The following is a 60,806-nucleotide window of genomic DNA, read 5'->3' as shown; positions in this document are numbered from 1 at the left end:
AGACCACTGCAATAAAGTGAACATCACAATAAAGTAAGTCACACAAATTTATTTGTTTTGCTGTGCATATAAAAATCATGTTTACACTATATTGCAGTAGACTAGGTATGCAATAGTATTATCTAAAATAACAATGTACATGCCTTAGTTAAAAAATACTTTATTGCTATAAATCACTAATGATCACCTCTTTCATTGAGTTGTAATCTTTTTGCTGGTGGAGGGTATTGTCTTGATGTTGATGGTTGCTGACTGGTCAGGGTGGTGATTGCTGAAGGTTGGGGTAGCTTTGGTAATTTCTTAAGACAACAATGAAGTTTTTTGCATCAGTTGATTTTTTTCTTTCACAAAAGATTTCTCTGTAGCAATGTGATACTGTTTGATGGCTTTTTACCCACAGTAGATCTTCTTCCAAAATTCGAGTCAGTCTTCTCAAACCTGCTGCTGCTTTATCAACTAAGTTTATGGAATATTCTAAACCCTTTGTGGTCATTTCAACAATGTTCACAACATCTTCACCAGAACCAGATTCCACCTCAAGGAACCACTTTCTTTGTTTATCTATAAGAAGCAACTCCTCATATGTGTAAGTTTTATAATGAGATTGCAGCAATACAGTGACATCTTCAGGCTCCACTTATAATTCTATTTCTCTTATTATTTCCACCACACTTGCAGTTCCTTCCTCCACTGAAGTCTTGAACCTCTCAAAGTCATCCATGAGGGTTAGAATCAACTTCTTCTAAACCCTTGTTAATGTTGACATTTTAACCATCTCCTACAAATCATGAATGTTGCTCATGGCATCTAGAATGGTGACTCCTTTCCAGAAGATTTTCCCTTCTATAATTAAAAAATACCTTATTGCTATAAATCACTAATGATCATCTCAGCTTTTGTTGAGTTATAATCTTTTGGCTCTTTGTCCAGATCTGCCAGAGATCACTATCTATGGCAGGTGTAGTCTTACTACTAAATGTATTTCTTAAATATTAAGACTTGAAAGTCAAAATTACTTCTCAATCTATAGACTGCAGCATGGATGTTGTGTTAGCAGTCATGAAAACAACATGAATCTCCTTGTACATCTCCATCAGAGTTCTTGGATGCCCAGGTGCATTGTGAATAAGTAGTAGTAGTTTGAAAGGAATCTTTTCTCTTAGCAGTAGGTCTCAACTGTGGGCTTAAAATATTCAATAAACCATGACTAAAAACATATGTGCTGTCATTCAGGCTTTGTTGTTACATTCGTAGAGCACAGAGTAGAGTAGACACATCATAGTTCTTAAGTGCTCTGGGATTCTTGGAATAGTAAATGAACATTGACTTCAATTTAAAGTTACCAGGTGCATTAGCCCCTAACAAGAGAGTCAGCCTGTTCTGTGAAGCTTTGAAGCCAGGCATTGACCTTTCTGTAGTTATGAAAGTCCTAAACAGCATCTTCTTCCAATGGAAGGCTGTTTTGTCAACATTGTGAATTGTTGTTTTTTGTAGTTACCTTCATCCATTATTTTATCTAGATCTTCTGGATAACTTGCCGCAGCAAGTTAGTACCTGCTGCTTTACATTGCATTTTTATGTTATGGAGATGGCTTCTTCCCTTAATCCCCATGAGCCAATCTCTGCTAGCTTCAAACTTTTCTTCTGCAGCTTCCTCATCTCTCTCAGCCTTCACAGAATTGAAAAGAGTTAGGGCCTTGCTCTGGATTAAGCTTTGGCTTAAGGGAATGTTGTGGCTGGTTTGATCTTTGATCCAGACTTTCTCCATAGCAACAATAAGCCTGTTTCACTTTCTTATCCTTCATGTGTTCACTAGAGTAACACTTTTCCTTCAAGAACTTTTCCTTTGCATTCACAACTTGGCTAATTGGCATAAAAGGCCTAGCTTTCAGCCTATCTTGGTTTTTGACATTCCTTCCTCACTGAGCTTAACCATTTCTAGCTTTTGATTTAAAGTGAGAGACTCTTCTTTTCACTTGAACACTTAGAGGCCATTATAGGGTGATTAGTTGGCCTAATTTTGATATTGCGTGTCTCAGGGAATAGGGAAGCCTGAGGAGAGGGAAAGATATAGGGGAATGGCCAGTCAGTGAAGCAGTCTGAACACACACAACATTTATTAAGTTCTCCATCTTATATGGGTGGGATTCCTGGTACCCCAAAACAATTACAATAGTAACATCAAAGATCTCCAATCACAGATCATCATAATAGTTATAATAATAATGTTTGAAATATTGTGAAATAATAAAATGTTTGAAATATTGTGAAAATTACCTAAATGTGACACAGAGACTTGAAGTGAGCACATATTGTTGAAAAAATGCCACTGATAGACTTCCTTGACACAGAGTTGCCACAATACTTCAATTTATAAAAAATGCAACATCTGGCTGAGCATAGTGGCTCATGCCTGTAATATCAGCACTTTGAAAGGCTGAGGTGGACAGGTTGCTTGAGCCCACTTTGGAAGATTGTTTGGCAAAAATCTGCTATACACATACCCTATCACCCGGAAATTCTACCCTGAGGTATATACCCAACAGAAGTGCATCGAAAGACATGTACAAGAAGAATATTCACTGTAGTGCTATTCATAATAGCCCCAAACTGAAAATAACCAAACATTCATCAATAGTAGAATACATCAATAAATTGTGTAAAAGTTATGCAACGGACTTTTACTATTAATGTATAGCAATAAAAATGAACAAACTATTGGTAGTTATACAACATGGATGAATCTCACAAATCCTGTGTTGAGTAAGAAAACCAGACACACACACACATGCACACACACACACACACACACACACACAACCAAAACAGACACAGACACAAAAATAACAACTACTGCAATATTTCTTTTATATAAAGTTTAAAAACAAGGAAAAATCTACAGTGACAGCACTGAGAATTCTGGTTACCTTTGGAAGGGTTTGGACTGGGAAGAAGGCATGAGGGAGAACTCTGGGTGCTGTAGGTTTCCATAGCTTGATCTAGATGGGAGTGACAATTGTTTTTACTCTGTAAAGATTCACCGAACTAAGGATCTAAGATGTGTGCTTTTTTTTTAAGTTGGAGTTTCCCTCTTGTTGCCCAGGCTGGAGTGCAATGGTGCAATCTTGGCTTGCTGCAACCTCTGTCTCCTGGGTTCAAGCGATTCTCCTGCCTCAGCCTCCCAAGTACCTGGGATTACAGGAGTGTGCCACCACACCCAGCTAATTTTGTATTTTTAGTAGAGATGGGGTTTCACCATGTTGGTCAGGCTGGTCTCAAACTCCTGACCTCAAGTGATCCACCTGCCTTGGCTTCCCAAAGTGCTAGGATTATAGGTGTGAGCCACCATGCCATATATCTTTCTTGTATATATGTTACATTTTCATTTTAAGAGCATAAAATAAGAAATGATTCCCAGTTTGAGTCTCTGCAAGCTCTTCTTCAAGGAGCTTGTCTCTACATATACACTTTTATTACTAGGTGTATGCTGATGGCTCTTAAATCTCTCCCCCAACCCCTATCACTCTCGGTCTTTCCACCGACATCTGTACTTGCATGACCTATCAACATGGTGAAGGCGGAGTCTAAGACAGACACGCGTGAGTTAGGGGAGCCTCTCATTTCCTAGTAACTTCTCTGGCACCTCTCATTGCCTTATGTTCTCTACATTGTACTATCAAGTCCCGCAAGCCTTCCTTTCAAGCAGGTTCCTTTCTCCTTTCCATTACATCAGACAAGGTTCAGAGGCAGCAGACAGTAGCCATTCCAATGATCTGAAGCACAGAGAGAAGTATATAGATAATTCAGGGCTTACAAAATCACTGGGAGGCTGGAGGATCTTTGCCTGGCTGACTGCCAGGAATGACCCCCATGCAAGACCACCAAAATGGATATCCAGGGGAATTCTCCAATCAGGCAGGTGGGGTTCCAGAGGCTTCCACTGGAAGTGTTAAAACATATCCACCCCAGGCTGGGCATGGCGGCTCACGCCTGTAATCCTAACACTTTGGGAGGCTGAGGTGGGCGGATCACTTGAGGCCAGGAGTTCCAGACCAGCCTGGCCAACATGGAAAAACCCCGTCTCTACTAAAAATACAAAACAATTAGCTAGATATGGTGTAATCTCAGCTACTCAGGAGGCTGAGGCATGAGAATCACTTGGGCCTGGGAGGCAGAGGTTGCAGTGAGCTGAGATCGCACCACTGCACTCCAGCCTGGGTGACATAGGGAAACTCTGTCTCAACAACAACAAAAAACAAACCCCATCCTTGCTGCAATCCAGATATCAGGGAGCCACCCATACACCCATGAAGGCCCCCAAAATGCACACCACTAGTGACTGGACACTTGGGAATAAACCCAGTCTCTCTACCACCTGTCTGGCCAGCAGCAACAATCAAGGTGGAGAAGGGTGACCTGCCCCTGCCGCATGTCGCTTTCCACATCCAAATCTCAGGAAAGCACATCTAATTGATAGAACTGAATTCACACACAGAACACTGGCTGCACAGGATTCCAGAGAAGTAGCCTTTAGTTTTCCGCCTCTGCAGGAGAGAAAGGCCTCTAGAAAGAGAGTGGAATAGTGGCTGAGGGTCAGTTCACCATATCCATGCATGCTCTTTTCATCTACAACAAGCCAATCTCTCACACCTGCAGTGGCAACTGAGTCATCCAGTGATAAGTAGGAAATATCTACTCAGTCTCTGCTGGGTACCTGGGATTGGGTTAGGTGCTGGGACCACAGAGAAAGACAGAGTTCCTGCCCTCAAGAAACTCTTGGTCTAGAAAGAGAGAGAAACCAAATAACCAGTGATCACAAGATGCCTTAGGGGAAGGACTGTGATAGAGATGTGTACTTTGAGAGTAAGGAGAGGCAGTCTTGTCTTAACCTGGGGGAATAAGGAGGCTTTACCAGAAGAGACCCAAACATATTTTGAAGGCTTTAATAATATCATTTCCTTTGTCTCAAATATCTCCCCATTCTACCTTTTACAAACTCTGTGAAAGAACTCACTTGTGAATCTTAGTCAATAAAGGTCAATTTAAGTTAGAGAAAATGGTCTAACAGATTTTTTTTACTCTCAATTGCATTTTAAACAAATTAAGCTAACAATTGGAAATCCTTAGATTGCCTTTGAAAACTAATAGGGATGTGTGTGTGTGTGTGTGTGTGTGTGTGTGTGTGTGTGTGTTTGTGTGTTCCATATCAGTTACCATAAGGTGGTGATTCTAAAGGACATGAGTGTTTGGAATGTCTGTTCATATGCCTATTAATTATTTCACTCCTATTTTGTTTACACAATTGGTCTAGAATAAATTATACTATCCATTGAGGAAAGCATATTTTATGCTGCTCCTGTCCCATTTAATTGGAATCCACATAATTTAGGTTTTACCTTTGCTAAATGTAACTAGAATCACGGTATAGGGAACGTTAAAGAGTTGGGTATCTGGGATCCTTGTCCTTGCCTCACCATCATCTAGCTCTGAGACAGCAGATATATCCCTGATATACCTGTGCTGTTCTCATGATAGTGCATGAATCTCTCTAGATCTGATGGTTTTAAAAGCGGGAGTTTCCCTGCATAAACTCTCTCTCTTTGTCTGATGCCATCCGTGTAAGATGTGACTTGCTCCTCCTTGCCTTCCGCCATGATTGTGAGGCCTTCTCAGCCATGTGGAACTATAAGTCCATTAAACCCCTTTTTTCTTCCCAGTCTTAGGTATGTCTTTATCAGCAGCATGAAAATGGACTAAGACAATCCCCTACCTGTCTAGGCAAGTCAACAGATTCTTACTGGGTGTCCATCTCATCAATGTGATTTCTTGTCTTCTGTCTTGTGATGGGTCTTTATTTGGACATGCCATTTGCAGTTTATGTATCCCGTGTGCATGGGCTGAAGACTCCAGTGAATGGCTGAGACATAGCCAGGGGCCTGAGATATGGCCGGTGTATCATTCTTATGGTACTGACTCTTCCCTTAGGGGGCTGTGTAATTCCTTGGCTCAAAATGTGCCATTCCATTACTAATTGCTGCCAGCTGGATAAATGCTCCTTCTCTTATGTCTTATCAGGCTCCAGATCTATGCATTATTGAAAACCAAGTAATGCTCCTTGTCTTTAAAATAAGGCTTACAGTGCCTTGAGACCAGCTTTCCTATAAAATTGATGCAGAGGTAACTGGCAATGGTGTCATCTGTACAGCATTGGACAAAGGGTAATAGCTAATATGACTCCAGGACCTAGTTCTGAGTAGGCAAAAGTGCAAAGCAGGCACGTCTTGGAGAGGGGTGCAGTGTGGCACCTCAGGCTCTGGCAGATGCAGTGTGGTTCCATTTGTTGCTGATCCCTGTTGCTGAAGACATCTCTTTTTAGGAAATGCGTGTGGCTTTTTCACAAGGCACCTGTCCCAAGAGGTAAAGCCAGATCTCCTTTTGACCCTGTAAGCAGTCTCAGTCCCTGACCCTCCTAGAGAGGCAGCAGCACACCTCACCACTTGTCCTGAAGCCTTCATGGGCAGCCCTCCCGCCCCCCAATCTCATAAAGCACAGGGAGCCCTGAGCCTCTTGGGGAAAGGCCGAAGGAAACTGGAAAGGAGGAGGGTATGCCACATTTTAAAACCTAAGTTTTCCTTGAGCCACTAAGGCCAAATGACAACTCTTAGTCTACTTATACATCTAGCAAAACAAGAATAGTTAATTTCATTTTCTTTTATCAATGACTGATCACATCAAGTTGAACAGACTAAACTTCCTTAATAATTCCCATTTACTTGTGGTTAATTAAATTCCCTCAAATATGTGAAACTGCAGTGATAAATGTAATATATTCCATTTTCCTTTGGACTGCTTCAAATGCCTATTCTAAAGAGCAAAGCCATTCCAAATCCTTAATAATGGTAATAAATCTGATACATTAAGCCTATAAATATAGTGACTCTTAAGCTCACTTAAACATTCTTTTATAAAATTAATTTTAAAAGATTTTTTTTTTTTGAGATGGAGTCTCACTCTGTGGCCCAGGCTGAAGTGCAGTGGTGCGATCTCAGCTCACTGCAATCTCTGCCTCCTGGGTTCAAGTGATTCTCCTGCCTCAGCCTCTTGAGTAGCTGGGATTGATTACAGGTGCGCACCACCACGCCCAGCTAATTTTTGTATTTTTAGTAGAGAAGAGGTCTCACCATGTTGGCCAAGCTGGTCTCGACTTCCTGACCTCAAATGATCACCTCCCGTCGGCCTCCCAAACTGCTGGGATTACAGGCAGGAGCCACAGCGCCTGGCCTAAACAAATTTTAAACTCAATCTAAAATCATGTCTGAAATCAAAATGTGTAATTACTTAATTATGCATTGTAAGTGGAATCACAAGCAGGGCTGTCTTTGTTCTAATGCGCCCAATCCTCTTATTACAAACACTTAAAATCTAAGTACACTCAGATTGTCTCAATGATTTCTTGAACTTTATACAAAGGTATAAATAGCATAGTGTGGTTTACTTCAGCATCTCCATTTCTAATTCAAACTTTTATAGGGCCAGAACTATGGTTCACCCAATGGAAAGAACAATTTCATTATCCCCAGAAAACCTGGATTGTCTTCTCAAGGTGTTCAAATCACTTATTGGCCAGGCAGCCAAGTCCTGCGTGAGACTCCAGCTCTGAGCCTGCACTTGTCCCAGGCAACCCTGCCTACAGCCACAACTGACCAGTGTCAGGCACATCCCAATTGATTTTTGACAAAAACGGCAGGAGCACACAATGGAGAAAGGATAGTCTCTTCAATAAATGGTGTTGGGAAAACTGGTTACCCACGTGCAGAAGAATGAAATTAGATCCTCATCTCATATCATATACAAAAACAAACTCAAAATGGTTTAAAGGCTTCGATGTAACAAGTGAAACTGTAAAACTTCTGGAAGAAAACCTAGGAGAAAATCTCTACGACATTGGTCTGAGCAACGATTTTTTGGATATGACCCCAAAAACACAAGCAACAATAAACAAATAGGATTATATCAAACTAAAAAGCTAGGGCTTGGGGGAGGAGGGATTGGAGAGATGTTGGTCAAAGGATAAAAAATTCCAGGTAGACAGGAGGAATGTTCAAAAGATCTATTGTACATCATGGTAACTATAGTTAATAATAATATATTTTACACTTGAAAATTGCTAAGAGAGATTTTTAAGTGTTCTTACTACAAAAAATGCTAAGTATGTGAGGCAATGCACAAGTTAAGTAGCTTGATTTAATCATTCCACAACATATACATATATCAAAAATATCATGTTGTATACCATATGTATATACAATTTTAATTTGTCAATTTAAAAAGAATTCTAAAAAGTCTTGTGCTGAGGAAGTATGTTGACTCCAAGAAGCCCAGAGTGGTGGGGCAGTGAGAGGCATGTGCCTAGGATGTGGACAGGTACTTCATTCAGCTGAACTCAGCTTCTCTGTTCTCTGTTTCTAAGACCTGCCCATGAACTGATCTCACTTGTTTCCATTAAGGCACCTGGAATTAACTACAGCATGTCTGTTCTCTCCCAGCATTTGTATCGCTTCCTTAGTTCTGTCAGTTTCCAGAGCATTTTACTTCCTGTACTTACCTTTGCCAGGATCAGAATGCAGTACTGCAGGTGACTTGGCATTTGGACAGGAATGTGCAAGTTGTCCACCCGGTTTTTGTTTTGCTTTGTCTTTGTTTGAGACAGAGTCTCACTCTGTCACATAGGCTGGAATGTAGTGGCATGATCATAGCTCTCTGTAGCCTTAACCTCTTGGGCTCAAGCGATTCTCTGGCCTCGGCCTCCAGAGTAGCTGGGTCCACAGGCACTCACCATCATGCCCAGCCAATTGTATTTTTTGTAAAAACCGGTTTTCACCATGTTGTCCAGACTGATCTCAAACTCTTGGGCTCAAGCGATTCTCCTGCCTCAGCCCCCCAAATTGCTGGGATTACAAGCACGAGCTACTGCGCCCGGCCTTTGGTTTTTGTTTTTGAAATGATATCATGGGTTCAGGTTTTCTTTATGTAAAGAAAAAAAATTCAGATCAATGGTAAAAAACTACTACTGCTGCTAGTACTACTACTATTATTACTACTGCTGCTGCTACTACTAATGGACCAGTGAGCTTTTCTTGTAGTCTGACCATATAGGAAAATAAGTCCTTACCTTACAGAGGGTGTTGTTAATCTTAAAGCTCATGACACCTGGGTTCAAGTGACAGCATTATCTAATCCTTCAAACTTCTTTTTTAAATTATTATTATACTTCAAGTTCTAGAGTACATGTGCACAACTTGCAGGTTTGTTACATATGTATACATGTGTCATGTTGGTGTGCTGCACCCATTAACTGGTCATTTACATTAGGTATATCTCCTAATGCTGTCCCTCCCCCCTCCCCCCACCCCACGACAGGCTCCGGTGTGTGATGTTCCCCACCCTGTGTCCAAGTGTTCTCATTGTTCAATTCCCACCTATGAGTGAGAACATGCGGTGTTTGGTTTTCTGTCCTTGCGATAGTTTGCTCAGGATGATGGTTTCTAGCTTCATCCATGTCCCTACAAAGGACATGAACTCATCCTTTTTTATGGCTGCATGGTATTCCATGGTGTATATGTGCCACATTTTCTTAATCCAGTCTATCGTTGTTGGACATTTAGCTTGGTTCCAAGTCTTTGCTATTGTGAATAGTGCCGTAATAAACATACGTGTGCATGTGTCTTTATAGCAGCATGAGTTATAATCCTTTGGGTATATGCCCAGTAATGGGATGGCTGGGTCAAATGGTATTTCTAGTTCTAGATCCTTGAGGAATCACCACACTGTCTTCCACAATGGTTTAACTGGTTTACAGTCCCACCAACAGTGTAAAAGTATTCCTGCCTAGGGCAGGAAGCTGGGCATTTTTTCCCTGTTCCCTTCACGCTTTTGGTGCCTGGTTCTGGGAGTGGTGACATCCCTCCAGGAGTTCCTGGCTTTGCCAGATAGCTGAGTTTCAAAACATTCACGCTCCCACTCCATCTCCCTTGAGGCCCAGGGTTTGTAACAGCTTCCCACTGTTGCTAGTCTCTGGATGCCTCAGCCTCTCATCGGCTCCCTGCCCACATCCCTAGTGATAGTCCCTTGGTTAAAGAACCTTCTGCTGAACAGGCCGGGTGTGGTGGCTCACGCCTGTAATCCCAGCACTTTGGAAGGCCGAGACGGGCAGATCACTTGAGCTCAGCAGTTCTAGACCAGCCTGGCCAACATAGTGAAACCCCATCTCTACTAAAAAATACAAAAATTAGCCAGGCATGATGGTGCGTGCCTGTAATCCCAGCTACTTAGGAGGCTGAGACATGAGAATCACTGGAACCCAGGAGGCAAGGTTGCGGTGAGCTGAGATCGCACCATTGCACTCCAGCCTGGGCGACAGAGAGAGACTCCGTCTAGGACACAAACAAACAAACAAAAACCAAAGAACCTTCCACTGAACCAGCTGAGGGGTTTTCTATTTCCTGATGGGCCCCGGGCAACAGATGTCATGATAATAAACTTCAGTATTTTCCCATGCATCCTACTTTCCTATCAGTCATGCTCTTAGTTTAATAAAATATTTTCCCTCATTAAAAAAGAAATTCTGGAGAAGTTCCAGCTGGCACTTGTGGCTTTTGCAAGGTCATGATGGTAATTGCCATAAGGGAAATAATCATTTTTAGGATTTAGTATTTCAGTAAAATTGAGAAATACAGCAAAGGAAATGTAATTCTTGTTCATGGCTTGATGGATTCAGAAATGTGAAAAATGATAAGTTAGAAGTCGTTAGCACAGGAGTTGGCAGAATCGAGCTACCAAAGGATCATATTGTTCTTGGTCATTTGCCTTTTCATTACTCTTAAGGCAAGGACTAATTACCTGCCTACGAGAATCCAACACTTATCTCTAAGCCAATATTTAGGGGCTATCATGAGGCATATTCTCATCCCTCCCTCCCCACAAAAATCTTGGAAATAAGAGAAATAAGATACTCTCTGAGAGTTAAGTTTCAAATCACTCGACGGAATAATAACAAAGAAATACAAAGTTACCTTAAAAACAGAAGTACCTTCAGCCTGGGCAACATGCCAAAACCCCGTCTCTACAAAAAAATATAATAATTAGCCAGGTGTGGTGGCTCATGCCTGTAGTCCCAGCTACTTGGGAGGCTGAGGTGGGAGGATTGCTTGAGCCTGGAAGGCGGAGGTTGCAGTGAGCCCAAGTTGCGTCCTTGTACTCTAACTTGGGTGACAGAGGGAGACCCTGTCTCAAAACAAAAACCCAAAGCAAAACAAAACCTGGAAGTATCCTGAAAGCTGGAGGACTTGGCTTTGGCTGGATTGAGTATATCAAACTATCTGAAGCAAAATGCGCTCGTCAGAAAAGGCCACCAAAGCTCATCATCCAAGCAGACGTCAACAGTGCTCAATGAATTCCCTTGCAGAACAACAAGCTTGAATTGCTTGGAATGTCTAGATATCCTTACGGTGAAACAAATACCTCAGCTTATCTCAGCCTGATGCCATTAAATAATCAATTCTAATTCCCCATGTTTCAATTCCGTATTTACCAAGAAATATTTTTATAGGAATAATTTTATTTCAAAAGTAATACATGTTTATAACAGAAATCATCAGAAAATATGGGCCAAGCCCAGGGATAACATTAATGCCATGATATATTTTCTTCTATGCCATTTTCACACACATAAATATACAAATATACATATTAACAAAAATAGAAATGTTTCTATTTTGGGGGGGTTTTCAACTTGCTTTTCACTTAATAATGAATAATGAACATCTTTGTATATCAACAAATATACCTCTGTGACAGCAGGTTCATAAATGCATATTATTTTTGATGGGGGTCAGTCCTATAATTTATTTAACAAAGCTCTCATGCACATTCCTTTCATTTCCTTCCTTTTGCAAGTATTAACAGCATTGTTGGAGACATCCTTGTAGCAAATCTTTGCAACTCCATAACCATTTCCCTGCACAGATTCTCAAAGGTCATGGACATTCCAAAACTTCGGATACATTTTGCCAGATTGCTTTCCAGAAAATAATCCTGTAATTGTTCCAATGTTTGCCAGTTTTGTAGGTGATGAATCATTAGGCTATTGTTTTAATTTGTCGTGAGTTTGAAATTTTTTCATGAATTTATTAGACACTCAAATTTCTGATTTTTAAAATCTTCCTACTCATAATCTTTGCCCCCTTTTTAAACAATGGGATATCTAGAGCTTTCTTGCTTATTTACAGAGGTCTTTATACGAATAAGGATATGAACTTTTGTGATCCATTGTACAAATATTTTTGTTATTTGCCTTTTACTGCAATATGGTTTGCCTTAAGCTCAGAATCAGTTAGGAATGAATTTAACTTCAGGAAATAGAAAACTCAGCTCCACTCTCTTAAGGGGGACTTATTATCTCATGTAACAAGCATCTCATAGAGAGGCAGCTGTTGGACCTGATTCAGACAGTTAACAATGTGACAGCTCACATTCCTGTCCTCTCGTGGCCCTCCCGTTTGTTACCTTATCATCATTAAATGGCCGCTGCAGCACTAGCCACCAGGTCTGTGTTCCAGGCAGACGGAAGAAGAGTGGAGGAAGAGACAAGGCCAGCCGACCTTTGCTTATGTCTCATTGGCCAGAACCGATTTCATGGCCACTCCCAACAGTTAGGAAGAGGCTGGCAAGGGCGAAGAAGGCATGGGATTAAGTGAACAAACTTAATCTGTCTGCTGTAGAGCAGTGTTTAAGACTTTATGTAGTCAAACTGACCTACATTTATTTCTTCAGTTTCATGCTTTAAAAGTTCTTCCCAACTTATTTACCAACTTATTTCAGTAGATATTCATCTATATTTTTTCCATTATTTTTATTGTGTCATTTTGTCCCCAAATCAGTTTTGAACTTTCTCCTCTGATTTGAAATACTCCACTTGTTCATTAAGCTATGAGATGTACTTAAGTGCGTTTTGGCCCTTACTATTCTGTTCTACAAATCTAGATTCCTATTCAGTGCTATAGCTAGTACTTGAATGAATGCAAAGTACCATGCATTTTAACGTTATGGGGCAAGTCCCTCTCATCACAGTGCTTTCTCAACAAAATGTTGACCTTTCTTGAATGTTTGTTATTCAGATGAATTTTGAATCATTCTGACAAGGTTTAAAAGTTGTCTTATTTGAGGCAGGGCATGGTGGCTCATGCCTGTAATCTCACCACTTTGGGAAGCCCAGGCAGGTGGATCACCTGAGGTCAGGAGTTCAAGACCAGCCTGGACAACATTGTGAAACCCTGTCTCTGCTAAAAGATACAAAAATCAGCCAGGCGTGGTGGCCCGCGCGCCTGTAGTACCAGCTACTCGGGAGGCTGAGGCAAAATCGCTTGAATCTGGGAGGCGGAGGTCGTAGTGAGCCTAGATGGCACCATTGCACTTTAGCCTGGGTGACAAGAGTGAAACTTCATCTCAAACAAAACAAAACAAAACAAACAACAACAACAAAAGAAGATCTTATTTGGATTTCAACAGGAATTGCATTACATTTATAATATAAAGGAGAAGAATTAACAACCTGTGTGATTAAGACTTCTAGGCCGGGCGCGGTGGCTCATGCCTGTAATCCCAACACTTTGGGAGGCCGAGGCGTCAGATCACAAGGTCAGGAGTTTCAGACCAGCCTGACCAACACGGTGAAAACCCATCTCTACTAAAAATACAAAAAAATTCGCCAAGCATGGTGGTGTGCGCCTGTAATCCCAGCTACTTGGGAGGCTGAAGCAGGAGAATTGCTTGAACTCGGGAGGCAGAGGTTGCAGTGAGCCGAGATCACACCACTGCACTCCAAGCCTGGGCGACAGAGCGAGACTCCATCTAAAAAAAAAAAAAAAAAAAAAAAAAAAAAAGGAAAAAAGGAAAAAGAAAAGACTTCTAGGGCAGAAGCATGATGGAGGCAAGTCTTCTTGTTTATGTCAGTAAAGTGTTGTGATCATCACATAGTGGATTTCTTCCCCTCTGTTTTGTATTTTAATGGGGTATAGCTAATGTATAGAAAAGTTAAAACTTTTATTAAGATTTCTTTTACAGCTGGAAACTTCACTGCATCCTCAATCATTCTAAACGTTTTTCCTTACTTATCATTTGTCTAATTAATCTGCCAGAACCTCCAAGAGGGGGGTGTCCCCTGCAACTTTGATTGTTATCTGGCTTCCCATTATGGTTCTTTTGCCATATTTTTCATTACACTGTATTAAGCTGGCATTCACTCATGAGCCTAATTAATGTAATTTTTCCCCTGAGAGATAAATCTACTCTTGCTCTGCTGACAAAAGAAAGTTTCAGAGACAGCAGAGCTGAGCTGGCCCATGTTGTGTGGCATAAGCCATCTTGCAAGTTCTAACCTGTTCCTCAGTGGAGGAATGTCTTCTACATCGCTTTGTACATATTAATACAAAAAAATGTATTTATGAACCTCTGTTGTAGAGATATATTTGTTGACATACAAAGATGTTCATTTTTTGCTCAGAAAGTACCTAATTCCATTTTGGGGACATTTCAAATTTTTAAAAGGTTCTCATGTGTAGAGACATGATCTACCCAATATAACTTCTCTCTGTGCCTCCTGAGAGAGGCATCAGCCTCCCAATTCTTCTCTCTCCAACCTAAGTATATCTCCCTCAATGATTTCTTCTTAGATAAGCTGGCTAAGGCTTCTGACCCTCCTTGTCACTCCCCTTCGCCTGCCTGCTCTTGGAGGACGCTTCCTCCACAGTGGCCCCCAGAACAGATGGGAATGAGCGGAAGGGACTTCTCCTAGGCAGGCGCACAATGACCTCCACTGTTTCAGCATTATCGCCAACTAAATTGTCCATGTCTTTGTCTCAGGAAGTGCTGCAGACCAAATCTCTCCCATCCTGCACTTGTGTATTTTCTGAAAATTTGATTTATTCCTGTTAAAGTTCATTTTATGTGTGATTGACTTTTGTTCTTGTCTAGCTAAGTAATCTTGAGACATTCCTGTCATTCATCTCATTCATTAAATAACCAAACCTTCTTGTTTTGTGCCTTACATAAAATTTAATAGCCTGCCTTCTAGCTCTAGGTCCAAGTTGCCTATAAATACGTTGAAATGGCCAGGGTTGAGGAGAGACCTGTGGCGTGACCTCAGGTGTCTCCTTCCAGGTGATACATAAATCACTCTTCTTTAGGCATAGGTGGTCAATCAGCTTCAAATGTAACCAATCTTATTGATAAAGTGATGAAAGCAAGGACCTTGTCAAAGATTGGCTGGGGAAGAGTATTGTCCGGAGTTCCATGTGACCCATCTGTGATGTGGTCAGTTATGGGTGCAGCCACTACAATAGAGCAGCTTACACAGGAAAAAACCAGGACCTAGAATCAGATCTGACTCCTGGAGTGGAACACACAGTGGGCTGGGGTGAGGCTGGGGTTTCAGAGCGAATTGTTATATTCGTAATATTAGGAAGTACCACCAGCGACTCAGCTCATGGCACCGTATGGGCTTTTGCTTCTAGAGGGTATGAGTGGCACATGTGGTTATGAGAGCGGCATGTAGTGCACAGGCCGCTGCGTGTGCAGGTGTGCAATGAGGTTAATGCATTAAATAAGAGTATTTTACATGAGAGGGGTGTGTTTTCCCAATTCTAGCAAAGACACCATAAGGGCTTTCATGATATCCCCATGAAAGACAATGTGGGAGCCAGAGAAAGCAAGCCTGGATAGTACCTTGAAGGATGGCTGCGAGGGCATTAGGAGAGGGAAGAGCAGACAGAGTTCCAGGAGAGAGGAAGTCGTCAGGACATCATGTGTTGCAGATTGGGTGGACCATTGATAAATGTGGTTCCCACTAGGCAGAGCTGCTGGCCTATACATGGCTGTCTTTGGGTCTGGTGGTGACTCTGGTTCAACTCGCTTTGGCCAGGGTAAGTGGATCATGTGAGATGAAACACAGCCACCCCTGCAAATGGAACCACGCCTGGCCATTTTTCTGAGGAAATGACTAGCATTCAACGCAACATCAAATTTCTCCAGTACATGCTACTACCACAATCACAGCACAGTGGGTACCTGGTTACTGTAAGAGAAACTGCGTGTCAGGTAGAATGCACTCTAAAGTCAGGAGTCACAATAGACCCACTGCTGAATCTGTAATTAGGAGAACTTGAGAGAAATACTTCTTGGATACAAGATGATCAGCTACATGACCCAAGGTCACTCTCATTTCCATAGTCATGCAACTCTGCAAAAGACAACCAAATAAGGATAAATATATAGCAGGGCTTGAAATAGTAAATCTAATTCTACTGTGTGCCAGTCTATTTTGGTCTCTCAACTATACCAATTCAGAATGTGCTTTGCGGACTGCGTTTTTCTTCCTAATTGATTGGAATGAAGTAGATTATTCATGAACATTTTGGCTTTTTCCCCTAGCAAATAGCTCTCCTTCTTCTCTCTTAGAATGTGAAGAAAAGCTCTAAATTTGACATGGGAAAGTGAGATATTATGTTTGGCTTAAGTAGAAGGAAAGCTTCAACCTCATCATGAAATCTGGTCTTTGCTATTTTGACCACTCTTCTGGTTCAGACCAATTGCAGAGTGGAGACATCACTAACTTTTAGATCTTACCATGAGCTGCAAGAGAGAAGGGGCATTGCTCTCTGTCCTCTAAAGGAACAGTCTCATTTCTCCAAACTTAACTAGAAGCATAGAGTTTGGGAACTAGGAGGAATCCTAGTGACCAAGTAGTTCAGTATTTTCTCAGTCTATATTCTAAGATATATGAGCCCACAAGATGTTCCTAAACAAAGAGTTGTTGGTCAAATAAGTTACAGAATCAATGCTTACCATGCCCTCCTCTTGAAGACTCTGAGAGGCTCTGAAGCAAAGAATTCTGTGAGATTTTGTTTTCCAAACTTCTTTGATCACAGAATCTGTTTTTTTGGTTTTTGGTCCAGGTAACACCTAACAGCTTCTGGAACTGGCATGCAGTGAAACATACTTGGACAAAGTGCAGATATATTCAATCCCTTCCTCACTTTACAGAGGAAGGAAATGAAGCCCATATTAAGAAACATGGTTGGGAGGCCAAGGCGTGGATCACCTGAGGTCAAGAGTTTATGACCAGTCTGGCCAACATGGTAAAACTCCATCTCTACTAAAAATACAAAAATTACCCTGGTGTGGTGGCATGCACCTGTAATCCCAGCTACTTGAGAGGCTGAGACAGGAGAATTGCTTGAACCCGGGAGGCAGAGGTTGCAGTGAGCCGAGATCATGCCACTGCACTCCAGCCTGGGCAACAAAGAGAAAAACTCCATCTCAAAAAAAAGAAAAAAGAAACATGGAGACAATCCTTCCTCGTCACTGACAGAGCTGGAAACTAGATCCTGGCTTCCAGACAACTGACAAGTCCAGGCTCTTTCTATTACCTTGAAAGAGGCATTGTTAACAGCAGCTCTGATGTATCCCCTAGCACATGTTCATTGTCTGGAATTTGAGGTAGCATTTATTTATAGTGCACTCAGCAATGAATCCATCAAATGCTTTGACTGCTTTAAAAGGGCATTGGGCCCTGAACAGTTGACCTAAATAAAACACTATCATCTAAATGATACGTAATTTACTAGATAGTAAATATTTTATCAGGCTGTATAATCACATTCTAAGAGGTTATTACTTTTATAAGCAAGAGTAAATCAAAGGGGTGAAATCCAAATAAAGTGTTCCTAAAATATAAGTATACTACCCAACGGAAAGTAACTGTAGACAATTCTCTTGCAATGCAGAGAGGAATAGTTGGTGAAGACAAAATTATAAAAATGTGTCCAAGGGTCGTGTATATATTTTTCCAAAACAATGTAAATTCAAGTAGCTTGAGCATGCTTGCACCCCTCAGAAGCAATATTTATCTGCCCCATTCTCTGAATCCTAAAGGCACTTTGAATCTACACACATTTTCTCACTTCTTTAACCATACCATGGTTTCTGAGACTGCAGCGTTGGGTACTTTGGAAGCCTGTGAATTTTTTTTCTGACTTAATACACTTGAGATATGAGATATACTCCCAGCAGTTGGGATATTTTAAATTAGTTTCTAGCCTCTGAATACAAGGTTTCCAAAGCCAATATTAGCCCATGTGATACTTTTGTGTGCGTGTGTCTGTGAACCAGAAAAGGTGCACCTTCCCCAGGGCTGCTGGATTCCAGCACCAGAGCACAAGGCTTTGGTGAGCAAAATGCAGGCTGGATTCCTGACCTGACCTGTTCCATCCTGTTCCATGTCCCCCAGGATGGAGGCCCTCTTGCAAATGAACAAGTTGCACAACTAAAGGCAAGATCCCTGTTTCTTTCCCTCCCTCTCCTTGAGCCTCCCACCCCTGTAAGGCTGAACTCCCATTCCTACCTGTAGACCCAGCCTTCATCCTGACCTGAATCAGCACGTAGTTCTGGACCTGAGCCTCTCAATTTGCCTTGCTGACTCAACATCAGAGTATGTCTGACTCTATCACAGTGATCCAGGTCTGATAACCGAGTCCTGACCAATGGTCTCCTTTTCATTTCCTTGCTATTTTAGCTGGGTTTGTGTCTTGTGCAATTACCAGTTACCATCTCTAGGTCTTCAGTTCTGCCTAGGGGCTTCAACTCTGCTACCCATGGACAAATTTCTTGGTGACACCAGCCTTCCTGCCTAAAGTTCTGAACTCCCTCCCTGCCCTGGATTCCAGGATGCCCTGTTACCTACTTAAAAATCCTTCTACTTCATCTCACAACTAGGTCACCTGGACTGAAAAACTCTTGCCATCACCCCCTGGCGTGTGCTTTGTCCTCCAGGGACATGTGCCTCTTGCTTTTGAGTCTTTTGTCTGGGCCTCAGTTGCTGAGCCTACTTGTAGGAACTAGTCCCTTCCCCACAGGCCCCCTCTGAATTCCAAGACAGGACAGTCTGGGTTTGGTATATATGCAGACCAACCTCTTAAGCCCTGTATATCCACATTTACAGTAACAGCTGATATTCAGAGAAGTGACTTAAAGCACTGCATACTTTTTAAGCAAGAAGTAAACCATATTTTACTTATTAAGGCAGAAAATAGAAGACCAAGAAAGAATATCAACTGCAAAGTTTCAAACAAAAAGATATTTTGATGAAATTCTTAGAAAATTAAGGGTTATGGAACTATAAGCTCCAATGAGCCAAGGACTGTGCCTCATTACTTCACTATAGTAAAACAGCGCTTAAGACCATGAAGGTGCTCAGTAAATACTTGCTGTTCAATAAAAAATAAAGTCAATCGAAGCACAGTATTTGGTCAGAAAAGGTCTTACTACTTTATGTGGTCACTCTTTCATCATACGTGTGATAATACTTGTTTTTAAATCATTTTATAATTTATAGCCTTTAATATATCAGAACGGGATAGATTATTAACAATAAATACAATAAACATAAGATGCATTTAATGATGCAAGTGATTGATATCACAGATTTTAATAGTAAATGTGAGTGTAACGTATGTCCTTGTATATGAAATACTGGCAAAATGATAATGCATAGATGGAAATATATTTGGCTTTTGGGATTGCTAAGAGTCTTTTCTATAACTGGGACACACACAGGACTAAAAATAACAATGCTTTACATTGCCAGAGTACTCAACAGTTTACAAAATGCTTGAACATCTGTGATCCTATTTGATCCTCACAAGAAGATAGAGAAACATAGTTAAAGGAAATTATATGCATCACTCTTTTATAAGATAATATCTAGTGGCTTATGAAATATAACAGCTCTTGAAAAGATTTCTAGTCTATCATTAACGATAACAATTCAACTGATAGCACAGAAAGAGATAGGAAAGATATACTCTACAATAAGAAAAATTGAATGGAGGAATATATAATGGCAACTCTCATTTACTGTGATAAAGACAGACGTATTATTCAACCTGAGGCAGTTACAGAATATGATTCTAAAAGATAAGTAATGAGATACCGGAAATGAGTAATGAGACTCAAGCTTTGGACTCAAGCTAGTTTCAGCTCACTCAAGAGGAGTTATTACCATACTTACCAATTCTATTGATCGTACTAATGCCATTTTGAAGGAGCTGTAGCTCTGGGGATTCAGAGCAGATATTGGGAAGAATTCAAGAGGCTGAGAGCAGCAAACTGGAGGGTGCAGATACCACGTGGGCTCTCACACCAGCCTAGAGCTTCTCCGTGTGACATAATGCATCTTGCTGTCATTCCCTTGCTTTCCAAGAATGTTATCGCTGGGTATCCTGCTGGACAGTTTGATGAGTTACCCTGAAAACCTACATAATATTTCTATTTAAACCAAAATTCATCTTTTAAACAAGGCGATACATTTTTAAAGTATTTTATTGTTTTCCTTCCATTTTCTCCCTTCTCACAAAAGTAATACATGTCCCTTATTAAACATTTTGCAAACATTATAGAAATATGTAAAAATGTCACTTTGGTCAGCATTTTACTTACTAAGGAAGAAAGTAGAAGAGATACAGATAGAACACTCGCCTCCTCCCTTCTGTCAAAGTAACCTCTGTTAATAATTCAGTGTAGAGTCCAAATCTTTTCTTCTGTGCACACACTTAAGCTGGCAATAACTTTTAAAGATCTCTGCTATATTGAGATACCTATATATCTGTATCTCAAAAAAATTATATATATCTTTCAAAAAATTACATATCTATATGTATATATAGATATGTAATTTTTTTTTTTTTTTTTTTTGAGACAGAGTCTCACTCGGTCACCCAGGCTGGAGTGCAATGGCATGATCTCGACTCACTGCAACCTCTGCCTCCCGGGTTCAAGCAATTCTCATGCCTCAGCCTCCTGAGTAGCTGGGATTACAGGTGCCTGCCACCATGGCCAGCTAATTTTTGTATTTTTGGTAGAGATGGGGTTTCACCATGTTGGTCAGGCTAGTCTCAAATTCCTGACCTCAGGTGATCTTCCTGCCTCAGCCTCCCAAAGTGCTGGGATTACAGGCATGAGCCACCACACGTGGCCTATATTTTTGACAACTATCTTATATCAAGCAGCAGGGAGGATGATTTGACCCTTATCAGATTTTAAAAATAATTCAGCCTCATACATTAAACATGGAGAGATTGAAGCTCTGAAGAAATGTTTTAAAAAGTGATGGGGAAAAAAGTCCATCAGAGTTCAAAACCAGCTAGAGCTAGGGCCATCCAAATTCCAGGAACTGTAAAGCTAACAGGTTTCTAGCTGTCAACATTTGAAATAGAATCTACAGGAGTCAAAACATTTGAAATAAGAATGTGGTCAAATGTGTCCCTGGTATGAACTTTCAGCTGACTAAAACAAACACCGAAATAGCAACAGCATCCGTCTCAGATAAACCTTCTTTCCCAGCAGCCTCCTTGGCTTGTAAGAGATTTCCATTACTTTTTCTAGAAGAGTACTGTGCTTCCATTGAAATATCAGTCCTGCTGGTGCTGCATGAAGCAACAAAGCTCTGTGACTTCCTAATCTCTGGTTTCCATACTTGGAAATGCTTCCCCGCTCAAGTCCCTATCTTGCAAAGAAACTGTGCTTAGAATGTCTACAACTCACCTGTTTGGAGCTTGTGTCATATCTTCCTCTAGTAACAAGTCTAGGTGGAATTGTGGAATTCTTAGAGCAGTGCAGTTAATCAAATTGTGCCCAAAGTACCGAACTGGGTGTCCTGTAGAGATAAGAGAACTTGGGAAACATTGTCTTTAAAAAATGCTTTCTTTCAGCATTCCAACTTGGGATGCCTGGAATTTGGTCTTATCCCAGGGCCAGGGACTTCCCGTCCTAGTGTGTGGCAGGCTTCCGAGGCTCTGGAAACACTATTTCCCAGGATCTGGCACAGAGCAAGTCACAGGGCGGGTGCTGGGGGGCTAGTGAGAAATGGGGCTGCAGTACTCTCCACAAACAGGCCTTGACCAAGGAGCTCGCAGCTCCTCCCCTCCTTGGTATGTATCCCACAAAGATCCTCAAAATTTGCATTTTGAGGCTGAAGTGTAAACCATTGGTTTGTGTCAATTGCCTTTTCAGTCCTGTGTATATTGGGAAAACAAGCTTTCAAGTAGAAAAAAGGAAGACTGCCTTTTACTTTGGGGATTTAGAAAGAAGGTAGAGGTTTGTGAGCTGCAACATCCAAAACAAAGCAGACACCAGTTTCCTAGGATGTGCAGTTACTTTCAATGGAGACTGGCTCTGGAATGCAGGACTCTGTAATTTCCCTAGTTTCAAGATCTATTATCTCCCTTCTCTTCCTTATAGTAAGTAGTGATATAAACCTTAAATTATTATTATTATTATCATCATCATCATCATCATCATCATCTTGAGACGGAGTCTTCCTCTGTCACCCAGGCTGGAGTGCAGCGGCGTGATCTTGGCTCACTGCAACCTCTGCGTCCTGGGTTCAAGCGATTCTCCTGCCTCAGCCTCCCAAGTAGCTGAAATTACAGGTGCCGCCACTACACCCAGCTAATTTTTGTATTTTTAGTAGAGATGGGGTTTTGCCATGTTGGTCAGGCTGGTCTCAAACTCCTGACCTCAAGTGATCCGCCTGCCTCGAACTTCCAAAGCGCTAGGATTACAGGTTTGAGCCACTGTGACCAGCTTAATCCTTAAAATGTTTCTGTCCTTTTCTAAGGGGACAGCAAAGAAGAAAGTCGAGGAGTCTGCAATTTTTCTCCCTAAGCAGTCTTGGGAAAACAGATTTCCGAGTGTTAAAGTGTATGGTGTGGATTTTAAGAGGTGTAATCCATAAGAGGAAGGCACAGAGAAGACATTCTCAAAGTGGAACCAGTGGCAACAGCATCACCTGGGAACTTAGACATACACGTTCTCAGCCCCCACTGAGTCACAGACTCTGGGAATGGGGCCCAGCAAGCTGAGTGCAATAAGCCTTCCAGGTGATTCCAATATTCAAGTTCACACCTGAGGATGACTGGCACAGGGGATAAGGAAGGACCTGCTTTTAAGCCCTGTCTCTGCCACTTAACAGCTGTGTGAGCTTGAGCAAGTTAGTCTTTCTGAGTTTATGGAGAGGAATAAATGAGATAATGTACTTGAAGCACTTAGTGCAATGTCAGATATATAGAAAGCACTCAATACATGTTAGCAGCTATGGTTACTGTTATGTATGAGGGGAAGGAAAAAGAATAGGTCCTTCAACAAATTAGCACAGCATTTACCAGCTTAAAAGCCCTTTCAGATACTGACGTGTTTCCAGGAAATCCAAAGGTCACATACATTCTGTGTGATCTCATCCACAAAAAACTTTGAACAGAGCAGTAGTTTTTTATCATCAGAAACCCCACGGAGCTTTTACATTCTGCCCTGCCACCCGCGGGCCTTCAGAGCCCTAATCTCCCGTGGTAGACCTTGGTAATCCATCATTTAAAAAAATCCCCGTAGGCAATGCTGCAAAATAGCTACTTGAATCAAAGGTGGTAATAGTTAGAGCTAACATGTATTGAATATTTATATGTGCCAGGCACTGTGCTAACTTCTTTATAGATGTCGCTTCATTTAATTCTCACAGCAATCCTATGAGTTAGGTACTATCAGGTTTTTTTTGTGGGGGGGGCGGATGGGGTGGATGGCAGAGTTTCGCTCTTGTCACCCAGGCTGGAGTGCAATGGCTCGATCTCGGCTCACTGCAACCTCTCCCTCCCAGATTCAAGCCATTCTCCTGCCTCAGCCTCCCGAGTAGCTGGGATTACAGTCCCGCATCATTAGACTCCGCTAATTTTTGTATTTTTAGTAGAAACGGGGTTTCACCATGTTGGCCAGGCTGATCTCGAACTTCTGATCTCCACCCGCCTCAGCCTCCCAAAGTGCTGGGATTACAGGCGTGAACCACCGCGCCTGGCCTACTATCAGTTTTTAAATTTTACAGGTAAGGAAACTGAGCTATAGAGGGGCTAAGTTATTCCAAGTTCACACACCTGAGAAGCGGTTTAGGACCCGAGCCCAGGTTTGAGCTATTAACTGCACTTCACTGACGCAAAAATAGATGCATTTATTTACTCATTCATCCAACATGCATTTGGTGTTGGTAACCAGGTAGTACCTGAAAGCTGGGGGATATAAACTGAACATAGAGTCGCATCTCCATCCTCAGGAAGCTCATGCCCTCCAGCGATGCGGGGCAGGACAAATAGCAGAGAGACCGCCTTATTTTACAAGATGTCATTGTTCTCGGAGAGGCTGAAAAGATTTTCTATCACCACTAGCCTCCTCCTCTCCATGGCCATTTACAGAATGGGCAAACCAGCTTCCCAGCGGAAGACCAAGCTTGCTAGCGGTCAGCGTTCCCGGCAGCTCTGCAAGCCCTTCCAGCGGGCGTCGCTCTCCTCTCGGGGGTGGTACCTTCATTCGGTCATCCTGTGAGTGTTCCACTTCCCGAGGGAGGCCGAGCACTCACACCGCGGCGAGGGTACCCGTCACCGCAGAGCCGGGCGGCTGGCTCTCCTCCAGGGAGAAAGCCTGTCACTTACACTTTCCTCAACACTGTTAGGAAGTTATCTAGAAAAGTACACACAGAAGACCGAGGCCTGTGTTTTAGAATCGTGGAGTGTTAGCGCTGGCCAAATCGTTGGACACAATGTAAGTTTGATTAGGAAAATGAGCTCCAGGGTCTCACAGGCGGGGCCTGGAATCTTGGCGCAATCTGCGACCCTCACTGCCTCCTACAGTCGGGGCTGACAGTTCTTTCAAACAGCCAAAGTAATCACTTAAGTCCAGCAATGATCTCCTTGGAGAAATCAAAAGATCCTCCCTAAGAGTCGGCCTTGGAGGGCATCGCCCCTGGGGATGGGCACAGCACGTCTTCCCGGCCCCGGCGCGGGAGGAGGGTTTGGGGACAGCGTCCGCACTCCGGACCCTTCTTCAGATTGCACAGGAGGAGGCGGCAACGGAACCTTTCTCCTCCGCCTCGTTCTCGCTTCCACCCGGGCCCAGTTGGGCACGGACGCACTACAGGCGACCTAAACATGGAGACAGCAGGCGCTGGAACTGGGCAGCCGGCCTCTGGGCTGGAGGCTCCGGGGTCCGCGGATGACCGGCTTTTCCTGGTTAAAGGTAAGATGTGCTGTGGTGAGGTGCGGGCGTCGGGGCGAGTTAACCCCGGACCCTGGCTTGCTCTGGAGCGGGCATTCCCACACACATCCCGCTCTGACAGCCCTTAGCTTGGGCTTGCCCCTGAGTTTAGCCCGCGGAGTCTGGCGGCCCAGGGAGGGTAGCTCGCTTACTGGGTGGAGTCTCCCCTTGGGCGGGGCGGGGGGCAGATCCCGTGAGCTATTCTTCCGGGCGTGCCATATTTCCCCGTCACCTCTGCAATTGTTCTAGAGCCTTGCCTTTTCTGATTGCCATCGTCTCTTCTCCTCCCCGTGAGAAACTTCACGCTGTGGTCCCAGGGGAGAGGGGAAGGGAAGCTGAACCTTTTCTCTGCCCTCGGGAATAATAACTCGGAATGACCCAAGGAACCAGAGGTCGTGCGGTCACGCGTGTTTCTCAGCCGCTGTCATTTACTGTTAGCAAGAGCTGCTTAGCCATGGTTTCTTGAATTTCAAAAGTGGTTTTGATTGTAACTCGAATAGTATCTTAAACTTACTTTTGTACATCTTTTTAACCTCTTTTTATTTAATTTTTTAAATATCCCCCCTCCTCCCCGAAACTCTTGGCAGGTGGAATTTTCCTTGGTACCGTTGCTGCAGCGGGAATGCTAGCTGGATTTATTACAACATTATCATTGGCTAAAAAGAAAAGCCCTGAATGGTTCAATAAGGTTGGTGACACTGAAATCCATTCATAGCATTGTTATTGTTATTGTTTAAAATATATGGCAGCTTTTGCATAGAAAAAATAAAGAAAATATTGATGGCCTTTCACATTTTTTTAAGATGTGAATTTATATATGCTCATGGATTCTAGAAATGTACAAATTAACCAACGGTCTTTATTTTCATTTAGAAAGACGTACTTATGTGCTTTCTTAAATTTTAGCAGAACAAGACTTTGAAAGCTTATGTGGTACATTTCCTGTTCACAACATGACTTTAAATCTAAATTTGGGCCAGGCATCGTGGCTCATGCCTGTAATCCCAGCACTTTGGGAAGCCGAGAGGGGCAGATCACCTGAGGTCAGGAGTTTGAGACCAGCCTGGCCAACATGGCGAAAACCCATCTCTACTAAAAATACAAAAATTAGCCAGGTAGCCGGGTGTGGTGTGGCACTCCTGTAGTCCTAGCTACTTGGGAGGCTGAGGCAGGAGAATCACTTGAACCCAGGAGGCTGAGGTTGCAGTGAGCCCAGATTACTGCACTTCAACCTGGGTGACAGAGCGAGACTCTGTCTCAAAAATAAATAAATAAATATTCACACAAATAACTGTGTAATTACAATTTGATGTGTGCTATGGAGGAAAAGTGTTATGTAAAACATCATAAAAAGTCAAGTTTCCTTTCCACTTACATTTATCTTTAATAATCATACTTAAGCCTTATTGATACCATAATGGCAAGAGACCACATTTAAAGTGTGCTTGGATCCCCTCTGAATACTCTAAGCTTATATGGAGCTTCCTAAATCACTGCTATGGACCTTGTGGCTCATTTTCTCTCTATGTTATAGAATGTTTTCAGAGCAGAAATATATTTTGTGGTGGAAATCAGAGTAGTGCCTTAACAGTAGAGTTTTGGTTGATTTCTAAGCCTAAGTTATGTTAATCCTTGGCTCACTGATCTTTTTAATAATCTGATGAAAACTAGGGATTCTCTGGGGCTGGGGGGAGCATGTACACATATTCACAACTTTCCATCCTATTTGTTGTTCTGAGATTTGATCATCACAGATGCCCTTCGGGGTCTAACAGTGGTTTTCAAACTGTGGTCCACAGAACGCTGCTGATCCTTGATCCTTGGGTCCGTGAAGTCAGAACTATTTTCATAATGATACTAAGATGCTTGTACTAATGGTACAGAGGCAATGGAGAGTAAAACTGCTGATACCTTGGTCTAAGGCAGTAGCACCAAACTGTGCTGAAAGTCATTGTGTCCTTCATTACAAAGTACCTGTATTTTTTAAAGCAAGCATTACTTAACAATGTCCTTGTTGAAGAGATAAAATAGTTAATTTTATTAAATCATGACCCTCGAATAAACCTCATTTTAATATTCTGTGTAAAGAAATGGGAAATACAAGGCCGGGCACAGTGGCTCACGCTTGTAATCCCAGCACTTTGGGAGGCGGAGGCGGGCGGATCACGAGGTCGAGACTGAGACCATCCTTGCTAACACGATGAAACCCCGTCTCTACTAAAAATACAAAAGAATTAACTGGGCGGGTGGCGGATGCCTGTAGTCCCAGCTACTCGGGAGGCTGAGGCAGGAGAATGGCGTGAACCCGGGAGGCGGAGCTTGCAGTAAGCCGAGATCCCGCCACTGCACTCCAGCCTGGGTGACAGAGCGAGACTCCGTCTCAAAAAAAAAAAAAAAAAAAAGAAATGGGAAATACATAAAGCATTTCTGTTTTGTACTGAGGTAGGATTTTTTCTCTAGAAAAGCAATTGAATTGCAAGCTGAACTAGCCACTTTTTTCCTGTAGAATATCATTTTTACTTGAAAGAATAACTGACAAACTATGGTTATTCAGAAGTGGATATTTGGCAGACATCTTGATAATGAATAAAATGAGCTTGTTTTTTCAAGCAAACAATTGTCAGTATTTATTGCCACTGATAAAATTTAAGCTTTCAAGTGAAAATTAGATTTTAGGAGACTTTTATCCCAGCACTTTGGGAGGCTGAGGCAGGCGGATCACTTTAGGCCAGGAGTTTGAGATCAGCCTGGGCAACACGGTGAAACCCCATCTCTACTAAAAATACAAAAATTAGCTGGGCATGGTGGCATGCACCTGTAATCCTAGCTACTTGGGAGGCTGAGGCAGAAGAATTGCTTGAACCTGGGAGGTGGAGGTTGCAGTGAGCTGAGATCATGCCACTACACTCCAGCCTGGGTGACAGAGCAAGACTCTGTCTCAAAAAATAAAAATAAATAAATAAAAGACTAACAAAAATGTAAAACATTGTCTCTGTTTGCACAGTTTTGTTTTGGAAAAGTAATTTTTCATAAAAAAATAGGCTTATATTAATCTAGAATGATTTACTATTTTTAAATAACTAATATAATTTAAGAATTTCTTAATTTTAATTTCTAATACATTAAATATTGATAAATACAACCCACCTAATTGAAAGTCTTTAGGGCCCAAGTGTAAAGGGATCCTGAGACCAGGAAGTTTGAGAACCCCTGTTTTAGATGGTTCTGTCTCCCTCTGGGAAAACACTGGAATTAGAGTATGACCACTTACCCAGACTCTGTTTCAGAGGTAAAATTGTTTGTAGAAGAACTCAGAGATTTTGGAGCACACAGTTAATGCGTTTATACTGAGCAAGCACCAGTCTAAGAATCTCACTTAGTCAGTGCACTTCACAGTTGCCACCTGGAGGTCTTTTCTAACATTGATAATATCTAACATTTGAGTGCTTAGCATGTGCTGGCTGCTTTTCTGCGGGCTTGACTCATTGAACTCCCCTCACGCCCTATGCAGCACTGTTACATGTGGTCCCCATTAAAGGGCAGGAAACTGAGGCACAGAGGAATTAAGCAACTTGCCCAACTTGGTACTCTTCCCATCTTGGGATACTTCTAGGGAAGAAATGATACAATTTTTAGTAATCTTGCTATTTAAATAGACTTCTGTCCATTAGCTTGGGAATCTAGGTGTTAAAACAGATTCAAATTGCAACCCCAGAGGACTTTAAAATGATAAACTTTTCAGTTGGGGACTGTCTACACTGCTTCTATTTTGGGATGATAGTTATCCTTTTAATGTCCTGTTCTCATTGTCTTAGCTGTGTGTCATGCAAAACAACTGGGAGTTGAAAAGCAATAATAGATACTGAATGGACATTCATTTTTCTTTGTAATTCCCTGAATAAACAGAAAGAAGAAGGTGCAAGCTAAAAGTGGTGAAGTAATCTACTCTTGAGCTTCTTTGGTCGATCTATTAAAATAGATCAACATTTTTGTTAACTAGTATATCTTGCATTTGTACATCAGTCTCATAATCGGTAGACTAAATGAGGTGCTATGAGAGAAAATAATGTGTATTATATGTCTATTTGGTTAAAATAACTGAAGAAAATACATAATGTTTACACACATGCAAAATTTACTTATCTGAAATATCTGGTGCCCCTGCTCATCTTAATATTATGGCAGGAAAAACATTCATAAAATAACTGAGTTATTTTAATACCACTTTAATGTCATTCTGTGAAAATGCCAATGAATGGGGGATAGAGAAATCTTGACAAAATGGTCTAGGATTTTTCTGGAAGAATTAACAGGCAAGGTGCCTTGCATACTCAAATATTTGTGAGTCAGAGAAGGCATGCAATTATTAAGTAGCAAAGCCAGAATTAGACCTTGGGTTAATCTAGCTTCCTAATATCATGTTGCTTGCGCAGAGAGAAATTTGCAAACACCTCCAGAATGCTTATTCTTTCTGCACTGATTGTTTTTACCTCAACTTTTCTGTCTCATTTCAGGGAAGTATGGCCACGGCTGCATTACCGGAAAGCGGGTCTTCCCTTGCCTTGCGAGCTCTGGGCTGGGGCTCACTGTATGCGTGGTGTGGGGTTGGTGTGATTAGCTTCGCAGTCTGGAAAGCTTTAGGAGTTCACAGTGTAAGTAACTACAGTCTTGTCCCTGGTATCTAGATGTTTATTCTGCTTACTGTGTTCTAAATTTTTCTGGTTTTCAAATTTATTTGCATGTAGTTTGGTCACTGTCTAGGGAGATGATGACAGAGTACATGACTAAATTCTTACTAATAACTAGACAACTTCTTATTACTAATAAATACAATTTTCGAAGGTGGTAAAACTTCAAATATAGTTAAGCAATGACTAATTTATAGCTAATGTTCTATATAAATTGACATTAGGGCGGGTGCAGTGGGTTATGCCTGTAACCCCAGCACCTTAGGAACCTGTGGCAGGCAAATCACTTGAGCTCTGAAGTCCAAGACCAGCCTGGGCAACGTAAAGAAACCCTGTCTCTACAAAAAAATTAGCTGGGTGTGGTGGCATGCGCCTATAGTCCCAGCTACTTGGAAGGCTGAGGGAGGAGGATCACCTGAGCCTCACAGGCTGAGGCTGCAGTGAGCCAAGATCATTGCACTTCAGCCTTGGCAGTGGAGTAAGACCCTGTCTCAAAAACAAAATAGAATAAATAAATAAATTGATATTAGCTATTTGTTCAATAAAATTATTAATTTGGAACAACTTTCTATTGCTGTTTGACATATATATAATTGTAAAAGAGTTAAAGCATTTTAAAATTAATTATTTAAATTATTAATGTGTTATTTACACATTTTTGGAAAAAATCCTAAAATCTTATGCGTCTGTGTCTATGTTTGTGTATATATGTAAAATTTATACTTCAAGCTACAGAGCATTACATTAAGAATGACTGCCTTCTTTTATTAAACAACTGGTCAGAAGTTCTGTGGACCGGACCCTTCGTGACTGGTGAGAATTGGCAGTAGTTTGAGATAGGTGGCAGCGGTAAAGTTGATGAAAACAGATTGTCGATATATTTTGAAGGTCAAGTCAGCAAAGATTTGTTGTTGCTTGGATGTGGGGTGTGAGAAAGAGTGAAGTTGGATGTCATCAAGACTTTTGGCCTGAGCAACTGAAGGATGGGTGGGGAGCAGTGTGAGAAAAGGAGGTATTGGGAGATAATGTCAGGAGCTCAATCTGTGACTTGTGAGGTTGACACATCTGTTTGATAGTGAGATGGAGAGCAAGTAAGCAGTTAGATATAGAAGTTGAGAGTTAGGGGAGAAGTACAAGGTGAAGATTTGAATTTGAGACTCATCAGTATATGGCTAGCATTTAAAGCCATGAGACTAGATTAACTCACCAAGGCAGTGAAGGTTGAAAGAAAAGAGAAGAGGTCTGAGGAATGAACTCTTGGGGACTCCTAATGTTAAGAGGTTGGGGAATGAGGGGAAAGTACCCTACTGAAGAGGGAAATCTCCTTGGCCTGGTGACTTAGACACCAGGTGAAAAAAACACTTCAAGGAGAAGTGACTGACTGTGTTGTATGCTGGTGATAAGTTACATAAGATGAGGACTGATAATTCACCGGGTTTGGCAGTGTGACAGCCATTGGTGAGATGGTGGAGTAAAGCCTGAGTGATTCAGAAGAGAATAGAGGAGAATCAGAGGCAGTGTATCTAGGTGAGTCTTGAGTTTTGCCACAAAGTGAAGGAAGGAAATGGGGTCATAGCTGGAAAAAAGAATGGGATCAAGAGATAAGTTTTTACTTGTTGTATTTTACATTGGGAGAATTAACAGCATGTATATGCTGATGGGAATGATTCAGCAGGGAGGAAGAAACTGGGGCAAGTGGCAGTGTTGCAGGAACAACCTCATAGACATTATTGAGCTTTTCATATTTAGTTTAATCGTAAACAAACATAAACATTACTGTGCTTTCCACTCAGAATACACTGATAGACAGATGATGGTGCTTTTCTCCTAGTCTAACCTTTGTTTTTAAAATTTATTTTTATTTTTGACTTTTTGGAGACAAGGTCTTCCTCTGTCACCCAGGATGGAGTGCAGTGGTGTGACCTCAGCTCACTGCAGCCTCCTGGGCTCAAGCAAACTTCCCACCTCAGCCTCCTGAGTAGCTGGGACCACAGGTGCATGTCACTATGCCTGGCTCACTTTTTTTATTTTTTGTAGAGATGAGGTCTCACTATGTTGCCCAGGCTGGTTGCGAACTCCTGAACTCAAGCGATCTTCCGCCTCAGCCTCCCGAAGTGCTGGGATTAAAGGTGTGAGCCACTGCACCTGGCCCTCACCTTGATTTTTGAGTTAACTTTGCTGGCTAGTCATTGTTTGTAATGCTAAATTAGAGATTGCTTGAAAAGACAGAAAACCTGTGACTGAAGATTTTTCATGATTTTTGCTGTTAACCTCAATTTTGCTTTCGACCAATATAAAATCTCTTCTTCCATTTTAGGCATTCTACAGACATTTTAGACATAGCAAATTATTTAATCTTCATAATAACTATCTAGCAGATATTAATATCCCCCATTTTATAAATGAGGAAATTGGGGCTCAAAGAGGTTAAATCACTTGCCCAAGATAACATAGCTTGTGATTGGCAGTGTCAAGATTTAAACCCAGGTCTGAATCTTCAGAGTATTAAGTAGTACTTAGTAATAAAGTTATTAAGCTTCTAGTTTCTATAAAAATGACAATCTGCTAGCACTTTACATGAACAGTGTGGAACTGATATGTGATGTTTCCAGTGTTTAGTAATAGGGTCACAAACTTAGTAAAATTTTAAGGTATTTGAAAATACGAATAGTCTCACTTAGAAGAGTCAATCTCAGTTTTCATAAACCAACAAAATTAGGTTATCTAAATTATACACTTGATAATTCAGTGTTTATGGGCTAGAATAATCCAACTGTGCTAGAATAATCCAATTTTTTATTCATAATTATTATGGAATTTCATTTTACATAGAACACACACATTAAATATAAACATACATTTGTATTTCACACAGTGATGTTCATTTAAACAGAGGTTCCAAAGAAGGAGAGGTATTGGGAGCTATCTTGTTACCAAACAAAGCAGATACGTGCCCAGCACTGAAGATGGGTAGAATGTGAACTTCTTTGTTTTTTGGCATTGATACAAGGATTGCTGCCTAAATAAGATATTTTGGGGAGAAAAAATATTTTCTGGTTGGCACTACTGAATATAAGAATATGTGGAATCCTTTTATATTGCATCTTTATGTCATCCAGTGATAAGTAGGAAATATCTACTCAGCCTCTGCTGGGTACCTGGGATTGGGTTAGGTGCTGGGACCACAAAGAAAGAGAGTTCCTGACATCTTTATGTCTAACTAAAAAGAGAGACTGCATATGCACTCTCTCTGCATATAGATCATTAGGCATATCAGTTTGATCTCCATGTCTGAGAAGGCCCACAGAAAAATGAACCCACTGATACCTTTTCAAGGACATATCTTTTAAAGGCAGTAGTGTTTACTAATTTGCTGGTTTGTTCATTCTAAAGTCATTTGTGGGTCTCTCCTGAGCCATGCACTATGCTAAGACAGGGCTACCCTGTAAAGTGATAAACCTTACCTGTTGATTTTCTAAGCAAATTCTTATGGTATGACCCTGCTCTGAGGCTTGCAGACAGCAATGTGGTATATTCAGCTCAGCATTTAGAGAGTTTTGATAATTATGAGGTTACCCTGAGTCCAGTAAGAACTTCTGTCACTGTGTACTGTCTCATCTTTGTATGACTAAGAAAACAGTCTCAGTCAGAAAATGTTGAACAGAAATGGTCCAAGTCTATGCACTCAATAAATAATTGAGACGATCATTCTAGATAAATCAAAATCAACTCCAGCGTTAAATAATTGTAAGTAGCTAACTCGAATTGTATTAAATCTCTGATAGAAACCCAGTTCCAATACAAAAGGGTGCCATCTAATGGCTAACCTAGAGCAGCTTGAGGAAAGTGCTTGTGTTTCCTATTTTAATTCACAGCTACATCTGCTGGCCTAAAAGGGAACATGTTTAAAATGCTTAAAGTGAAACTTCGGTTTCTTTAAAGTATTTTGGTTTTAACTGTTTGTTTATTCATAATTATTCTGGAATTTCATTTCACATAGAATGCATATAATAACATTAAATATAAACACATGTGTATTTTACACAGTGATATATCATTTAATCAGAGGTTCTAAAGAAAGAGAGGTAGGAGAAGATGTCTTGTTAGACCAAGGCAGGTAAGTTTGCCCAGCATTGACAATGGGGAGAAATCAGTGCCAGTTCAGTATCTACCCTGCTCCCCGGCCCAGCCTGGCCAGCAAGCACGGCTTGACTGTTCAGTTTGTGTTCATCGATTACTTTCAAATATGGTATTTTATTATTTGATTATAATTAAGATAGCACTAATTTTATCACAATAACTTAATTGTGGAAAAAAAGATGAACATTTCCTTTGGGTTTGTAGTCTCCTAAATCAGCTGTGTACATGATCATGGGAATGCATGCTGGGACACTATGATGAGGCCAGGTGAGTGCACACTGGGACACTATGATGAGGCCGGGTGAGTGCACACTGGGATGCTATGATTCGGTTGTTTTATCAGGACAGATAGTTTAAGTTTGGAGGACAGTTGAGGTAAATGCTCTAAGGAACTCTTGTACTAAGTGGTAATTCCCTAACTATCAAAGAAGAAAAAGAAGCCTTGCTGTTTACATAGTTATTTACATATAACTCAAGAGCAGTGACTTTTAAACTTTTTTACCTTTTATTATTTATAGTAGGTGTTGATACTTGAAGAATTCTGAAGAGGTTTAGGTTATTTATAGCTAGACTACCTTGACTTTTTTCCTCCCCTTAGAAGGAGAAACATTAAATATCTAAATAATTCCTAGTTGGTATGATTAGAACTTTATCAACGGAGTATGCGCTATGTTTGTGGACCTGTGCTCCATGTTTGTGGGGAGGTGGTTATCTCAAAGGACTGGCAGAATTACCATTGCTAACCTTTACTGGGGCTTCTAGAGAATGCATTCATGATGCCTAGTATAGTAAGAATTTACAGATAATTTATAGCTGTTGTCCTCACAGGAGCTGAAACCTCAGTTGTAATAAAAAACCAACAGTGAAAATGTTCTTAGTTATTGTGAAATACTTTTAAGTTGTCCAGTTATTTAAATTTTAAAATTAATGTGTAAATGAAGGGAGTTTTTGATTTGTTTTTTTACCCCTTTACCATGGGATAAGTAGTATTTGTTAGCTGGGCGGTGGCTCATGCCTGCAATCTCAGTACTTTGGGAGGCTGAGGCATGAGGATTGCTTGAGTCTAGGAGTTTGAGACCAGCCTAGGCAACATAGCGAGACCTTGTTTTTACAAAAAAATTTTAAAAATTAGCCGGGCATGGTGGCACGTGCCCGTAGTCCCAGCTACTCAGAAGGCTGAGGTGTGGGAGGAGCACTTGAACCTGACTGAGAGGTTCAGAGTGTAGCAAGCTAAGATCACACCACTGCACTCCAGCCTGGGTGACAGAGACCCCGTTTAAAAACAAACAAAAACAGTATTTATCTTCATATATATATTGAGGACCTTTTTATTTAAAACAGAAAAAAAAAGACAACCTTGGGTATTTTTTATAAAAATATGTACTTGTTTAAAAAAAAAATCAATGTAGAAAAGTACAAAAAAGCAAAAATCACCAGAAATCCTACTAAGCTGTAATGATAATTACAGTAGAAACATCCTTTTGGACCATCTTGTGTAGGCATATTCATAGAATTGTATAGAAATGCTGTTTTACTGCCTGCTACTCTGGAATCTTTTTTCACTAAACAGTCACAGGAACATCTTTGCACAGCAGAGTATATAAATCTCCATCACTTTTAATCACTATATGGAACCCTATTGTATATTATAATCTATTTAATCAGTCTCCTGCCAATGGCATTTAGATTGTAATTTTTCACTATTAAATACCATAGGGAACCTGTAGGCATACATCTCCTTGCACAAAAGATGTTATTGTTTGTTGAGTCAAAGTGCATTTTTTAAATGTTTTTGATATTTGTTGCTAACCAGCCCTCCAGAAAAGTTTATACAAAATGCATAAAAGTTTCCTGGGATCCTTGCCCTGAGTGGCTTCTATTACTCTGAAATTTTTGCCAATCTGATTGATAGAAAATAATCCACCCCTACCCCCAACTCTCTTTCTTCCTGTATCTCTCCTGAGTCCCTGCTGCTAGAAAGGCTTTTATGGAAGTGATTTCTGATTGGCATCTTGCACAGCTTTCCAGGGCCCCATCTTGCCTCCTCTTCTGCTGATAGATGTTGCTGCTTTTTCAAGAGCCCAGACCTCCTTTTCTTTAAAAAACAAAAAGTAAAACATGTAAATAAAACAGATATATTTTAAATATGTCTCTATAAATGGACATTATACTTTCCTATTATAAGAGAGAATCTTTAAGGGAAGTAACATTGTATCTTTCCTCTAGGACAGTATTGGATGTACTCTAATAATATTTATTTTCTCCAGTTCTTTTTTGTAGCTGCTTCTAGGTATAATTTTTATGATAATATTTAGGCTTACTTCTTAGTAACCTTATGACCAACTGGAGGGCCTTAGCTAATAATTACAATCAAATTTCATTTGGCTCCTTGCTAATTTAAGTTTCACTGGTAGTTTGGTGTTTCTCTTATCAGTACGTTTATTCCTGCATTATTTTTACCTATTCATCTCAAATGAAGCAGCACTGTAGAGTGACTGCTAGAACCCCATATGTAAATAGTAAAACTGTGAAAAAGCTTAGAAATGTTTAACTTTGATGATCTCTAAAGAGGAAAATAGACTTTAAGGGCTATGTACTTTCACTGGCTTAGATCAAACATTAAAAACAAACCTGAGTCTCCTGGCCAATTGTTTAATGGCAGCCACTTCTGAGGGATCTGCGGGGGAAGTGTGAGAAGCGGCTGAAACATTTCCCTCTGCCTCCTTGCCTAATCTAATTTCAGTGCTTCCAGAGATCTCTACCAGCTTCTGCCCCCAGAAAGCAAGCCTCAATTTCTTATTCTGATTACCATACGTCAGCGTATTCGGCCTCGTTTCCACTTCTTCGTAGTGCTCACTAGAACTCCCAGAACAGTCATCACGATCCTGCAGAGGTAGTTCCATCTGTCACACTCTTGGGCCTTCAAACAGCTTGAGGACTGGGGAATATTTTCCCGGAATCATTTTTAAATGAATTGAAAGTAGCACTGCACATCAGTGAATAAGTTCAAGTCAGAGGTGACAAGAACGTCTCTATAACTCTTCTTCCCCATTCCATTGCAGCTCTAATAGGTTTAACATCGTAGTGGAGAGAGGCACTTGATGTATATGTGGACAAGCAGTTTGGTGACAGAGAACCCGAATCACAGGGACTTGCTTAGTTTAAGATGGGAGGTAATGACCAATGTACTTTTTTAAAAAGCCAAGCAGGGGAATCAGCTGTTTTGGCATATTTCCAAAATACCTCTTTCAAACCCAACTGTTTCCTTCTATAAGTAAAATAGCGCCCCAAGCATTTTATCAAGTGGGAATGTGCGACAAGGACTGGGACAAATCAGCTCTGCTGTAAAAGCTTTTTTGTTCTGAGGCTTGACACAGATCAGACCTCATCACCTCGATAATGTTCCCAGCCGTATCCCACAGGAGGAAGGCAGCCTTGATTTCACTTGGGTTTTCTTTTTCTTTGTCCTTAATTCTTAGACTGAGCCTAGAAAATTGGGCACGCATGAGCAGATCTCTCTAAATAAAGCATTGTGGACTGGAGACCTGATAGCATTTGCTTCCCCCTCAAGCTCCGTTTTAAAAGTTACTTATGATTGATTAGTCACTTACAAAAATCTAAAACTGTGGGACAGTATTACACTAATATATAGTTGATATGTACAGTTTGTAAGTATTCACTTACCAGTATATCAGAAAATGATGTTCTCTCAAATGGATTTTTCTACCTGAAATGTTTCTAACAATTTTAAGAAGAAATCATTTTCTAATGTGCTATATATTTTTACAGTATGTAAATTGTGCTGAACATAACTTATCATTTAACTTTTTCTTGGTGACTCAGATCTATCATTTATTGTTTGCTTCTTATACTGACAGATTCTAGGTTTTTATAGTTCTTCCTTTATTCTTTTTATGTTTTCTCGATTCCAGTTTGGCTGTTGTAACTTCCGACTGTCCCATTTACTTGTGAAATAGTGCTGCTTTATTTTATCCAGTTATGCTTAAGGTTCTTTTTTTCCCCCCCTCCATCTCTTCTCCTTCACAGGTTCCAGCCACTCTGATGCCTTCATTTACACCCTGAGCTCTAGGCTCATGGGCCCACTTGACTGGACACAGGTGCTTGGATGTCCTGCAGGCATCCCATGTGTCCCTCAGTGAACTGTCATTTGTCCCCAACTACAACCTACTCCTGAGTCATTCTCCCCGTGAATAGCAACATCACCCACAAAGCTGCCCAGACAGAAAAGCCAGGTGGCCATTCCTGACCACACTCTTTCTCACCCCTGCATCTAATCAGTCACCACATCTTGCTTTTCCCCGACCCCCACAGCCACTATAGTTGATGGCACCTTCTTGCTCCAAGATGTTTCGGACAGCTGTCTCTGTTCTCTCTGCCTCCCACCTTGCCTCTCTGCAGTCCTTTCTCCGCCCTTCTGCCAGAGCGCTCTGGCCTTCACCTTCTCTGGACTTCACACGCACACTGCCTTTCTTCCTGTTACCAGAGATAAAAGGTCCATGCTGCTGCCAGAGGCCCACCCCTGCCTTTTGGGCATCAGATCCTGCCTCTTGTCATCTACAAGGGACCTTGCTCCCATAGTTATCCTCAGCCTTAGCTGATTGTGACGTGTTCCGTCTCTGCTGTGGTGTGTACAGACATGCTCTAGTTTCTCCCACCTCTAGAAGTTCTCTCTAGATATTCCTTAGCCTCCTTCAGCTACCAGCCCATTTGTCTGCTCCCCTTTACACAAAAAGCTTCCCGAAAGAGTTGTGTGTGGTCACTGCCTCCACTTCCTCCCCTTCCTGCTCTTAGTCCAGCTCCTTGCCCCAGCGCTGCACTGGAACTGCTATTAAGATTGCCAGTGCCCTCCTTGTTGCCAGATCTTACTTTATCCTCTGTTACTTGCCCTCCCAGCAACATTTGGCACAATGGAGCCCCCCTCCTCCTTCCTGAAACACTGTGGCTTCCGAGCTACCTTCGACCTCACTGACCATTTTGCCTGTCTCTTGTGCCAGCCCCTCCCCTGGCCAGCCTCTCAACATCAGTGTCCAGTAGCTCCTACTTAAACTCTTCTGTCCTCCATCTGTCCTCAGCCCCTTGGCTCTTTCGTCCAGTCCCTGCCACTTTAAAACAAACAGTACCATCTGACGCCGTCCAGATATATAGCCCCAACCCTGACCTTCAGATCAGCCTCTCAGCTTCATATTGTGTGCCCTCACAAGTATGTCTCATAGGTGTGTCACATGACCCGTGTCCCAAGTAGAGCACTTGATTTCCTCACTTTATTCCTAACTTGCTCCTCCCTTGGTCTTCCCCATTTCGTAAATGCCACCGTCATCCCATCCTTCCACTTCAAACCAAAAACCCCGGTGAGAATCCTCTTAGATTCTCTCATTTGCCTTGGTTCCCTTCATCTGATGCACGCAAGTCCTGCTTGTCAGCTCTGCCGCTGAACATGGCCTGCCTCCTTCATCTCTCCACATCCATTCCTCTGTTGCCTAGTGTTTTAAGAGTTTCCTGTCTAGTTTCCTGGCCTCTTCCTTATTCCTTCTAGAATTTTTTCTCCATGCAGCAGCCAGAGATATTTTAAAAATGTGAGTCAGATCATGCTACTTCCTTATCTAAAACCCTTCAGTGGCTTCCTGTTGAAGGTTTACATGATGTAGCCCCACCAACCTCACTGACCTCATCTTGAGCCACCACAATTGCCCACCTCACCTCTCCCCACTGCACTCCAGCCCTGCCAGCCTTCTTATTCCTTCAACACACAGGGCTGTTCCTGCCTAGGGCCTTTATTCTAGCTTTGCCCAGGAAACTCCTTCCCCAGGTCCTTGCATTGCTGGCTGTTTGCTGCTATTCAGGGTTTCAAGTCAAACTTAATTTACCTCCTCAGAGCAACTTCTCCAGATGTCTTCATTCCCACCACCCAGTTACTCTCTGAAATTATCCTATTTTCTTTTCTTTGTAATGCCTATTGCAAAACGAGATGATATTGACCATTGTCTTGTTTTATCAGTCTTCACAAAAAGAATGTAAATTCTGAGGGTGGAGACCTCCTTTATCTTGGTCATTGTTATATCCTCGCACCTGTAACAGTGCCTAATGCATTGTAGGTGTTTAGTAAGTATTTATTGAATGCAATCTGATCACATCACTTCTACCATTTCATTTCAGTGGCACACTCTCGCTCTCTTTTTTTTTGACAGAGTCTCACTCTGTCACCCAGGCTGGAGTTCAGTGGCATAATCTTGGCTCACTGAAACCTCTGCCTCTTGGGTTCAAGCAATTTTCCTGCCTCAGCCTCCCAAGTAGCTGGACTACAGGCATGTACCACCATGCCCAACTGATTTTTGTATTTTTTGTAGAGACGGGGTTTCACCATGTTGACCAGGCTGGTCTGGAATGCCTGACCTCAAGTGATCCACCTGCCTCGGCCTCCTGAAGTGCTTGGATCACAGGTGTGAGTCACCGCGCCCAGGCTAATGAATTTTAATTTCCTTGCTTTTCATGTTTTATGCCACGTTATAAGTTTTCCTTTTTAATGATTAACACAAGTGGCTCTTTTACATTGCATCAGAAATTATGTATAAGATGCTGCTTTCAAAGAACAAAAATGTGATTGGGGTCATTTATTAGAAGAGCTTGCCAATTCATTTCATATTTAAATACCATAAAGAGGAAGTTGATGCCAGCATTGCTCTTTGAATTGACTGTTTGCCTTTATTCTATTCTTTGTGGCCCTCTGTTTGTCTTTCCTCCAGTTTTCCCAGTGTTGCTGACAAAGTAAAATATTTTCATGTGCTGGGATTTGCAGAGACCCCCCGCCACCATGAGAATTACTCAGCAATAGAATTAGAGCCCACTTATTTATTTTAAAACTACAATTTGCATTCTATGATTTTTCTAATCACAAGACTTTCAAAATAACTGTGTTCATGCTGGTGAGTTTATGGCCTATTTCAGATCAGCTTATAATAACACTGCTTTCAGTGTATCCCTTTTTCTACCTTAAACCAAGGGTTCTGTGTGCTGATTATTTTTTTTAAAGCTTTCCAAAGAACAGAACATTTTAAATAACTTTAAAGGATAAAGATAGTCTCTCTGCCACTGCATATTTGTTTTACTGCATTTCTAACACTGTAATAGATTTTTGTTTTTGTTTTGTTTTTTAATGTTTTAACTTGGTAAAGGTGGGTATTGGCTTTGAAAATAGCCACAAAATCTTTTAGCTTATCCAAAGCTTTACTTGAAATATATGCATCAACTTTCTAAAGATGCCCCAGTGGGTGCCACCTACCCATTTTACTTACCCTCATTTTCAGAACTCTCTCTAGGTGGGGTCTGTAGCCCCGCCTTTCTGTCTCTCTCACCTTTTAGCCCACTCCCCAGCCTTACTCACTAGCTCTACAGTTCCTCATTCTTTTCTACTACATTTACCAAATCCCTATTCATAGGCCCAGCTCTGTTCTAGAGGACAGGAATATGCTGGTAAGTAAAAGGTGATCCTTCTTGCAGTGGCACATACATTAGTATTTTACATTTAACTGTGTGTGATAAATCCTCTAATGGAGAGAGGTACAAAGTACAGTGGTGACATAGGCTTTTAGAAAGCCAGTTCTGCTTAGGGGATTGGCAAAGATTGGTGAGAGAATGGAATATCAGAACTGGACTCCCAGAGAGGAAAAGGAGGATTTGAGAGCTGGATGTGAGTCCAGGTGAAAGGAATAGTGACTTAGTGGCAGCCATTCTTGGCCCAGGGACTTGCTGGTTGTTTTCATGTCCTGCTTCCTCCCTCCTGAGTGGTACAACCGAAAGTACTGAGGTGTAATCCTGCCATTAGCTATAATACTGTACTGCGTTTTGAATAGATAATTTGAATCAGGTTTTCAATTCAGAAGGAATAATGAGCCACCTAAGATAGGAAGTCACTAGGGAGCTGTCTAGCTATACTTGGCTTTCCACATCTTTGAGTAGACCTAAATCTGCTGTGGAGGTCACATACATCTCTTCGTCTTTGTTAGTGCTTTCCTTTTTTATCTCAAGACTTACTGTAAATAAAAAAGCTGCTTTGTTTGGTATATTTTTATTTTGAACAGTTTTTTTTCCCCCTCAGGATTGATTTAGTTGTGGCTAAGGGGAAAAACTGAAGAGGCAGCTATTATAGAGATTGTATTTCTGAAGAGGTTCAAACGCTAGAAAGAAAATGACTATAGAAAGTAGCCATCCAGCGAAGAGTCTTTATGTCCTTGAATTTCATGTTCAAGAACACTTATCTTGGAAAATGACTTGACTGGTGAAAGGAATCGTTATAGGTAGATGGTGGGAACAGGCACCAGGTTAAAACATTTCAAGTTATGACTGAGATAAAAGAAATGACAGCTATCAAAAATTGTTGCTTTTAAAGGATTCCTCTAAAACATTGGCCACCATTAAATAAAGATGACCCTTTTAAAACTGCAGTTTTTAATTTGAAAAATGTTAACCAAAAATCTGACCACCAGTGCTAAGAGCATTCATGTACCTAGTGCTCTTACCATTTGGTGTGTGGCTCTGTCATCTGAATGGGGTATCTGATCCCTACTGATAGGGAAGACACGGCCAGGAGGCCGCCCTCAAACAGGGTGTCAGGAACTCAGCTGATGGGACACCTTTCCCATCCTCACCAACTCCTTTGCTTATTGTTCCTCTCCTCCTGGACTGCCTTTTTTCTTCTTTTGTTGAGACGGAGTCTTGGTCTGTCGCCCAGGCTGGAGTCCAGTGTCATGAACTTGGGTCACTGCAACCTCCGCCTCTGGGATTCAAGCAATTCTCATGCCTCTGCCTCCCGAGTAGCTGGGACCATAGGCACACACCACCACGCCCAGCTAATTTTTGTATTTTTAGTAGAAATGGGGTTTCACTATGTTGGCCAGGCTGGTCTCGAACTTCTGACCTCAAGTGATCCACAAACCTCAGCCTCCAAAGTGCTGGGATTACAGGTGTAAGCCACTGCGTCCAGCCCTGGACTGCCTTTCAGTGGCACAAATAAGAATAGCTTTTCGGCCAGGCGCGTTGGCTTATGCCTGTAATCCCAATACTTTGGGAGGCCGAGACAGACAGATCACTTGAGATCAGGAGTTAGAGACCAGCCTGACCAATATGGTGAAACCCCGTCTCTACTAAAAATACAAAAATTAGCCGGGTGTGGTGGCAGGTGCCTGTAATCCCAGCTACTCGGGAGGCTGAGACAAGAGAATGGCTTGAACCTGGGAGGCGGAGGTTGCAGTGAGCCGAGACCCTGCCATTGCACCTGGGCAACAGAGAAAGACTCCGTCTCAAAAAAAAAAAAAAACAAAAAAAAAAAGTAATAGCTTTTCAAGTCCAAATATAAAGTATTCATTTTGTCAGCATTCAATATTCTAAAACGGAAATCTTTTTTTTTTTGCTGATCATGAGGAGCTACATGTACCAAGGGGCCCCATTCCAGAAGAGCACACTGCTTTTAAATAAAACAAGAGGGAGAGCTTTTGAGGAACAATTACACGGTCAGAATGCTGTTTATAAGTGAGGAGAAAGTGCCATCATTTTTATCGGAGCTTTTGTAATTTACTGGGCTTATTAGGGTATGCATTTCATCAGATGTGAAGTTGACACCTCCTCAGAAATTTTAAGGGAATTTAGTTCTTAAGATTGCCCAGAGAAATGCTGAAGAAGTAAGGCATACTGATGCCACGTTGTACTAGACCATTTATTTCACTACTTTGGTCAATAATCTGATTTATGCATTGGTGGAAATTTGCCATTTTAAGGACATTTAAGAGATATCCTCATTTTAATTGAGGGGTACATTGCCAACTTTCTACCTGAGAAGTCGTTTTTCTTTGGGACGCACCATCAAAGGCTTTCCTCTGGCATGAGAAAGGAATAGCGTTCTCGCCTGGTGAGTTTTTAGTGATGGGATGACTCCCAGCCGGCCCCTACCCTGCTCAAGCGCCTGCTGACTGTCCCAGTGTGGGTCCTGGCCAGAACTGGCACCAAGGCAGTGGGATCCTTTATAAATAGGCTTCCAGTGCCATACACCAGATAGCAGGAGCCCACTTCTGGGACACTGGGAGATGGTGCAGGCAACCACCCGTATGCAAAGCACAGCGCCCTATGCTTCCCGGCAGGGTCATGGTTCAGAAGATGTAACCTGATTTTCATCTGTAGTTAATAGAAGCATTTTTCCTTGGCATTCATGCTAAAAATAGAAAACTAGTAATTCCAGGGATCTGGGTTAACCTCTTAAGCATGTCAACTATCGATGAGAATACTCTTTGTAAAACTAACTCCAGAAATCACTTGCTAGAGAAGCAGCCCTTCACTGCCTTAGTCTCAGCACCAACGGAAAGTACATGTTGAAGGCGCTGGCAAGGCCCACGCAGCCAGCCGCAGTAGAGGGCCAGGGGGCGTGTCGTGCGCACCCGCCACAGAGGGCTGAAGGTGCTGCTAATGGCTCTCTTTGCGTTGCGACGTACTGGTCAGCAGTTTTTTTTTCCATTCTCTCCCTCCATTTCTTGAATGAGCAACCATGAGTTGGACTGTGCCTGTTGTGCGGGCTAGCCAGAGAGTGAGCTCGGCAGGAGCGAATTTCCTGTGCCTGGGAATGGCCCTGTGTCCCAGTCAGGCAGCGCGCATGCCGCTCAAGCGCTTCTGGCTCTTCACCCCCGTGAGCAAGATGACGACTGTGAAGAGTGAGCTTGTTGAGCGCTTCACTTCCGAGGAGCCCGTTCATCACACGGGAGCCCGTTCATCACAGTAAGGTCTCCATCATAGGAACTTGATCGGTGGGCATGGCCTGTGCTACCAGCATCTTATTAAAAGGCTTGAGTGATGAACTTGCCCTTGTGGATCTTGATGAAGGCAAACTGAAGGGTGAGACAATGGATCTTCAACATGGCAGCCCTTTCATGAAAATGCCAAATATTGTTTGTAGCAAAGATTACCTTGTCACAGCAAACTCCAGCCTAGTGATTATCACAGCAGGTGCACACCAAGAAAAGGGAGAAACGCGCCTTAATTTAGTCCAGCGAAATGTGGCCATCTTCAAGTTAATGATTTCCAGTATTGTCCAGTACAGCCTCCTCTGCAAACTGATTATTGTTTCCAATCCAGTGGATATCTTAACTTATGTAGCCTGGAAGTTGAGTGCATTTTCCAAAAACCTTGTTATTGGAAGCGGCTGTAATCTGGATACTGCTCGTTTTTGTTTCTTGATTGGACAAAAGCTTGGTATCCACTCTGAAAGCTGCCACGGATGGATCCTCGGAGAGCATGGAGACTCAAGTGTTCCTGTGTGGAGTGGAGTGAACATAGCTGGTGTCGCTTTGAAGAATCTGAACTCTGATACAGGAACTGATAAAGATCCTGAGCAATGGAAAAATGTCCACAAGTGATTGCTAGTGCCTATGAGATTATTAAAATGAAAGGTTATACTTCATGGGCCATTGGCCTGTCTGTAGCTGATTTAACAGAAAGTATTTTGAAGAATCTTAGGAGAACACATCTAGTTTCCACCATCATTAGGGGTCTCTGTGGAATAGATGAAAAAGTATTCCTCAATATTCCTTGTGTCCTGGGAGAGGATGGTATTACCAACCTTATAAAGATAAAGCTGACCCCTGAAGAGGAGGCCCACCTGAAAGAGAGTGCAAAAACACTTTGGGAAATTCAGAAGGAGCTGAAGCTTTAAAGTTGTCTAAAACTACCATTCTGAAATTATTGAAGAGATCATAGATATAGGATTATATATCAAAATTTTGAATAAACTTAAATTCCTAAAATATGGAAACAGGAAAGTGGGTAAAGTGACTTACCTATTTATTTAGTCCTCCAGCTCTTTTATTTAGCATCCAGGTGCTGGGTGATACTTATTTACAATTCCTAAAGAAAGTGTTCTTGGTACCCCAATATAGCAGCACTTGCCTTGTTATATATGTAGTTGGCATTTGGTTCCCAAAAAGTAGGATGTAAGTATTTGTTGTGTTCTAGATATTCTGATTATTTTCATTAGATACATGCTTTCTTCTTGCTGGCTTATACCTATGTTCATTTATATGCTGTAAAAAAGTGATAACTTCCTCTACAATGTAAAAATAAAAGTACATACATACAGGTATTTTTTACAATGGACCCATCTTGAAACTGCCTTCATTTCCTCTGGGACGGCCTTTCAGCTGGGTCGTTAAAAAGACATGAAGTGGGGACTGCAGCTGCATGTTGGGCATGTGTGTACACGCACACACGTGCGTATGTGCGCACACCAGTGAAGCAGGATCATTTGGTTAAGATATGAAAATAGTAATCCGATGGTAGCTGTTATAAAATATCTAACAGTAATTCAGAAAGCTTTTAGAAAGAGGCTTGACAGTCAGAGGTAGTATAGTTACTGTTGTTTGTTTGGCCGGGAAAGGAAACTTCCCTAAATTTTGCAGTTACTAAAAATAAAGCCTGACTGAGTGAAAATCATTTTAGAATCGCTCCTGAGAACCTGACCTGTTAGCACATTAAATCAAGAAGCATGTTAGAAATTGTTCTTGGTGAGCTGGATCTTAGCTTCAGAGCGGCCCTGGCTCTAAGACGCTCCTGGGTTATTCCTGCTCTTCAGTTTATTTCACGTTTACAGAAAGTTTTTGCTTTTGAATTTGTGCCTTGTTAATTACTATCATAAAAATTGGCCATTTTGATGCATACTTCAGGGATTGTGTTTCTCAGAAAGTTACATGTTTGCTTTGTATTTCTAAATCAATTGACTTTACTACAGATTCTGGACTTTATGCATGTGATACAGTGAAAGTTGGGGAGAAAGTAAAAATGTTTGTCTGACATTTACCTAAATGATAGGATTAGTAGCTTAGAAAATGGAAAGCTGAGATGTAAAAATTCACATTCGCTTTCCTAATGCAGTTGAATATTTAGTAATATGGTATGTTCAAATACATTTCATCTCAGGATCCATGTGGATAGCAACAAAACTAGTCAAAACTGAAAATATCAGTATCTGCCCTCTAAACCAGGCCAGTCCTGCTTAGTTGAATTTTATCAAGCATGATGGTGATCCTCCAAAACACTGACCCTTTTCTACCCTGACCAGAGCTCCCATACTGCTTTATTGAAAACATCTAGAAATGTTGATTTCTCAGGAAGCAGTGTCGTATAATGGGACTCACTGATGTGCTGGGCTCCTTGAAAGTGGGAAGAGTGGTGGTTCAGTTCTAGGCGGTTTTAGGAGCTTTTGAGAGCTCAGCTGCAGAATACCTGCTCCCTCTTATCCAGCCTTTGAGTTTTTATTCGTGTTTTAGCCAAATATAGTGTACTATTACAGGGCATCAGAGAATGCCTTAAGTCTATTTTATAATTCTCTTCACCATCTTTGCCAGCCAGGGTAGGCTGGGTTATGCTGTAGTAAAAAATAGTCTCCAAGTCTGTGGCTTAAAATAACAAAGGTTTGTTTCTCACCTGTGTAAATCCCCCGTGGGTTTCAGCAACTCTAGGAAAGCCGTCCTTCACATGCTGGCCCAGCACCTCAGATTTTGCTTTGACCTTTGGCACCACCATAGCAACACAGGTTTCCATTATCGCTATGGAAAGAGAGTCGAACCCCTGCAATGAAGTGCTCAGCCTGGGAGCGACACACATTCTTTTGCTCAATTTCGGTAGCCAGAACTAGTCCCATGGTTACCTAACTTCAGGGAGGTGGGGAGGTGGGGAAGTATAACTCCCCTGTATGCAAAAGTAGATGAGTACTGGCTACGTGTAAACGTGTATCATACCATTCAAAATAAAATGGCCACCATTACAAGAGGCATATATGTTTTTAATGTAATTTTTAGTCAAAGCTGGTAAATGGGTAGAAGTTACAGAGGTACTTTGTCTTTCTAGGTCCCAGAATCAGAGAGGTCTGGGCATCAGCCAGGCAGTTGTACTCATAATCCATGTCTCTATGGGTGAGTTAACCTCTCTGACTTCTGGGTTTTCATATGTAAAGTGGTGGTAATAATTTCTGCCATATAGAATTATGAAGATTAAATAATAGCCTAATGCTTTGTCCAGTGCCTGACACGTAAGTGATCCCAAATGGCAGAAATTATTCCTGTTCAAGTAACATTTTTACAACCTAACTATACTTTTTAATCTCCGGTTACTAGTATTATGTAGTCTTATTCTGTTGGATTTTATGAAGAAGCTGAATTACCAGATTGTTGAAAATTACCATTGACTCTGTAATTATTGACATTATCCAAAGGTTTTTTCATCAGTAGATCCTATAGAACTTTCATCATTGTCGCCCCCAGCATTGAGGTCGGTAACAGTCCTGCACCAGCAAGCGAAGAAATAGAAGCTAAATTTGCCAGACAAAACACTGACCCTTTTCTGCCCTGACCAGAGCTCCCATACTGCTTTATTGAAAACATCTAGAAATGTTGATTTCTCAGGAAGCAGTGTCGTATAATGGGACTCACTGATGTGCTGGGCTCCTTGAAAGTGGGAAGAGTGGTGGTTCAGTTCTAGGCGGTTTTAGGAGCTTTTGAGAGCTCAGCTGCAGAATTTGAGAGCTTGTAATTCCAACAACTGCCTATTTATCGGAATTGATGCTTAAGGACTTTCTGAAATTAATTAAATTGGGGACATAACCTAAGGCTTTTAAGTAATGTTCCAGCACACTGTATATTAGACCAAATGTTTTCAAGTGTTTTCCCCTACCAAGACATGCATGGTGAACGTGCAGCAGTGTCCCCTGTGCATATTGAAGCAGGATACACAGTGAGCACATAGGCTGTGCAGTCAGATCTGCTCTTACCAGCCATGGCACTGAGCACATTGTTTAGTTTCTCTGAGCTTCCATCACCATATCTTTAAAGGAGGGATGATATTTGCCCCACTTGGTTGTTGGGAGGGTTAAATGAGAAATATGGCTGGCTTACAGTAAGGACTTTCTAAGTGGCATCAGTGGTTGGCCTCACTCCTGGCCTACTGGCTATATGGCCTATTGAAATGTGAACGAGAATACCATTATTAGAGGCATAATCCTGAATCTGTTTTAATGTCTAAAAAGGCCATTGTATCTACAGAACATCCATATTTGTGGCAAATTACTTGTAATACATTTTCCATTTGTCTTGACACTCTATTTGAGCACTACTACCTCAGATGGTGGTACTTTCTGTGACTATTACAATGCAGCACTGTTGGGCACAAAGCACTGGGACTTAGAAATGCGGATGGTGGGCCCACGGCACTGGGGAGTAATACTCATGTCTTAGACAGATGAGGATGGTGGGCCCACGGCACTGGGGAGTCCCATTCATGTCTTGGTTTTGTTTGGTTTTGGTTTCTTTTGAGATGGAGTCTCACTCTGTGGCCCAGGCTGGAGTGCAGTGGCGTGCTTTTGGCTCACTGCAACCTCCACTTCCTGGGTTCAAGCAATTCTCCTGCCCCAGCTTCCTGAGTAGCTGAGGCTACAGGTGTGTGCCACCATGCCTGGCTAATTTTTGTATTTTTAGTAGAGACGGGATTTTACCACGTTGGCCAGGTCTCGAATTCCTGGCCTCAAGTGAGCCAACTGTCTAGGCCTCCCAAAGTGTTGGGATTACAGGCGTGAGCCACCACACTCCACTCATGTCTTAGTTTTTATGGAAGGCACCCCCTGGAGGTGTGCAGGGCACAGCAGCACTGCTTAGAAGGATAACCCTGTTATCCATAGTATAGGAAAATTTTCCCTGGTCAGAGGAAAGAAGAGAGAACTACAGTTTGGAAAATGCTTGGGAGTAAAACGGAGTTGCTGGATGGGTACTCTAGTTCCCAGCGTACCCCCTCACCAGACTTTTGGGGTACAGGGCAGACAGTTCTATGGCAGTAGCTGTGATTATCAAGGAATTCAGTACATTTACTTATGACCAAATTTGCTTAAATGCACTCAACTCCTAAATCTTTTTTCAAGCACATCTTTAAACAGGGAAATGTTCTCTTGGCTTCATGTATAGAGAACCATTGGTAAAACCAATACCTTTTCTGAACTGCATATCAGAAATTGATATAGGTGGAAACGATGTGAAGGTTTTCATTTACCATCCGTGTAATGTGAACAGCATGAGCTGAAAAGCCTTCTGTGGAGCCCATTCTCTAAAGCCACTTGAGGACCTGTTTATATCTTAAATGTCTGAATTTCCTTTCCACAGCTGTAAACTTAGAGAACAGGGATAGATGGTACCCTTTACCCATCTCCGTTCCTTTCCCTCATCTCAGGCCTCTCTATTCCTAGTTAGTTACTTTTCAGATATGAGTGCTTCTAGTGATTCAGTTACCATGACCCTGGGCACAAGCAAATAATTTAATATTTGAGAAATTAGAGGAAAGAAAACAATCAGACCAAGAGGAGGAAACGGAAACGTAACCCTGCCGAAGGAGAGCAGGACCACCCCTTGCTCTCCTCCCCTGGCCTCATCTGCATTTCCCAGCCTCTCCCTTCTCAGCAGCTGACCACGTTCCAGACCACTGGAAGGGAGACTGCTGAATGATTCTGTTCATGTCTTGGCTATCTGACATCCCATTTGAAAACTGTCATCTGGCTTAGTTGTAAAAGATGTTCAACCAGAAGAGTGAAGAGAAAGAACCAGGCAGCACATTGCCAGCCCTGGCCAGAGAGATGTCTGTTTTTCAACTACAAAAGTCTATGCAAAGTTCCTCAGTGGGGGTGATATTAATGTTTTGGACAAAGCAATTAATTCTTTATGGAAGAGGGAGTGGGGAGGGAGACATCCATGAGCTGTGTGTCTTCAAGATTAGTGTCTGGGTCCAGAACACTGAGATGGCTGGCACAGATACAGACAATATGTAATATGGAAGGAAGACCTTACGTATCTTCCAGTGACAGAGTATGTAAACTAAAATGATATATAGCTATAAAGTAATGTACTTAACAGACATTCCGTAATATTTATATCCATGTGAGCTTTGTTCCCAGAATATAGCACACATATGTCGATAATACAGCAATGATAATAGCTAATGTATATTGAGCACTTTCCGTATGTTAGACGCTGTGCTTTATATGCGTCATCTCACTTAATCCTTAATCCTCACAACTCTTTAAGCAGGTAATTACTGTCTCCATTCTACATATGTGGAAACTATGGCTTAATAGAGTAAGCAGCTTTCCCAAATGGTGGAGCTAGGATTTGAACAGAGTCCATGCTGCTGGCAGCAGTGCTACCGTTTGCAGCAGTGCTAGGAGTAAATGCCTAGGATTTACAAGTTCCAAACCCCTAAATCTGGAAACGAGGTAAAGATTCAGCCTCAAATTGAAATAAATAAGCATCGACATTAAAGAAATATGAGCTGATTCTCAAAATAACCACTCTAAGAAATGACTTGCATGTTGCAGATGAGTCCAGCGTACTTCACAAACCTGATCAAGGCGATGTCTATCCTTAGGAAAATATGACTGGCAGATGGCTGATGAGAAAAAATTGGAAGACAGTGCTGTGGTGCTGCTGAAATATCTTCGTAGGAGGACCGTATAGATTAACCAGGATGAATCAGAGAGTGTGTTACTAGTACTGTCCAATGTAAAGATCACCTAACTTCCATAAGTTAGTGTTCCCACCTTATGGGGTTGTATACCTTAGGTGGACCCAGGTGCTCCAGGTAAACTGTAATACTGTGTGACACTGCATGTTAAGATCTCTTAGGCTGGGCGCAGTGGTGCACGCCTGTGATCTCAGCACTTTGGGAGACCGAGGTGGGAGGATTGCTTGAGTTCAGGAGTTTGAGACCAGCCTGGGCAACATAGCAAGACCCCATCTCTACCCAAAATGCAAAACTTAGCACATGCCTGTAGTCCCAGCTACTTGAGGGTGCTGAGGTGGGATGATCACTTGAGCCCGGGAGGTTGAGGCTGCAGTTAGCCATGATTGTGCCACTGCATTCCAGCCTAGGCAACTGCCTCAAAAAAAGAAAAAAAAAAATCTCTTGTTACCTTGCTGTGACTCTGATTCCAAATCAACTGCTTGTAAAACTCCTACCTAGATTAAAAAAAACAACACAAAACAAAAAAAACCACTGTCTTGCACATAAGAACATTCCAGTTTATCTACCGTTCCTTGATTTATTCTTGACTAAACTCATACTAAGTTTCTTCTGTCTGCCATTTCTCTCTGTGTCTAAAATTCTAGCTTTGAATGGCCTGATTATATTTATTTATTCAGATAGAAATCCCATCCTCAATGGCATCTTTATATATGAAAGCCAACAATACACACTCTTCTTCTGGGAGGGAATAATTATTATGGAGAGTTGACTAAACTGGACATGTTGCCTTACAGATTAAGAGTGGTTTGTTTGTTTGTTTGTTTGCTTTTAAAGAGATGGAGTCTTGCTGTGTTGCCCAGGCTGGACTCAAACTCCCGTGCTCAAGCAATCTACTCACCTCAGCCTCCCGAGTAGCTGGGACTATAGGTGTGGGCCACCATGTCCAGCTAAGAGTGAAGTTTCATGTTATTTAATAATAAATTTATACTCAGAAGAAGAAAGGAAGTATATTTCATTTTCTTTCAAGATACCTAGGATATATATAGTCCCTATCTTTTATTGATGTTCCTTAGCTCTGTACCTGTGAGCAGTGAAGTACTAGCCAGTCAGCAAAGGTGCCATCTCTAATAGCTGTTTTTCTCCTTCTTTTAACATTTGATAACTGATTATTTTTCTTCTTTTAGATGAAAGACTTTCGAAGTAAAATGCAATCAGTATTTCCAACAATTCCCAAGAACTCCGAATCGGCTGTTGAGTGGGAGGAAACATTGAAATCCAAATGAGATGAGCATGGATGAATTTCAAAATGCTTGTTACAGAAAGGGGTGACTCTGGAGACACCATGACAGCAAAAGGACTGGGACTGATTTCTCCCAGGAACATGGGCAGATTGCTGACTGAACCAGTGCACTGGATAGCATTCGGCCTCATCACAGGAGAGTATGTATGTGCGTGTTGGGGGAGGGTAAAGTTTTCCCAAAGTTAAGAAGTCTATTTAAAAATAGTAATTACAGGAATAACTTCCTTATGTGGAGGGGATCCCACAGGAAATGATTCTGTTTGTAACAGTTGAAGCAAGTTTCATACTAAAAAAAGTTTATAATAAAAGTATGATAAGAAAATATTTATAAAATAGACCCCCTAATAGCAATAGTACTGCAATGTGTCTAATTAAAGGAGTTTCAAGAGCCTTTCTTGTCAGTATATGACAGAACTTGGAAATCTTACTCTGATTAGCCAGACTACAAAGCGACAGTCACCTGGTAAGTCCTGTATGGTAGGAAGTGGGTGTGGCTCTCATGTCCTGAATGTGGTCTGTGATTTACAGCCAGCACACACATGCTAGTTATTTACCTGATGCCCTTGCTTGAAGGCCCTATAAATTCTTATACTTAAAACAAAAAGCCAGTAATGAGTTGTGATCACCCCAAAAGGCACAGCTGGGCTAAAATAATGATGATATCAGGGGTAAACATATTTTTTTGAGAAGTTGGTCTGGATCTGTGAACACTGACAATTTGTCATTTTGTCTCAGTTGTCGAAGTAAAAAAAGCCCAGTTGTCATCCGTCTTCAATATTTTTAACCAGAAAGTCACCTGAGTACTGAGTCCCAATATAAAGTATTTGGTACCACCTCCCTAACAAAGCTGTTAGGGTAAATTCTGTGTGCACGCCCAACTCCCTCCTGTCTTCCACAGTCTCCTACAAAAAAAACAGATGGAGAATAATGTCTACGTGCAATTATTTTTACTGCAATTGTATTTTAAAATATTTTCAAGAAGAGAAATACTTTAATATGTCAGTATGTCCAGAGAAAAAACCTGTAGTTAAATATCAGTTGTGCAATTTCTTCCTACTTGTCTAGGCTCTAATTAGTCAGCAATCAGGTTTAATAAAGGACATTTGAAATTTCTGTTATCATGAAACCTTTTATTCTAAGGGAGATTTTTAAATGAAATGACCAGAACATAATGTAATACTTTTCCTAGACCGTGTTACCCTGTTAAAATTGCTGTATTGTTAATGAAACAGGTGTAATCAGCATCTGGAATTCATATGTAATCTGTTAAAAATCCAAGACTGAAAGGAAAGGATTGTGAAATTGGTCAGTGAATGCAGGTAGCAAAAACTCTTCACCGGCCTTTCATTTGTAACTAAATCTCCTCTGAGAAGAGATCTGTAGCCTTTGAATGAAAGGAAGGAAAGGCAGGAGCCAAAGGAACAGGTTTCGTCCACACAATTAGTCTGAATCTAGGTTCCCCTGAATAGAATGGGCACCGCCTGATCCTTTTGTGCTTCATAAACCTGGGTTTCCAAGCTCATGCATGAGATGGCCCTCAAACCTTGTTACAACGATGCACTTTACTCGTCTGATGTAGGGGGAAGAAAGAATGGGCACTACCTAAAACTGTTTACAGCTAGAATCTGGGTTTTATTTTTCATAGATGGAGAATGCCTAGTGGTTTCTAAAGGCCTCCACTGGGTGGAGAAAGGAGACTTGCCCACCTGTCTGGAGTGTTAAAAGGAGAAATCATTGTTAACTGTGATTCTGTTAATGGATTCCTGCCTTGTAACCTCCCTAAGGGTAGGGACCCCTCTCAGGGCCTTGTAAACTGATGTCAGCACCGCTGCAGGGGCTGCTGCAGATCAGGCTGATGGCAGCTAGGACCTAGGAAGGAGCCAGGGGCCATGGTGGGGGCTCTGCTTTCCCACAGGGCTGGCACAGAGGAGGCCTAGACATATGTTGCTGAAAGAGTGTCCTAATACTAGAGTGGCATGCCTCGTGTCTACAAAACCCTTATATGTCACCTCTGCTGTCCTTGACCGATGGCAGGGGAACTGCCATAAGAATGACGATGAATCCCCTGCAGAGGGGAGGCTGGCAGGGACAAATTCCCTGGAAGAGGGGCCGAGCGCCAGCTCCAATTGCATCTTAAAAGCAAAAGTGAAGTAATGCACAGATGGAAATTTAGAAAGAAAACAAGCAGTATGACTCAAGTGGTGTTTTCCACAGTCAGAACTTGAATATCAGTAGATTTCGTCATTTGTCTATTCCTTTTGTACCAGAGGCATATTGGTAAATTGGTTAATGGAAAGGAAAAATGTTGAACAGATAATGTTATTCTTTATGAGACGTACCTTCTGTGTATTGAGCTCTGAATGTCCCTGGATATGGAAGAGGGGAAATGTGATGGAATTTCAAGTTTGCCTTCTTTGCTGTCTTTATCTTGGGTAGAGTATGACAAACATAATCACATTTATCTCCTGGAGCATAAAGAGTTTTAATCACCCTATTAACCAGGATGACATTTTTCACAGACTTAAAAAGGAATAGAACAGACATTATCTCCCTATAAGCAATCCATTTCATGGAGGCTGAGCACTAGAGATGCTTTAAAGGATGGATAATGCAGGCCATTTCCATTGCCTGTCTAAGCCAACATTAAGGAGGCTTTCGGTAAGGCTGCTGCTTCCACTGGGTGAGTGTTAAGCTTTACACTTAGAGTCTCAGCGCCCAAAAGAGCTATTAGAGAAAGCACGGGCAGGGAGGAGTAGCTTTCGAGACCCCGGGATTCATTTAAGGGAAAACATGTATCCTGGTAAGTTGCTGCTGCCCTGTGAAAAGGAGTCCATGGGCTGCTGTTATATTGAGAGTCAAGAAAGTGTGGGTTCAGGACAACCTGAGAGTGGAAAGTGGAGGACAGGAGCTGCCTCCGAAGATGCCCGGCAGCCCATCACCAGGAGGACCATGGCCCAAGGGCATGGAAGCAGGTGGCTGCTGAGAGGGCCGTGGGCCATCTCCACCACCACCCTCGCGTCAGGGCATGGGCACAGGCTGGTGTTAAAAAGGGCACTTCGCCTGCTTAGTCAAAAGGTGGCATTGAATCATCTCGGCTGTCACATGTTTTGTTTAGTTTCATGGATAGTATGGGACCAAACTTGCAAATTAATCATTGCAATCTAAGGGGAAAATAGAAGAAATTAAGGTGGGGGTTGGGGGACGGGGAGCCCATGGGGACAAAAGTAATTAAAATCCATTGAATTTAGCTATTTCACTTGGGGAAACATTTAATCTCCAAGATTAAATCTTGGTTTATGGGGAACGTTGTATATTTTCATCTCATTTTTATGTATCATCTTTAAGACAAATTGTTAAGTACAAATGAAAATCAGGTAACATACAAAGGCATTTCATCAAATAGTTAAATTTCCTATGAAAGTTAGTAAAATACATATTTTTATAATACCATGTTCGAGTGAAGTGTTTTTCCTTTCTGCCAAGAGTCATTAAATGATATAGCAAGTGTTTGGGTCTCTCTTGGTGTTATCAGGATTAATTGCCCAAGGCTGCGATTTTGTGAGCATAGAAGAGGAAAGCAAGCATCTCTCACAAGCAGTGACATGAATCTGTAATAATGAGTGAGGCTGTTAGCAAATTTTGTCTGATGGCAGATAACTCAGTTTTGGAGAAAATTAGAATCACAGCTACTAAGAAGCACATATCGTTTCAACTTTCCCACCCAAATATTAGTGAAGTGATTTAGGACCTTGATTTATATTTCTTAGATAAGCTGGCTTGAGGCCTTTGTTTCATTACTGTTTGATGAGGCATGATCCCTTACTTTAAAATAGGTGATCCCTTACTTTAAAAATAGGTGAATGTATTAAATGTACTTAAAGACATAAGGATAAAGGTCATTCTTAATGGACTCTCCTAAGAAGCTAAGTCAGGCAAACTGAGAAAGCTTGGCATGTTCATAACACCTATTACCTGCCCATCTGAAAACACTCAAAAACCATACCCTCATGCTGCCTCTGACACCCCAGGCTTAGAGTGGCCTTCCAGGTTTGCAGCCTAATAGGTGACCCTCCACAGGACACCTCCAGACGATGTCCACATTGCCAGCCCTGGGCGAGTCTCCGGCGCTCCCGCGTGCATGCCCTGCCTTCAGAGGACAAGTTGGCAAAACTGAGTTTCTAAAAGAAAGCTGGATTTTGGCGGTCTGTACAGAGTTGTGCCAAACTGCAGTTTGCTCCTTTGCTCTGCCAAGCTGGGTGATGAGAATGTGTTTATTTTATTGATGCTGGCTGTCTTCTCCGACTGACCCTGTTGTAGGGGCTGAATCCCCCACCGTGTTTCCTACTCTGGAGCAGAGCCTACGTGGCAGACCTCTCCATCCAGAGCCTTTGGGGAGTGTTACCAGGGGGTGGACTGTCCCTGCAGCCACCGTCTCCCTGTGTCCTTCCATCTCCCATCAGGCCATGGCGGCCACAGCTACTCAGATCCTTCCTGCAGTCAGGACAGAGGTTCCGCAGCTAAGACAACTCTAGTGAGTAAATCTCATAAAAACTAAAATAAGACCTCTTGTCAGAAGATAAGGATTGAGGAAACCTCTGAACTCAGCTTGCTCGTGGGCCAGCTCTGGTTCTGTTTTCAAGGACTCATGACAAATGGTTGTAAAGTATCTGTGGAATCAGCACATGACCAAGTCTCTCAACTCCCTATTTCCCAGATGCTTGGATGCAGCCTGTGATGCAGTGAGTGATAGGGAGGCTTGGCTCCGCAGTGGAGAATGCCTGCAGGAGGGCCGGGTTCAAGTTTATCGGGAGTGGGAGGTAAAACCGCACTTGTACCTGCCAGGGTGTGGCTCTGCAGCAAACCAGCCCGCATCCCAGGTTCTCCTGTCTTTCCAAGTGTCTCCCACATACAGAGATCTTCCCTGGGAACTGTGAAAATGTAAGGGCTCGGAGTTGGGGTGGAATCCATATTCTTTAATGAGCATGGTTAGCTTTCACTTTTCAATATTCTAAATGTTACTGAAGGAGCCGGAGTGAAGGGCTGGGTTAGAAAACGCAGGCTCAGGTGAGACCCTAGAGAAACATCCACAGCCCTGACGGGAAGAGGGCGTTCACCTTGGACTGTTTCTTCGGGTTCAGAACTAAGCCCATCATAGCCCTTAGCAGACTCAAGAAAGAAGACAGGAAGGGAGGGAGGGAGGAGAGGGAGGACAGAAGGGAGGGAAGGGAGGAGGAGGGGAAGGAAGGGAAAGGGGCAGGAAGAGCTCCTCCCTGGAAAGAGGACCCAAGCGTCTACTTGGCTGTGTGTGAGACCAGGTCCTGGGAGACTGGCATTTGCCTTCTCTGTGCTGGCCACATTTGCCTTCCCACCAAAACTCAAGAAAAGGAAAATTACATCAAAATGAAAATGAGGAAAAAGTCATTTCAGTGGGGGGTGGGGTTGGGGGTGTCCTGGGCTTTTACAGCCAGAGGCTGCAAGGTTAGGCATTTCTAACTGCCAGCCCTGTGAACGGATAGTTCACAAATGAAAAGCCATCTGGTAAGATCCCACTGCACTCACCAGCTCTGACCTGCTGAGCAGGAAGAAAGAAATACACAGATCTGCAGGATGATCCGTGCAGACAGATAATACTTAGTGGCCCTGCATCCGACCGAGGAGAAGGTGGCAGTCTTGCTGCACAGGACGGGCCAGTGCCCTGCTCAGGCACTGGAGGCATGATGGAGGGCATTGTCCCTAAAAGCAAAGGACCTCAAAAAAAAAAAAAAAAATCCCTGCACTTCTCCCTTCATTTTAGAAACCTTGCTGTCTTCCTACTGGTAGTATCAGCAACACCACCTAGAAGTCAGGCTTCGTCCTCATCTCCGGGGGTGGAGAGTTTTATTTTGTAGCCAGAGAACCTAAGCTGAAGTTTTGCAGAGAGTGCCTAGGATCAGACAGGGCACACAGAAATATCTTGGGCCAGGGTCACCTGGTCACACTCATCGAAGAAACTAGACAGAAAGCAACCTACCATCCACTTCCCAGTGAACTTAATATGCCCTAGAAAGTCCAGTAATTCCACCTAATCTACCCAATTTGTGCCTTTGATATAAGCTTTAGCATTATATCTTTTTCACAAGTTGCTAAATCACACGACTTGTGAAAGTGGAGTGCCATCACACGTTAATTACCTAGCCTGACAAACCCCAGGGCAGCTGGTTTTCCTGGGCTGTGTCTGCCAGGAGGCAGCGGGAGTTATTAGAAAAGTTCGGACTGCCAGGTTAATATCATCCCTTCCAGTATCAATATGTAATGTCCTATTCCGTGCCTGGGCTTTAAGTACCAAAATTAAAAACCGCTCTCTCAAATACATGACAGGCTGAGAATCTTATGACTATTCTCTGTGGCTCCAAACTTCTAGATCAGTGCTCATAGTAAGTGCCCTGTGGCCAAAGAGCTATGCCATCTCAAGGCTTAAGGCTGGGAACTCAGTGCCATGCTGTTCAGTGGTGATATCCAGCATTGGCTAGTGACAAGCAGGCCAAAGGGAGGCAGAAGCCTTCTCGAAGACTGTGGCATCCCCAATAAGGACAAGGAGCTAAGTTGCAGTACTCAGGAAGTATGCAACTCTGCTGCCTCAGGAAAACTTTCTTTGGTTTTTAATTTTAATTTTTATTTATTTATTTATTTTTTTGAGACAGAGTCTTGCTCTGTCACCCAGGCTGGAGTTCAGTGGCGCGATCTCGGCTCACTGCAACCTCCGTCTCCCAGGTTCAAGCACTTCTCCTGTCACAGCCTCCGGAGTAGCTGGGGCTACAGGCGCACGCCACCATGCCCGGCAAATTTTTGTATTTTTAGTAGAGATGGGGTTTCACCATATTGGTCAGCCTGGTCTTGATCTCCTGACCTCAGGTGATCCACCCGCCTCTGCCTCCCAAAGTGTTGGGATTACAGGCGTGGCTTCCCAGGAAACCTTTCTAAAGCCATTTGGTAGCTTCCTGTGCATGCCGCTAAATCCAAGCTTCCTCCAATCAGGGAGCAGCATTGCTGGGGCGCTGGCTTCCCCGAGTTGCAGCTCCCTCCTCTCATTTCTCTTTATTTGACCCTTGGTTGCCAGAAAAAGTTATCACACCTCCTTCTGGGCCTCAGCCTTCGGACTCACCTAGACTTTATCTTCTTGCCTGACAGTTCTTTCTCCTGCCGCACAGAACACCTGGAAAAGCAAGACGTGAATTTGATTCCATTCATCAGAAAAGGAGCATTCATGGTCCACTTGCTACAAACTGTGGCGTCTCCCCAGCCTCTTAGCGGGAAGAAGGGCAGGGCACGGGCTCACAGCCCTTGGGTTTTTGATGACTTCTCATATTTCTCTGGGTGTCCTGCACCCCCACTTCCAGAACTTTCTTCAAATATCCTTCAGGGGTCCCCTGAGTGGATCCTATCCCAGAACCAGCCCCAGCTCTCCCGAGAGGAGAGGATAAGGCAGATGAACAGCCTCCTGGCGGGTTCAGTTAGCCTCAGCCTGTTTCCTTCCTCTTTCAGAACAAGGACATGTTGACCAGTGACATGGCAATGTGTGTGCAATTAAATGTTTTTACCTGTTCTTCTGCTGTGCCGACAATCTGCCAGCCACATTTTTCCCTTCAGATAAGTGGTTGATTTTTTCCCAGCAGGCAGCCTGCTCTCCGGAGCCCCGTGCTCTGGGCCCCGGGGAAGGCCTGTGAGTTCTGCCCAATGCCCTTTGCTCAGCTAGGAGCGTCCTTCCTGGACCTGGAGCAGTCACTTCCCAAACCTCGTCCATTTTCCACTAGTTATTAACAGTCTATTCAGCACTGCTGTATGTCAGAAACATTGTCTTTGCAGCTAACACTCCTTTATGACAAACCTGCCATTGTAAATATTTGAAACACTCTTTACAATTATGAGCACCTGTGTAATGGGCAGTGCGCCCTGAAAGGGGTCCCCAGGGC

The 60,806-nt window shown here is 42.2% G+C and overlaps 1 protein-coding gene, 1 long non-coding RNA gene and 2 pseudogenes across 3 annotated transcripts; 3 read left to right on the top strand and 1 right to left on the bottom strand.

Annotated features, from left to right (window-relative positions):
* Positions 1-19,478: 19,478 nt before the first annotated feature.
* LOC134739761 (uncharacterized) lies at positions 19,479-25,297 on the bottom strand. The gene is made up of 3 exons (XR_010126806.1): positions 24,155-25,297; positions 21,655-21,766; positions 19,479-20,366 (listed from the first exon to the last, which is right to left on the bottom strand). It is a non-coding gene; the product is annotated as an uncharacterized LOC134739761 (long non-coding RNA).
* On the top strand, positions 25,040-53,970 carry TMEM242 (transmembrane protein 242). Of its 2 annotated transcripts, XM_054493271.2 has the most exons (5): positions 25,040-25,164; positions 25,770-25,870; positions 29,697-29,834; positions 47,910-47,974; positions 52,742-53,970. In XM_054493271.2, exons 1-5 carry the CDS (start codon positions 25,077-25,079, stop codon positions 52,743-52,745), a joined length of 396 nt encoding a protein of 131 aa, XP_054349246.1. In that variant the 5' UTR covers positions 25,040-25,076; the 3' UTR covers positions 52,746-53,970. The 2 variants fall into 2 exon arrangements, with proteins under 2 accessions (XP_054349246.1, XP_054349245.1); XM_054493270.2 differs by lacking the exon at positions 47,910-47,974.
* LOC134739760 (L-lactate dehydrogenase A-like 6B) lies at positions 37,835-47,899 on the top strand (annotated as a pseudogene).
* A 371-nt stretch (positions 53,971-54,341) lies between the features above and the next one.
* On the top strand, positions 54,342-54,433 carry LOC129039811 (small nucleolar RNA U13; annotated as a pseudogene).
* The last annotated feature ends 6,373 nt before the right edge of the window (positions 54,434-60,806 follow it).

This window comes from Pongo pygmaeus, chromosome 5 (assembly GCF_028885625.2).
Source record: "Pongo pygmaeus isolate AG05252 chromosome 5, NHGRI_mPonPyg2-v2.0_pri, whole genome shotgun sequence".
NCBI classification, from domain to species: domain Eukaryota; kingdom Metazoa; phylum Chordata; class Mammalia; order Primates; family Hominidae; genus Pongo; species Pongo pygmaeus.
The sequence above is the reverse complement of the archived record's forward strand: the minus strand, read 5'-3'. Positions and strand labels throughout refer to the sequence as shown.

Coding starts and splice junctions, on each gene's coding strand:
- TMEM242 (XM_054493270.2), top strand. CDS start 25,077: ATGGAGACAGCAGGCGCTGGAACTGGGCAGCCGGCCTCTGGGCTGGAG. Junction 25,165..25,769: donor CCGGCTTTTCCTGGTTAAAG/GTAAGATGTGCT, acceptor AACTCTTGGCAG/GTGGAATTTTCCTTGGTACC. Junction 29,835..52,741: donor AAGCTTTAGGAGTTCACAGT/GTAAGTAACTAC, acceptor TTCTTCTTTTAG/ATGAAAGACTTTCGAAGTAA.